At 46.3% G+C, this 61,984-nt stretch overlaps 1 protein-coding gene across 1 annotated transcript; it reads left to right on the top strand.

Annotated features, from left to right (window-relative positions):
• The first annotated feature begins 9,141 nt into the window (after positions 1-9,141).
• Positions 9,142-50,896, top strand: SLC16A4 (solute carrier family 16 member 4). Its single transcript, XM_038749471.1, has 9 exons — positions 9,142-9,282; positions 9,557-9,680; positions 19,145-19,277; positions 23,931-24,074; positions 26,969-27,130; positions 30,488-31,033; positions 34,407-34,618; positions 35,718-35,811; positions 49,958-50,896. The coding sequence occupies exons 2-9, from the start codon at positions 9,594-9,596 to the stop codon at positions 50,110-50,112; spliced, it is 1,533 nt and encodes a 510-aa protein (XP_038605399.1). The 5' UTR covers positions 9,142-9,282; positions 9,557-9,593; the 3' UTR covers positions 50,113-50,896.
• Positions 50,897-61,984: the final 11,088 nt, after the last annotated feature.

Below are 61,984 nucleotides of genomic sequence, written 5' to 3'. Positions count from 1 at the left end.
GGATTTTAGCGGTTTTGGGGCTATCATGGGGTGTGAAGATTGAAAAGTTCCAGGATGAGTGAAGCAGTGGTGGGAGAGTCTTGAAACAAGGTAATATTAATAAATGGTGTTCATTAAGCACTTGCTCTGTGCCAAACACTGGACTAGACAAGATTACCCAATCACATGCAGTCCTTGTCGTCCCCCAAGGAATTCAGTCTAAGAGGGAGGGAGAATGAGTATTTTGTCCTCATTTTACAAATGAGGAAACTGAGTCACAGAGAAGTGAAACGGCTGGCCCAAGGTCACAGCAGGCAAGCAGCAGTGTCAGGACTAGAACTCAGGTCACCTGGCTACCAGTCTTGTGCTCTCCACTAGACCAGAAAGAGCCGTCTGTGAGTGGGAGGGAGAAAATAGGTAGAAACACGTGAGAGATAGAAAATAAAAGCAACTCCTTTTAGAAGGTGAGCAGAGGGCCAGAGGTGCAGTTACAGGGTGTGAGTTTGAGAGTGTACCTTCCAAGCCCTTAGTAATAATAATAATAATGATGGCATTTATTAAGCACTTACTATGTGCAAAGCACTGTTCTAAGCGCTGAATAATAGTGATGGCATTTATTAAGCGCTTACTAAGTGCAAGGCACTGTTCTAAGCGCTGGGGAGGTTACAAGGTGATCAGGCTGTCCCATGGGGGGCTCACAGTCTTCATCCCCATTTTACAGATGAGGGAACTGAGGCCCAGAGAAGTTAAGTGGCTTGCCCAAAGTCACACAGCTGACAATTGGCGGAGTGGGATTTGAACCCATGACCTCTGACTCCAAAGCCCGTGCTCTTTCCACTGAGCCGCGCAAAGCACTGTACTAAGCACTTGGGAGAGTACAATATAGTAAACAGGTGCATTCTCTGCCCACAATGAGCTGATAGTTTAGAGGGGGAGATAGACATTAATATAAATAAATAACATGCATATAAGGACTGTGGGCTGCGAGGGGAGATGAGTCAAGGGAGCAAGCCACTGCTGCCCGCTGGGCAGAAACAGCAGGGCTCTGTCCAGGATGGACCAGTTCAGCTGGGGCAAAGGGCCGCCCTGGCAGTGGGACATAACTCCGAAACTGGACATCTGGTCACCCTAGCATCATGGGGTGTGCTGCCTTTTGGGTTCAGTCTCCTTGCTGCAGCATTTTACTCATCATCATCATCATCAATCGTATTTATTGAGCGCTTACTATGTGCAGAGCACTGTACTAAGCGCTTGGGAAGTACAAATTGGCAACATATAGAGACAGTCCCTACCCAGCAGTGGGCTCACAGTCTAAAAGGGGGAGACAGAGAACAAAACCAAACATACTAACAAAATAAAATAAATAGGATATGTACAAATAAAATAGAGTAAAAAATATGTACAAACATATATACTTATATACAGGTGGTGTGGGGAAGGGAAGGAGGTAAGATGGGGGGATGGAGAGGGGGAGAGGAAGGAAGGGGCTCAGTCTGGGAAGGCCTCCTTGAGGAGGTGAGCTCTCAGCAGGGCCTTGAAGGGAGGAAGAGAGCTAGCTTGGCGGATGGGCAGAGGGATTGGGGGCATTCCAGGCCCAGGGGATGACGTGGGCCGGGGGTCGATGGCGGGACAGGCGAGAGCGAGGTACGGTGAGGAGATCAGCAGTGGAGGAGCGGAGGGTGCGGACTGGGCTGGAGAAGGAGAGAAGGGAGGTGAGGTAGGAGGGGGCGAGGGGATGGATGGACAGCCTTGAAGCCCAGGGGGAGGAGTTTCTGCCTACTCTTCAATCTGATCAGCGGCTCTCCCTCTTCCGCCTTCCCTCACTGACCTACTATTACTCAGGCCGCCCAGTTTACCCCTCTCACGCAACGTGGCTCAATGGAACGAGTGCGGGCTTTGGAGTCAGAGGTCACGGGTTCAAATCCCGGCTCTGCCAATTGTCAGCTGTGTGACTTCGGGCAAGTCACTTCACTTCTCTGGGCCTCATCTGTAAAATGGGGATTAAGACTGTGAGCCCGCCATGGGACAACCTGATCACTCTGTAACCTCCCCAGTGCTTAGAATAGTGCTTTGCACATAGTAAGCGCTTAATAAATGCCATCATTATTATTATTATTATTATAACGCCAACCTTCTCACTGCACCTCAGTCTTCTCATCTGTCTTGCCACGGGCCTCTTGCTTGCCTTTCTGGCTTGGAACTCACTCCCCCCTCAAAAGAAGCAACGTGGCCTAGTTGGGTGATTACAGGCCTAGGAGTCAGAGGAAGGACCTGGGTTCTAATTCTGGCTCTGCCACATATCTGCTGTTTAACCTTGGGCAAACAACTTCTCAAGTGCCTCAGTTACCTCAACTGTAAAATGGGGGTTAAGTCCGTGGAAAGAGCCCGGGATTGGGAGTCAGAGGTCGTGGGTTCTAATCTCAGCTCTGCCACTTAGCTGTGTGACCTTGGGCAAGTCACTTCACTTCTCTGGGCCTCAGTTACCTCATATGTAAAATGGGGATGAAGACCGAGCCCCACGTGGGACAAGCTGATTGCCTTGTATCTACCCCAGCGCTTAGAACAGTGCTTGGCACATAGTATGTGCTTAACAAATACCAACATCATCATTATTATTATCATCATTATAATCATCATTATTAGACTGTGAGACCCATGTGAGACAGAGATTATGTCCAACCTGATTAACTTGTGTCTGCTCTAGTGCTTAGAATAATGCTTGACACCTAGTCAGTGCTCACTCTCCACTGGTTCCTTCCCCTCTGCCTTCAAACATGCCCATGTCTCTCCCATCCTAAAAAAACCCTCTCTTGACCCCACCTCACCTTCTAGTTATCGTCCCATATCCCTCCTACCATTCCTTTCCAAATTCCTTGAACGAGTTGTCTACATGCGCTGCCTCGAATTCCTCAACACCAACTCTCTCCTCGACCCCCTCCAGTCTGGCTTCCGTCCCCTTCATTCCACGGAAACTGCGCTCTCAAAGGTCACCAATGACCTCCTGCTTGCCAAATCCAACGGCTCATATTCTGTCCTAATCCTCCTCGACCTCTCAGCTGCCTTTGACACTGTGGACCACCCCCTTCTCCTCAACACGCTATCTGACCTTGGCTTCACAGACTCCGTCCTCTCCTGGTTCTCCTCTTATCTCTCCGGTCGTTCTTTCTCAGTCTCTTTTGCAGGCTCCTCCTCCCCCTCCCATCCTCTTACTGTGGGGGTTCCCCAAGGTTCAGTGCTTGGTCCCCTTCTGTTCTCGATCTACACGCACTCCCTTGGTGACCTCATTCGCTCCCACGGCTTCAACTATCATCTCTACGCTTATGACACCCAGATCTCCATCTCTGCCCCTGCTCTCTCCCCCTCCCTCCGGGCTCGCATCTCCTCCTGCCTTCAGGACATCTCCATCTGGATGTCCGCCCGCCACCTAAAGCTCAACATGTCGAAGACTGAGCTCCTTGTCTTCCCTCCCAAACCTTGTCCTCTCCCTGACTTTCCCATCTCTGTTGACGGCACTACCATCCTTCCCGTCTCACAAGCCCGCAACCTTGGTGTCATCCTCGACTCCGCTCTCTCATTCACCCCTCACATCCAAGCCGTCACCAAAACCTGCCGGTCTCAGCTCCGCAACATTGCCAAGCTCCGCCCTTTCCTCTCCATCCAAACCGCTACCCTTCTCGTTCAAGCTCTCATCCTATCCCGTCTGGACTACTGCACCAGCCTTCTCTCTGATCTCCCATCCTCGTGTCTCTGTCCACTTCAATCCATACTTCATGCTGCTGCCCGGATTATCTTTGTCCAGAAACGCTCTGGGCATATTACTCCCCTCCTCAAAAATCTCCAGTGGCTACCAATCAATCTGCGCATCAGGCAGAAACTCCTCACCCTGGGCTTCAAGGCTCTCCATCACCTCGCCCCCTCCTACCTCACCTCCCTTCTCTCCTTCTACTGCCCAGCCCGCAACCTCCGCTCCTCCACCGCTAATCTCCTCACCATACCTCGTTCTCGCCTGTCCCGCCATCGACCCCCGGCCCACGTCATCCCCCGGGCCTGGAATGCCCTCCCTCTGCCCCTCCGCCAAGCTAGCTCTCTTCCTCCCTTCAAGGCCCTGCTGAGAGCTCACCTCCTCCAGGAGGCCTTCCCAGACTGAGCCCCTTCCCTCCTCTCCCCCTCGTCCCCCCTCCATCCCCCCATCTTACCTCCTTCCCTTCCCCACAGCACCTGTATATATGTATATATGGTTGTACATATTTATTACTCTATTTATTTATTTATTTATTTATTTTACTTGTACATTTCTATCCTATTTATTTTATTTTGTTGGTATGTTTGGTTCTGTTCTCTGTCTCCCCCTTTTAGACTGTGAGCCCACTGTTGGGTAGGGACTGTCTCTGTGTGTTGCCAATTTGTACTTCCCAAGCGCTTAGTACAGTGCTCTGCACATAGTAAGCGCTCAATAAATACGATTGATTGATTGCTTAACAAGTACCACAATAAAAATAATAATTATTATTATATCCAACAGACCACCACTCTCCCCACTTTCAAAGTCCTCCCAAGATCACATCTCCAAAAGGCCTCCCTCATTTCCCCCATTCACCCCCTTCCTGCGTCACTTACACACTAGGATAGGTACCCTTTAAGCACTTGACATTGACCCCATCCACAGCCCTGTGAACATGTAGATAGTCTGTCATGGGGCAGGAATGTGTCTGCTTATTGTTATATTGTACTCTCCCAAGCACTTAGTACAGTGCTTTGCACACAGTAAGTGCTCAATAAATCCAACTATGAACGAATGACTAGTAAGCACTCAAATATGATTTGTTGATCCTCGTACTCTCCCATTTCCTCCATCTGGAGGTTATTTTAATGTCAGCTTTCCCCTGTAGTCTGTAAGCTCCTGGTCAGCCAGGACCATGTCTATCAATTCTGCTGTATTCATAAGGGTTCAATAAATACCAAAGATTTTTCTTCCAGATTACCTTTTTTGAAAGTCCACAGTAGTAGGTAAGTCCAGGAGTACACAAGTTTCCTAACTACCCAACTGTGAGCAGACTTCACACAAACGGCCTCCCCACCTTACTCCAGCCATGAAGATGTCTTTTCAGTCTCCTTGCACAGGATTTTAGTCCTCGATAGCTCTAATGAGGCCAGGAAAAGGGCCAATCATCACTGCTTATAAAGGCATCAATTGTCCATCAGGCATCAAGCCTTTTAGACTGGGAGCCCACTGTTGGGTAGGGACTGTCTCTATATGTTGCCAATTTGTACTTCCCAAGCGCTTAGTACAGTGCTCTGCACATAGTAAGCGCTCAATAAATACGATTGATGATGATGATCAAGCAGCAGCATGGCCAAGCGGAAAACACAAAGGCCTGGGATTCAGGGGACCTGTGTTCAACTCCAGGCTCCAGCAGGTGCGTGGGGTTTCTTCTCCTCCCCTCTTGTCTTGCTTGGGCCTCACTCCCTACTGTAACTAAAAGGGTCCTGAGGCTCTTTATCTCCTTCAGTGATCCTAGGACAAAGAAGTAATCAGATTCTTCAGAAGGACCTAGGTTCTAATCCTGCCTCTGCCACTTGTCCGCTGTGTGATCTTGGGCAAGTCGCTTAAATTCTCTGGACCTCAGTTCCCTCAGCTGTGAAACAGGGGCTAAGACAGTGAGCCCCGTGGGGGGACAGGGATTGTGTGTTTCACCTGATTAGCTTATATCTACCCTAGAGCTTAGAACGGTGCCTGAATCATTCACTCATTCATTCATTCAATCGTATTTATTGAGCGCTTACTGTGTGCAGAGCACTGTACTAAGCGCTTGGGAAGTACAAGTCGGCAACACATAGATACGGTCCCTACCCAACAGTGGGCTCACGGTCTAGAAGGGGGAGACAGACAACAAAACATATTAACAAAATAAAATAAATATGTACAAATAAAATGGAGTAATAAATACATACAAACATATACACATATACAGGTGACAGACAGCAAAACAAAATATATTAACAAAATAAATAGAATAAATATGTGTGAGTAAAATAAATAAATAAATAGAGTAATAAATATGTACAAACATATATACATATAGACAGGTCACTGAGGCTCAGAGAAGTAAGATGCCCAAGGTGACTGTGAGCCCACCTTTTAGACTGTGAGCCCACTGTTGGGTAGGGACTGTCTCTATATGTTGCCAATTTGTACTTCCCAAGCGCTTAGTACAGTGCTCTGCACATAGTAAGCGCTCAATAAATACGATTGATGATGATGACACAGCAGACACGTGGGGGAGGGAGGACCAGAACCCACAACCTCTGGCTCCCAATCGTAATAAGTGCTTAACAAATACCATCTAAAAAAAAAAAATATTCAAGGCAGGAAAAGCGTTCATCGATCTGCCCATCCCTTCACGCTTTAACCATCCCATTCCAGGATGTCAACTGCTCCCGTGAAATTACTAGTAATGTAGCAACTGTAGGCTTTTATCAGGCCTTGGCTGGAAGCTGGTGGAAATCACTTGGAGCTTTCAGCATTTCTCTTGGTTAATGATACAACAGCAGCGTGAAATTTGGCCGCTATAACTGTTTAAGCAATGCCACCCTAACTAGCAGGAAAATCATTCCAGCTTCCTCAACCTTGCTTGGCCTCACTTCTGTATGCAGTTGGAAGAGAACCTCCACTTAGTATACACCGACAAAATAAATCCCATTCCCTTGCTTCCTAGCTCAGTCAGGACAAACCTGTTAATGAAACAAAACTGCCAAAGTGTCCAGCAAGTAGATTTTGTTGCGCTCTAATGCCGGGCTGAATTTCTTTCCAGGGTTCTTATCGAGATAATGTACCACACTGTTTAAATAGCACAACAGAAACCTAGTCTTTTCATCACTCCTCTACGAGACAACCAACAAATCAACTTAGAGATCATCATCAATCGTATTTATTGAGCGCTATGTGCAGAGCACCGTACTAAGCGCTTAGAGATGACCTTTACCCTTTCATCACATCTCTTGCTCCCACCCCTGCCAGTTTCCTGTTGTGTGACCTCGGCCAAGGTGACTTAATTTCTCTGTGACTCGGTTTTCTCATCTGTCAAATGGGGATTAAATACATGTTCTCCCTATTTAGACTGTGAGCCCCATGTTGGCTAGGGCCTGTGTCTGACCTGACTAACCTATCTACTCCAGCATTTACAACAGTGCTTGACACATAGTAAGTGCTTAAATACCGTATTATGAAATGATTCAGAATTTCATAATATGGCATAATAATAATAATAATGGCATCTTTATTAGTTGCCGGGAAGGTATGCGTTGAGGCACACTAAGCACATCGGAAAGTACAACTAAGGCACAAGACAAGCGCTTAATACAGTGCTCTGCACACAGTGAGCGCTCAATAAATACGATTGAATGAATAATCCCTGCCCACAGGGAGCTTACATTCAGTGGGCCTAGGAGAAGCAGGCTAATCAGATGGCAGTAAATCAACTTTTCTTTGTAATAGGGAAGTAGCATGGCCTAGTGGAAAGAGCCCAGACCTGCGAGTCGGAAGATCTGGGTTCTAATCCTCGCTCTGCCATCTGTTTGCTTTGTGTCCTTCGGCAAGTCACGGAACTTCTCTGTGCCTCAGTTTCCTCAACTATAAAATGGGCATTAGATGCCCGTTCTCCCGCCTACTTAGGTAGAATCCCATGCAGGACAGGGACTGCGTCTGACCTAATTAACATTACCACAGCACTTAGAGCAGTGTTTGACACATAGTAAGTGCTTAAGAGAAGCAGCATGGTTTAGTGGAAAGAGCACAGGTTAGGAGTCAGAGGTCATGGGTTCCAATCCAAGCTCCGCCATTTATCAGCTGAGTGACTTTGGGCAAGTCATTTAACTTCTCTGTGCCTCAGTTACCTCATCTGTAAAACGGGGATTAAGTCTGTGAGCCCCATGAGGGACAAGCCAATTACCTTGTATCTCTCCCAGTGCTTAGAACAGTGCTTGGCACATACTAAGTGCTTAACAAATACCATCATCATTATTATTATTATGAAATACCGTTAAAAAAATGGGAGCACCGTTGGTTTAATTCCCTGAAAAATTGAGGGAACCAGGTGAACGGTTCACTGGAATGCCCGGTACTCTCTTTTACCAACTCTGTAATACTGTACTCTCCCAAGCACTAAGTACAGTGCTCTGCACACAGTGAGTGCTCAATAAAAATGATTAATGGATTGCTTTTTAGCCACAAACGACAGTTGGCTTTCTTTTTCCTAGTCTCTGGGCTTTAAAGTTTGTTCTAATGGGACCCTTCACTTTAACTCTCTCCAGTTTGATGGCCAAATCACTCAAGTCATCATCTAGTTGCCTGCTCCAGCTCCAGAGGATCTGCCTGCGAGAAGCAGAGTGGCCCAACGGAGAGAGTGCAGGCCTGAGAGTCAGAAGGACATGGGTTCTAATCCCAACTCTGCAACATGTCTGCTGTGTGACCTTGGCCAAGTCACTTAACATCTCTGTGCCTCAGTTCCCTCATCTGTAAAACAGGGATTAAGATTGTGATCCCCATGCGGGACAGGGATCGTATCCACCCTAGCGCTCAGAACAGTACCTGACACATAGTAAGTGTTTAACAAATACAATTATTAATTATTATTACTATTATTAATAGCTTGGCTGAGAGTTGCAGAGCCCAGGCCCCAATCATAGTGCTGCAGGATCCCTAGGAGCAGTGAATAACACAACCGGAAGCCCTAAATCCACTGGAACCAAAAACATCGGCAAATACTTGAAAAGACTGAAAAATAGGGTGGTCCAAAGAGCAAGAACCAAGCTAAAAATTTGCCATTTGTAGCTGGACGGTGCTCTCACATGGCTGGTTTGGAGCCAGAACGAGCTACAAACTGTAGGCGGAAAAATGCCAGGAAACAAAAGATTTCACACTATTTGGGGTCCAGGGTAGCAAGCCCCATCCCCAAGTGTGACTGGTTCATCAAGCCGTTTCCCACTTTCGCCAAGGGTCTAGTTAGTGAGCGTGGCTGAAAGCAAAGTGACAACTTCAGGACAGCGGAGGTCAGGAGGTGGGACTAACAATGGACCAAATGGTCATTTAGCTCCTCCCCTCGGGAAGTAAAGTCCAAAAGATCCCGCGCTTAGCAGAGGCTCAGTCATCCTTGTGTTTCGGCTCACTCAGGAGGCTGATTTCCCAGCACGTCGAACGGAGAAAAGAGTGAAAACGAGAGTTCGAGCCCGGGACGCGGGAAGATTAACTTTTCGGCTTCCACTTCCTTTTCCAAGATTTTTCTTCCTCTGCAGATCACGCCACAGGTAAGATGAAGTGCTCTGCACACAGTAAGCGCTCAATAAATACAATTGATGATGATGAACTTGAGGTGCTGTGTTCTATTTTTCCCGTTGATATTGTCCCTGGGGGGTAAGGGCTGGGGTGGATGAGTTTCAGGCCAGACTGAATACGAGGCTAGGGAAGCCGCTAAGGTTCCAGGCTCACGCTCGTTCCACTGGGCCTCACTACTTCAAATCTATCCAGCAATGAATGGGGCCTGTTGCACTAACCTGGAGTTTGCTGGACCCTTTGTTACAGGTTTCTCCTAACTCGGAGAAAAGTCGGGCCGACGGCCATGCAGAGCAAGAAGAGGAAGATCCGTCCTTACACGGAACCACTTGACGGAGGATGGGGATGGATGGTTGTCCTGCATTTCTTCCTGGTAACTAAGAGACACACAAAATCCGTGTCCCCCACCCCCTAACCCCAGGCTGTTAATGCAGCTCAAAGATGCCGAGAGACTCAGAGGTCGTGGGTTCTAATCATGGGTCCACCACTTATCTGCTGTGTGACCTTGGGAAAGTCACAACTTCTCTGTGCCTCAGTTCCCTCATCTGTAAAATGGAGATTAAGACCGTGAGCCCCACGTGGGACAGAGCCTGTGCCCAACCTGATTACCTTGTACCTATCCCAGTGCTTAGAATGCTGCTTGGCACAAAGTAAGTGCTTAACTGTTGGGTAGGGACTGTCTCTATACGTTGCCAACTTGTACTTCCCAAGCGCTAAGTACAGTGCTCTGCACACAGTAAGTGCTCAATAAATACGATTGATTGATTAACAAATACCATAATTACTATGCCCATCAAAAGAACCAGAACAGAGGCTATACGGCGGGCAGTCCGTGAGGAGGTTTCTGATAAAAAGAGGGCCCTTAGCATTCCTTTTCAGTGTTCCAGCTGAACCTTGGCCAGTTAGCACACAGACACTGGCAACCCACTGGGGTGGAAAACTGGATATAAAATTCAAGTCTGATCCACGTCCCTTTGTAGATCATTTGCACTTCATATGCTTCGTTCAAAAGTAGCGATTTTTGGCTGCCCTGCTAATCTGGGTTGGGCCACAGGACAGAGCTCTGTGCGGGCCAAAACTGGTCCTAAGAAAGGCAATCAAGGCCAAAAGGGCCCCATGAGGCACAGTAATTGTGGCCCCCAGGTCCCAGGCTCCCACAGGGACAACCAGGGAAGACCTACATTTTTATACTGAGTTGTCCTGAATTTAGGCCTGATTTCCATTGGGCTAAGCATCATCATCATCATCATCAATCGTATTTATTGAGCGCTTACTATGTGCACAGCACTGTACTAAGCACTTGGGAAGTATAAATTGGCAACATATAGAGACAGTCCCTACCCAACAGTGGGCTCACAGTCTAAAAGGGGGAGACAGAGAACAAAACCAAACATACTAACAAAATAAAATAAATAGAATAGATATGTACAAGTAAAATAAATAAATAGAGTAATAAATATATACAAACATATATACAGGTGCTGTGGGGAAGGGAAGGAGGTAAGATGGGGGGGGATGGAGAGGGGGACAAGGGGGAGAGGAAGGAAGGGGCTCAGTCTGGGAAGGCCTCCTGGAGGAGGTGAGCTCTCAGCACGGCCTTGAAGATGAGAGAGACTCGTTTTCCAGTCCTAGTATGGGGGAAGGGGCATGGACTAACCTCCCAGCCCTACAGTTCCTTGGCATTTCTTCCACCATCCGTGAAACAATCCTGTAGTTTCATGATACCTATGTATTCACTTGATGTCACGTTTTTATGGCACGGTAAGTGCTTATTATGTACCAGGGACTGTACTGAGTGCTGGGGTTAATCAAAATAGACACGATCCCTGTCCCACAAGGGGCTCGGAGTCTTAATCCCCATTTTAGAGATGAGGTAACTGGGGCACAGAGGAAGTTAAGAAACTTGCCCAAGGTAATAATAATAATAATAATGATGATGGCATTTATTAAGCACTTACTATGTGCAAAGCACTGTTCTAAGTGCTGGGGAGGTTACAAGGTGATTAGGTTGTCCCACAGGGGGGCTCACAGTCTTCATCCCCATTTTACAGATGAGGTACCTGAGGCACAGAGAAGTTAAGTGACTTGCCCAAAGTCACACAGCTGACAAACGGCGGAGCCGGAATGTGAACCCATGATCTCTGACTCCAAAGCCCGGGCTCTTTCTACTGAGCCACGCCGCTTCTGGTCACATAGGTCACATAGCAGACAAGTGGCAGAGCTGGGATTCGAACCCAGGTTCTCCTGGCTCCCAGGCCTGTGCTCTATCCACTAGGCCATGCTGCTTTGAGGGACTAATTGATTTGTACATATCTATTCTACTTATTTTATTTTGTTAGTATGTTTGGTTTTGTTCTCTGTCTCCCCGTTTTAGACTGTGAGCCCACTGTTGGGTAGGGACTGTCTCTATATGTTGCCAATTTGTACTTCCCAAGCGCTTAGTACAGTGCTCTGCACATAGTAAGCACTCAATAAATACGATTGATGATGACAATTGATGATGATTTACATTGAATTGTGAAATTAAAGTCAGTGTGGCTTAGACAGATGGGTTATGCAAGTCTAAGAGAAGAATCTACGATAATGCCTTGGATGTGGCTTTCAGAGATAGGGAGGGTGATGCCATCAACTGGGATGGGAAAGTTCGATGGAGGACAGGAACAGTGCCCAGCGCTTAGAACAGTGCTTGACACATAGTAAGGGCTTAACAAATGACATTATTATTATTATTATTAATAATAATAATAATGGGGGGAAGATGAGAAGTTCAGTTTTAAACATATTGAGCTTCATTTGCCCAACAGGGAGATCAGTTTTAGCCGTACTGCTGGAGGACATCAATATGGGGGTTTCGGGCAGACCAGAGAAAATGTAAAACTGAAGATGAGGTAAGAGGTTGGGCTAGTGACACAGACTTGGGAGTCATCAATCTATAGTATTTATTGACCGCTTAGTACGTGCAGAGCACTGTACTAAGCCCTTGTAGGAGTACAATACAAGAGAGTTAACAGACATGATTCCTGCCCACAATGAGTTTTCAGTCTGCACTGCTGAAGCCGCAGGCGTTGAAGCCAGGGGAGTGGATGAATTCCCTAAAGGAATGAGTGTAAAGTGTAAAAAGAAGCAAACCCAGAACCTTGAAGGCTGCCCCTTACTAGAGGGTGAGAGGCTGAGGAAGAACCAGCAAAAAAAAAGAGACAGAAGAAGCAGCCAGAGAGGTGAGGGGAGAATTAGGCAAATTAGTAAACAATAACACTAGACTGTAAACCCATCGTGGACAGGAAACAAGTCTACCAACTCTGTTATACAATGCTCTCCCAAGTACAGTGCTCTGCACACAGTAAGTGCTCCATAAATACCAATGATTGATGAGCATTATTAGGTCAGCCCCTAGTTACTCATGAACACAGCAGCTTCAGCTGTCTTGCTATGAACGTCAAGCTATGTTTCCCGGCCTAAGTGAGGACAGGGCATGAGAGAATAAGCCTCAAATTCTACAGAATTTAGCTTAAAAATACATCTCAACCTGAAATCTAAATCCTGAAAAATAAACACCCTGATTATATCTAGTGGAGGTGTGGGGGGACAGGGGTAAACAAGAGAATGAGACAAACTTCTCCTTAAAATATATACACATCAAAGTGGTACTGGTTAGGAGTGAGCGGTGAGATTTTTGGTTTAATGTTAAATGATGAAGGGTGGTTTGGGTCTCAAAGGACAACAGACACATTGTGGTAGTTAATAATAATGATGGTATTTGTTAAGTGCTTACTATGTGCTTACCGTGTAGTTAAGCACTGGGGTGGACACAAGCAAATCGAATTGGACACAGTCCCTGTTCCATGTGGGGCTCACAGTTTCAATCCCCATTTTACTGATGAGGTAACTGAGGCCTAGAGAAGTGAAATGACTTGCCCAAGGTCACAGAGCAGACAAGTGGCAGAGCCAGAATTAGAACCCCTGATCTGACTCGCAGGCCCATGCTCTATCCACTATGCCATGCTGCTTCTCTGTGTTGAATGTAAGCTCACTGTGGGCAGGGAATACACTTACAACTCCGTTATATTGTTACGTTCTACTCTCCCAAGCATTCTGTACAATGCTCAGCACAGAGTAAGCACCAATAAATATAACTGATTGATTGGAGAGGAAAGGGTTTTCCAGGTATCTGGCCCAGGAAAAATGATCAACTCCATCGAAGTGATGTTGAGTTTCAAGTGCCTTGGGGACACCCTGCTGGGATCCACCAATAAAAGATGAGGATTCAAGGAAGAAACCATGAGCTTAGTACAGTGCTCTGCACACAGTTAGCGCTAAATACTATTACTATACAACGGCAAGGTTAGGACTAAGATGTAGACCTGGTGTACAGACGCGAGCAGGGGCCAGGAGGATAGAAGGAAAGAAAGCAGAAAAAGGAAGGACAAAAGAGTTCCGCCTGTGAGGAAGTGAGAAGAGGTTAGAGAAAAAGGCAGAAAGCAAAAGTTGACAAACCCTGCAGGGACATCAAAGAGAATGGAGCTGAAGGTTTTCAACTTGGCCAGAAAGAAATCACCAGATTCTTTGGTGATTATGGATCCCATAAACTGTTAAGTGGAATTTAAGGGTAAAGTTGTAGAGGAAGTAAAAATAATAATAATAATAATAATAATGATGGCATTTATTAAGCGTTTACTATGTGCAAAGCACTGTTCTAACCACTGGGGAGTTTACAAGGTGATCAGGTTGTCCCATGGGGGGCTCACAGTCTTAATCCCCATTTTACAGATGAGGGAGCTGAGGCCCAGAGAAGTCAAGTGACTTGCCCAAAGTCACACAGCTGACACTTGACAGAGCCGGGATTTGAACCCATGAACTCTGACTCCAAAGCCTGTGCTCTTTCCAGTGAGCCACGCTGCTTCTCCAATGATGGGATTTAACGGGAAATAATGGGATTTAATCACAATAATGGGATTTAATGGGAAATAATGGGATTTAATCACATATTTGAGGAACTCTGATGTGAAACGGAAGAGAAACTTTTTGAAGAGTGAGATTACTCAATGGTTCTTATTGAATACCTGTTGTATGCAGAACATCAGTGGGAAGAGCCCGGACTTGGGAGTCAGAGGTCATGGGTTCTAATCCCAGCTCCGCCACTTGACCTCGGGCAAGTCACTTAACTTCTCTGTGCCTCAGTTCCCTCATCTGTAAAATGGGGGATGAAGACCGTGAGCTCCACGTGGGACAACCTGATGACCTTGTATCCACCCCAGTGCTTAGAACAGTTCTTGGCACATAGTAAGCGCTTAACAAACACCACCAGAATAACATTATCCTGGGCACTTGGAAGAGGATAGTGAAGACGTGAGTCCTGCCCTCTTGGAGATCACAATCTAATCAATCAACTGAAGATATTTATTGAGAGCTTACTGTGTGCACAGTACTGTACTAAGTGTTTGAGAGAGCTACAATACAACAGATTTGGTCGCTTCACTTCTCTGTGCCCCACTTACCTCATCTGTAAAATGGGGATTGAAACTGTGAGCCCCATGTGGGACAGGGACTGTGCCCAACCTTATTTGCTTGTACCCTCTCCAGCGCTTAGTACAGTGCCTGAAACATAGAGAGCGCTTAAATACCACAATTACTATTGTTATTACACCTTCCCTCTCCACAACCAGCTTAAAGTCTGGAGTCTAATGTCAGAGGCAGGTGGAAAAGAGATTAGTTAGGAGGAAAAAAGAGCAACTGATAGGAAAATAGAAAGGTAAGTGAGTACATAAGTGCCCAGAAAGGGAAGTAGAGAACTTGCATAAATGCTGACAAGTGTTATGGGTGACCATATACTTGTGGCTAGTCAGGATGAAACAACCTAAAGAGGGAAATTAATCAGGGATGCCTCTGGAAGATGGGATTTCTGGAGGGCTTTTTAGTTAGGTAGTCAACTTGGAAGACAATTGAAAGTGGGATAGGATGATAATGAATGGGAGCGAAGACAGGAGGGTAAAGAACAAGAACAATAGCCTGAAGATGGGAAGAAGCAAAAAGATGGGAATCCCAAGAGAGAGACGGATCAAGGAATTAGTTAGGAGAAAAGAGACCTCGTGGTGTATGTTTAGAGTTTTAGCTCCTGCCATGTTGGAATGACAGAAGTGGGACTTTCTAACACCAGCAGACTATCAATCAATCATTTATTGAACTCTTACTGTGTGCAGAGCACTCTACTAAGAGCTTCGGAGAGTACAAGCAGAGAAGCAGCGCGGCTCAGTGGAAAGAGTATGGGCTTTGGAGTCAGAGGTCCAAACCCCTGCTCCACCAACTGCCAGCTGTGTGACTTTGGGCAAGTCACTTCACTACTCTGTGCCTCAGTTACCTCATCTGTAAAATGGGGATTAAGACCGTGAGCCCCCCATGGGACAACCTGATCACCTTGTGACCTCCCCAGCGCTTAGAACAGTGTTTCGCACATAGTAAGCTCTTAATAGATGTCATTATTATTATTATTACAATATAACAGTTGGTAGCACCCTACCTGCCCACAACGAGCTTACGGTCTAGAAAGGGAGGACGGTTTAGGGTCAGCTACTCCCCTGCATATGGGTGAGGTAGAGGGGAAAGTGCTATGGAAAGCAATTATGCTGACCAGCTTTGAGTTTCCAGGAATCCCAGGGCCATCTTGGGTTCAGGCTGTGATTGATCTGGTTTGCTTCCTCTGTTCCTGCAGGCGGTGATCCCAGCTCACCCCAGTTCCAGGAAAACTTCCAGGGGTGGGGATGGTTGAGCAAGACTGGGGGGCCTAGAATGGATGGGAAAAGGAAAGGGGCTAAAGGAGCTGGACAGGTGCCTGGAACTGAGGAACCGGGCCATGACTGAAAGTGACCTAACCTGGGGAAGAGAGCTCCGGGCCACCCAAACCCAAACTTGAAATTACACTAAAACTGGGTGTGACTTGGGAATGAGGGAACAAGTGATTGGCATGTTTGGCTTCCTAATGGCATCTCTCTGCCCCTCTCAGGGTCACACCTGGAGAGTTTCCAGTACTCTATCAGTCTCGACTACAGGAGGGAGTGTCAAGCAGAGGCATATCCTTCCATTCTGGGCAGTGGCTAGCTAGTGGAAGGCAATCTGCTACAAACTCACCTGTGCTGGGCAGCAGTGGCATGGGGGAGAGTCGAGGGCGGTGACTCTAGTTAACTGCGCAGAAGGCGGCAATGGTAAACCAATTCCATATTTTGACCAAGAAAAGTATGGATTCACTACCAGAACGACTGCAGATGGAGGTGGGGCATTTTGGGACAGATGCGTCGGTGGCATCGCTATGGGTCGGAGATGACTCGACGGCATAAGACAAATGGCATCTCTCTAGAATGTAAGCTTGCTGTGGGTAGGGAGAGTGACTACCAACTCTGTTGTATTATACCCTCCCAACTGCTCAGTACCATTGCTCTACACACGGTAAGTGCCCAATAAGCACCACTGATAATGATAACAGTGAGGGACTATTTTTCCTTTTTAATCACAAAAAGGACCTGCAAGAGGCACAAGACAGCATCTCTCTTCTTTCAAGTCAAATGCTTAATCTCTGAAGCCTCTCTCCTGAAGTTGCCTAGACTTCTCTTCCTCCTCTCCCTCGTCCTAATTCATCCCACTTGGACTCTGTCTGCCTCCATCTTTACCCCAGCTCCTGCAGACTCAGCACTTTCTCTAAGTGATTCAATCCCCAATCCCACGGCCACCACAGCATACAGTAGGGACCTGTGAAGGAGGGAGAAAATATTACACTTGAGGTACCTGGCTGGCAAGAGGTTTGGCTGAAATTCAAGATTTAGAGCACTAATTTAAGGCCAGTGCTGCTGAGCCAAAGGAACAGACTCTCAAAGTGATGGAAACATGAAGTGTGGAGATAGGAGTAACAAGGAATTGTTCACTGAATCCCCCAACACCAGGATGTGAGGACAACACATTTCGGCTGAGAGAGTCCATTAGATCGATCCTATGGGATGTATCATCTGATGTCTCCAATTTCCTCTCTGGTAACCAGTAGAAGCAGCATCTAAGCGCTGGGGGGGATACAAGGCGATCAGGTTGTCCCCTGTGGGGCTCACAGTCTTCATCCCCATTTTACAGGTGAGGGAACTGAGGCCCAGAGAAGTGAAGTAACTTGCCCAAAGTCACACAGCTGCCAATTGGCGGAGCCGGGATTTGAACCCATGACCTCTGACTCCAAAACCCGGGCTCTTTCCACTGAGCCATGCTGCTTCTCTGTTAAGCGCTTACTCTGTGCAAAGCACTGTTCTAAGCGCTGGGGGGGTACAAGGCGATCCAGGTTGTCCCACATGGGGCTCACAATCTTAAGCTGTATATATGTTTGCACGTATTTATTGCTCTATTTATTTACTTATTTTACTTGTACATATCTATTCTATTTATTTTATTTTGTTAATATGTTTTGTTCTCTGCCTCCCCCTTCTAGACTGTGAGCCCACTGTTGGGTAGGGACCGTCTCTCTGTTGCCAACTTGGACTTCCCAAGCGCTTAGTACAGTGCTCTGCACACAGTAAGCGCTCAATAAATATGATTGATTGATTGATTTCCTAGTGGATAAAGCATGGGCCTGGGAGTTTAGAAGGACCTGGATTCTAATCCCTGCTCTGCTACTTGTCTGCTGAGTGACCTTGGGCAAATCACTTCACTTCTCTGTGCTTCAGTTCCCTCATCTGTAAAATGAGGATTAAGACTGTGAGCCCTGTGTGGGACAGGGACTGTGTGCAACCAATTATCTTGCATCTACCCCAGCGCTTAGAACAGTGCCTGGCATATAGTAGGCACTTAAATATACAATTGATGTATTTTTATTTTTACTCACCCATGAATGTCTCCAATGTCCTCTTGGACCCACAGGCATTTTTTAACTGCACGATCTCTTGCTAATCCCCTGCTGGGTGAAGACATGTTTCCAAACAAACCAGGTACATATATCCCAGAGGATGGACTTAGCGGATGGACTTGACAGACTTAACTCTTCTAGACTGTGAGCCCACTCTTCTAGACTGTGAGCCCACTGTTGGGTAGGGACCGCCTCTATATGTTGCCAACTTGTACTTCCCAAGTGCTTAGTACAGTGCTCTGCACACAGTAAGCGCTCAATATATACGATTGATTGAATGAATGAATGAATGAACGGATGCTCTCAGCATCCTGATGCCACTGTTGAAGGCGGAATACCAACCCTATCCAACTAAATCCAGCATTCAATACAGTGCTTGGCATATAATACGTGCTTCACAAATACCACCACTATTTTTATTTTTATGGACCACAGGACTGCCCCTATATAAAATAAAATAATAATATAATAATATAAAATATTATAAAACATATAATATATATTATATATATATAATAAAATAATATAAAAGTATTATAAGGTGTTCTATTTGCAAGCCGTTTTGTGAAATGCCACTTGCACAAAATAAGTTACACGACCTGAGCGTCTGACAAAAGAGAATGCTCACTTCCACCACGTTGCTTCATTTCACTTCCAGCGTAGCTCTACGGGGCAGATGGGACTAGGAAGGTATTTTCACACTTAAATACAATGAACTCAAGTTCTTATCCAACCTAATGGTTCCATGTACTTTGCCCCTTGCCCATTTGATCCAGCAAAGAAAAGTTAGCAAGGTCATTTATACAATTTGCATCTGCACCACTTCATTTGCAGGGAGAGTCCAGCAAGGCTTCAAATGGGTAAATACAGGAGGAAAAGGAAGGCCATAACCTCTAGCAGAAGGAACTCGATCTGGATTAGCTCAGCCCCTCTGACAAGACCCGTGTCTCCTCTTTGCTGGACTTTAGGTGAATGTGTGCGTGCTGGGAACCCTGAAGATGTTTGCCATCTTCTTCGTGGTTTTTCAAAGAGAGTTCGATGGCTCCTCTGAGCAAGTCAGCTGGATTGGCTCCATCATGTCTGCGCTTCGCCTGGCAGCAGGTAACGGCAAATCTGGAGTGAAGAGCCGAAGGCCCCCTGAAAGGAAGAGGCTGAAGCAGTCAACCTTGGGGAGCAGGGGAGGGGTTCTTAACGGGGCCCCTTTGAATAATAATGGCGATGGTATTTCTTAAGCGCTTACTATGTATCAAGCACTATTACAAGAACTGGGGTAGATTCAAGCTAATCATCATCATCAATCGTATTTATTGAGCGCTTACTGTGTGCAGAGCACTGTACTAAGCACTTGGGAAGTACAAGTTGGCAACATATAGAGACAGTCCCTACCCAACAGTGGGCTCACAGTCTAAAAGGGGGAGACAGAGAACAAAACCAAACATACTAACAAAATAAAATAAATAAAATTCATTCATCCAATCGTATTTATTGAGCACTTACTGTGTGCAGAGCACTGTATTAAGCGCTTGGGAAGTGCAAGGTGCTCCTTGAGGGCACGGAACAAGTCTACCACATCTTCCCGATGCTTCGTCTAACGCTCGGTGCATAGTAAAAGCTCAATGAATATCACGGATCGACTGGGTGGCCGGAGGGGATTCCTGAAGCCATTAGGGCCACCCTGCGCCAATCGACCCATCAGTCAATATAATCAGATTGGACACAGTCCCTGTCCCACCTGGGGATCACAGTCCCAATCCCCATTTTACAGATGAGGTAACAGGCGCAGAGAAGTGAAGTGACTTGCCCAGGGTCACAAAAGAGACAAGTGGCAGAGCTGGGATTAGAATCCAGGTCCTAGGAATTCAACAAAACACAGTAGCTCCTGAACAGGAATTTCCTGCCCACAGGAATGCCCTCACCACTTGTGGGTTTTAGTCTCCAATTGGTGTCGATTCAATCCTGTGAGCCCGCTGTTGGGTAGGGCCCGTCTCTATAGGTTGCCAACTTGTACATCCCAAGCGCTTAGTACAGTGCTCTGCACACAGTAAGCGCTCAATAAATACGATTGAATGAATGAAAAGGATGGCACAGCCAGGATTTCGCCCTTGGAAATATGCAGGCTTCTTCAATTAATTGATCACATTTATTGAATGCTTACTATGTTCACAGCACTATACTAAGCGCTTTGGGAGAGTACAACACAATATAACAGACATATTCCCCGCCCACAACGAGCTTACAGCCTAGAGGACAAGATAAAACCCTGGGTGTCCAGAGTGGCCTAGTAGATAGAGCAAGGGCTTGGGAGTCAGGTGGTCATGGGTTCTAATCCCAGCTCCACCACTTTCATTCATTCATTCAATCGTATTTATCGAGCGCTTACTGTGTGCAGAGCACTGGACTAAGCACTTGGGAAGGGCAAGTTGGCAACATATAGAGACGGTCCCTACCCAACGGCGGGCTCACAGTCTAGAAGGGGGAGACAGAGAACAAAACAAAACATATTAACAAAATAAAACGAATAGAACAAATAGAATAGAATAGAATAAAATATGTATAAAAATAGAATAAAATAAATAGAATAAATATGTACAAATAAAATAGAGTAATAAATACATACAAACATATATACATATATGTATATATGTACAGGTGCTTTGGGGAGGGGAAGGAGGTTAGGCAGGGGGGATGGGGAGGAGAAGGAGGAGAGGAAGAAGGGGGCTGCTTCCCACTCGTCAGCTGTATGACCTTGAGCAAGTCAGTTTACTTCCCTGTGCCTCAGTTACTTCACTGGTAAAATGGGGATGGAGACTGTGAGACGCACATGGCCAGGGACTGTGTCCAACCAGATGTGCTTGTATCCACCCCAGTGGTTAGTACAGAGACTTGGCACATAGCAAGCGCTTAACAAATGTCATTATTATTATTATTATTATTTCCAAAGCCAGGGGAAGGCGGTTGAAGGTGGCACCTATTCTCAGAGGGCAGTGACGTCAGAGTTTCTGGGTGCAGTGTGGGCTGATGTGGTGCCAGGCCCACCCCCACCCATTACTTCCATAAAGCGCTTGAAAAACCACCCTGCAAAAAACCAGCAGGCAAGAGACAGGACTTCTGACGAAGCTGGGGCTACAGTCCAGGAAACAGCAGCATGAGAATCAATCAATCCATCAATCGTATTTACTGAGCACTTACTGTGTGCAGAGCACTGTACTAAGCACTTGGGAAGTACAAGTTGGCAACGTATAGTGACAGTCCCTACCCAACAGTGGGCTCACAGTCTAAAAAACAGTCTAAAAGGACCCCATGAGAAGAAGAATGGCCTCGTGGAAAGAGCATGCCTGGAAGCCAGAGGACCCAGGTTCAAGTCCTGGCTCTGCCACTTGACTGCTGTGTGATCTTGATTAAATCACTTCACTTCTCTGAGCCTCAGGTACCTCATCTTTAAAATGGGGATGAGGGCTGTGTGCCCCACGTGGGACAGGGACTGTGTCCAACCTGATTATCTTGTTTCCCCAAGATTTAGTATAGCGTCAGGCACATAGTAAGCACTTAAATACCATAAGAGAAAAGAAACAGGCTACTGCACCAGAAGCCATCACTCCCACCTCTGTGCTCACCTAAGTGTTTTTCTTAGGTGGTCCAGGAATATGGGCAAACACAGTCTGCCAGCTTAGACCACTCGGTGACCTCAGAAAGGGATCAAATCACTAAGAGACTGTAATTCAGGGAGGGCAAGTCCAACAACCTCAAGGGTGGAGGTGGCAAAGCAGCGTGGCTCAGTGGAAAGAGCCCGGGCTTTGGAGTCAGAGGTCATGGGTTCAAATCCCGGCCCTGCCAACTGTCAGCTGTGTGACTTTGGACAAATCACTTAACTTCTCTGGGCCTCAGTTACCTCCATCTGTAAAATGGGGATTAAAACCGTGAGCCCCCCATGGGACAACCAGATCACCTTATAACCTTCCCAGCGCTTAGAACAGTGGTTTACACATAGTAATCGCTTAACAAATACCATCATCATCATTATTACTTATGAAGGGCTTACTATGTGTCAATCACTCTTCTAAGCGTTGGGGTTAATCAGGTTGGACACAGTCTGCGTGGGGCTCAGTCTAAGTACAAGGGAAGAGGTAGTGAAACCCCATTTTACAGATAAGGAGACCGAGGCTCAGAGAAGTGACTTGCCCAGGCAACATATAGAGACAGTCCCTACCCAACAGTGGGCTCACAGTCTAAAAGGACCCCATGAGAAGAAGAATGGCCTCGTGGAAAGTGCATGCCTGGAAGCCAGAGGACCCAGGTTCTAGTCCTGGCTCTGCCACTTGACTGCTGTGTGAGCTTGATTGAATCACTTCACTTCTCTGAGCCTCAGGTACCTCATCTTTAAAATGGGGATGAGGGCTGTGTGCCCCACGTGGGACAGGGACTGTGTCCAACCCGATAATTGGGTCCCACAGCAGATAATTGGTAGGGCCGGGATTAGAACCCTGGTCCTCTGACTCTTAGGTCTGTGCTCTTTCCTCTAAGTCACCTTGCTAGACTAGACGTGTGGAATGAAGGTCTGCCTGGGGGCAAACCCCACAACCTGGCTCCCAAAGCCCCTTGGCATTGCCAGGGGAAGGCCATCACCTGCCAAGTAGCTTCATTCCTTCACAGCACCCAGGTCCGCCCCGCTGCGGCTCCAATTCAGGGTGGCCCGACTACTACAGAAGCAGCGTGGCTCAGTGGGAAAAGCCCGGGCTTTGGAGTCAGGGGTCATGGGTTCAAATCCCGGCTCTGCCAACTGTCAGCTGTGTGACTTTGGGCAAGTCACTTAACTTCTCTGTGCCTCAGTTCCCTCATCTGTAAAATGGGAATAAAGACTGTGAGCCCCCTGTGGGACAACCTGATCACCTTGTAACTGTCCCAGCGCTTAGAACAGTGCTTTGCACATAGTAAGCGCTTAATAAATGCCATCATTATTATTATTATTACTACAAAACAGAGGCAGGGGTGGCAAAACTCTCTCCCCATTCCAAACTGCTGGTATAAAGAACTAGGGAAAATCCATAAGGAGACTCCTCTGGTAACAGGACAGAGGAAAAAGGCTGAGTAGGGACTGCTGGATCCAACTGCCGACACTTTTTCTGCTGAGCCTCAGGTCATCTAGCTTGGGCAATTCCTGTACAATCAATCCATCAGTGGTATTTACTGAACACTTACCGTGGGCAGGGAAGCAGTTGGGAGAGTACAGTACAACACAATTGGTAGCCATGATGCCTGCCCATCGCAAGCTTACTGTCTTGAGTTCTTGAGATACTGTTTGTACATATTTATTACTCTATTTATTTTACTTGTCCATATCTATTCTATTTATTTTGTTAGTATGCTTGGTTTTGTTCTCTGTCTCCCCCTTTTAGACTGTGAGCCCACTGTTGGGTAGGGACTGTCTCTATATGTTGCCAACTTGTAGCTCCCAAGCGCTTAGTACAGTGCTCTGCACACGGTAAGCGCTCAGTAAATACGATTGATTGATTGAGTGCGGGGAAGAGGCCAAAGGCAGGTCCAGAGTCCTCTGAAAGGGGAGGACCTTCACATCTCCCCTCTCTGGTTCACCTGTCTAATTTGGGATTCTGGAACGGAGGTGACCGGGATGGCCTTCCCTAAATTACGCCATAAATTAGGTTTCATCTCTTGTTTTCTGGGATGATCTATTAATACTTGCTACTTTACGGTGTTTCTCTCTCCCTCCCTCCCTCCCTCCCCATCTCCCTCTCCAAGGCCCATTGGTCGCCGTTGCCTGTGAGAAGCTGGGGGATAAGTGGATATCCATTCTGGGAGCACTCCTGGTTAGCGGAGGATGTCTCATCAGCAGCATGGCCGTGAGCATCTCCTTCCTCTGTGTGTCCATGGGACTTCTACTAGGTGAGCCCGGCTCTGCCCACATTGACAAGTATTAGGCAGCCAATCAGGGTTCCCTTTAATCACTGTATTTATTGACCGCTTAATGTGTGCAGAGACTTGGAAGAGACAATAGCTTCCCATCTCCTTTGAGCTGAGATGTCTTTCCAGAATCTTGGGCAGCATGACACAGTGGATAGAGCACGAGGCTGGGAATCACAAGGTCATGGGTTCTAATCCCAGCTCTGCCGCATCTGCTGGGTGACCTTGGGCAAGTCACTTCACTACTCTGTGCCTCAATTACCTTATCTGTAAAACAGGGCTTGAGACTGTGAGCGCCTTGTGGGACAGAGACCGTGTCAATCAATCGTATTTATTGAGCGCTTACTGTGTGCAGAGCACTGTACTAAGCGCTTGGGAAGTACAAGTTGCCAACATATAGAGACGGTCCCTACCCAACAGTGGGCTCACAGTCTAAAAGGGGGAGACAGAGAACAAAACCAAACATACTAACAAAATAAAATAAATAGAATAGATATGTACAAGTAAAATAAATAAATAGAGTAATAAATATGTACAAACATATACATATATACAGGTGCTGCGGGGAAGGGAAGGAGGTAAGATGCGGGGGATGGAGAGGGGGACGATGGAGAGGGGAAAGAGCCCGGGCTTTGGAGTCAGAGGTCATGGGTTCAAATCCCGGCTCCGCTACTTGTCAGCTGTGTGACTTTGGGAAAGTCATTTAACTTCTCTGCACCTCAGTTGCCTCATCTGTAAAATGGGGATGAAGACTGTGAGCCCCCCTTGGGACAACCTGATCACCTTGTAACCTCCCAGTGCTTAAAACAGTGCTTTGCACATAGTAAGTGCTTAATAAATGGCATTATTATTACTATAAATGTCACAAAAGACATCTTTTCATCATTTGCTTTGTTCTCTCTTGCTCCCACCAATCCGCTTGTATCCACCCCAGAGTTTAGTACAGAGCCTGGCACGTAATAAGCACTTAACAAATACCATCATTATTATTACTATCTGCCTATATATGTACTCCCCAACTCTCAGACCCCTCACTGGCCTTTCTGCCTCTGGCATCTCCATTTTCCAGTCTATGCCCCGCTCTGTAGTTTGGAGTGGCCTGCCCTGTGACCTTGGGCAAATCACAACTCCTGTGCCTCAGTCTTCTCATCTGTATAAGGGGGATTCAATACCTGACCTCCACCCCCTTATACTGTGAGCCCTATGTGGGAAAAGGGACTGCATCTGACCTGATTACTTGTATCTACCCAAGCACTGTGCATAGTGCTTGGCATGTAGAAAGTGCTTACCAAACACCACAATCACCGTTATTCTCATCTTTCTAAAATGTTATGCACAGAGCTCTCCATCCTCCCAAAACTTCCAATTGTTACCCATTCCTCTCTGTACCGAACTTGTGATAATAATGGTATTTATTAAGTGCTTACTTAATAAATACCAAAGCACTGTTCTAACACTGCAAAGCACCGTTCTAAGCGTGGGGGAGGTTACTAGGTTATCAGGTTGTCCCACGGGGGCGGTCACAGTCTTAATCCCCATTTTACAGATGAGGTAACTGAGGCCCAGGGAAGTTAAGTGACTTGCCCAAAGTCACCCAGCTGACAGTTGGTGGAGCCGGGATTTGAACCCATGACCTCTGACTCCAAAGCCACTGAGCCACGCTGCTCTCTGATCAAGGGCTTTAAGGCACTTCAGTAGCTCAGTTTTCCCCTTACCTAGCCACTATCTTCTGCCACACCCTAGCTCATTCTCCATTTCTTCCAAGCTCACCATCTCCAAGTGCCCTACTTCGGACTCTCCTCCTCACCCCCTTCCTCCGTCTGGATTTCCTCCCCCTTCGAGTTCATTAGAACCTTCTGAATAATAATTATAATAATAATAATGATGGTCTTTGTTAAGCACTTACTATGTGGCAAACACTTTTCTAAGCACTGGAGTAGATACAAGCTAATTAGGTTGGACCCAATCCCTGTCCCGCATGAGGCTCACAGTCTCAATCCCCATTTTACAGATGAGGTAATTGAGGCAGCGAAGTGAAGTGACTTGCCCGAGGTCACACAGCGGACGAGTGGTGGATCCAGGGTCAGAACCCAGGTCCTTCCGACTCCCAGGACTGTGCTCTATCCACTAGGCCATACTGTTCTGAAGTCAAAGGCCTTCTGAAATTCCACCTCCTCCATCATCATCATCAATCGTATTTATTGAGCGCTTACTATGTGCAGAGCACTGTACTAAGCGCTTGGGAAGTACAAATTGGCAACACACAGAGACAGTCCCTACCCAACAGTGGGCTCACAGTCTAAAAGGGGGAGACAGAGAACAAAACCAAACATATCAACAAAATAAAATAAATAGGATAGATATGTACAAGTTAAATAAATAAATAGAGTAATAAATATGTACAACCATATATGAAAGCTCTCCCTGAATAACTCCTTTTCTCCCCAGTTTATAGCCTCCCAACCAGCAGCTTGGCACCATCTTGGCCCTTTAGTGCTAACAATATCCCACGGCACTTTTTTTTACCTAACGATTTACATACCCTGCTATTTAAGCAGGTCTTCCTATGTGCTTCCTGACGCTCTATATTGTAAACTCATTACGGGCAGGGAACACGACTGCTAATTCTTTTGGATTGTATTCTCCCAAGCACTCAGTACACTGTTCTGCATATAGTTAGTGTTCGATAAATACCACCGATTGATCTGCAAACTATTGTGTAAGATTGTAAGCTCCTTGTGAGCAGAGATCACGCCTTCTATATCTACCATACAGGCCTAGGAGAGTGTTCTGCAACAGTAGGCGCTCACTGAATTCTACTGATTAACTGAAGGTCACCACTTTCTCTTGGTTCACAGTATCTGCTTATCTTTCAGGGCTGGGATTTTCCTGCTTGTACCAGACTGCGTCTGTGATGACGGCTAGGTATTTCAAGAAACGCTTGGCTCTTTCTATTGCTATCGCCCGATCAGGGATGGGGCTGACCTTTCTGATGGCACCTTTCACTCAAATTCTGATAGACATGTACGACTGGAAAGGTGAGTAGCCCCTGGGGTTTTTCCAAATCAGCGGCCCTTAGCTCTTTTGAGCACATATCTTTACTCAGTTCCTGTAATCTCCTTTCTAGAAGACTTTTCCAGAAGCAGGAAGACCCTTAAAATCACTTTCTAAAGAAAAAACAAACAAGGGAAATGTCCTCCTCCCTAAATAAGACGTCAAGTCTCTAACCACGAGTAACATTTGCTAGATGCCATCAGCAACTCCTAAAATTCGTTAGCAATCTTTCACTGGTCATTTTTCTACAACACTGTTTTCTCATCTCCCCAGTCCTCAGAAAGCTCAGTTGCCCATTCCTCTCTGCGTCAAGCAGAATCTTGTGAAAATTTTTTAAATATTTGTTAACCATTTACTATGTGTCTGGCACTATATTAAGTGCTGGGGTAGATCAAGCTAATCGGATTGGACACAGTCCATGTCCCTCATGAAGCTCACAGTCTTAATCCCCTTTTCACAGATGAGGTAACTGAGGCACAGGAAAGTTAAGCGACCTGCCCAAGGTCACGCAGCACACAAGTATTAGAACCCAAGTCCTTCCGACTTCCAGGCCCAACAATTGACTTCAAGGCAATCGGATCTCTCCCCGCTATCTTCACTCACTACATCCCAATTTATACACTGCATTCCTCTCAAGCCAATCTATTCACTTTGTCTCATTCTAGTCTCTTTCCACGGACATTTTGCTCACCCCTTCCCTTCCGGAACTTCTTTCCCCTTAATATCTCACAGACTACTGCTCTCCCAAATCACATCTCCAGGAGACCTTCCCTAATTCCCAAATTTACATCTCCAGTCCTGACCTCTCTCCTTCCCTGCAATCTCATATCTCCTCCTGCCTCCAGGACACATCGACCTGGATGTCCTTGCAACACCTCCAATTAAACATGTCCAAAACCGAACTCTTTATCTTCCCACCCACAAACCCTGCCCTCCCTGTCTTTCCCATCACTGGAGACAACACCACTCTCCTAACTACCTTACAAGCCCGTAACCTTGGCGTTGTCCTCGACTCACCCCTCTCATTCCACTCACATATTCGATCTGTCACCAAATCCTGTCAGTTCTGTCTTCACAACATGACTAAAATCTGCCTTTCACCTCCATCCCAACTTACTACCCTGCCGACTCAAGCACCTACCCTCTCCCGCCTTGGCCACTACATCTGCCTCTTCTCTGACCTCCCAGTGTAAATACTAAATACCAGTGACTGATCATTAGTCAGGATTCAGTCACCCCAGAATTACGGGGATCTGGGAAACACTACACCTAAGAAAATACCTCTCTCAAAATACCAACTACCAATTTCTTTATCATTTATAAAAGGTGTAAAAATAAAATTAAAACCAAAAATCGAGATGCTTCCTTCACTACACTCACTGTAAAGAGATTAAATGAAGAAAAACATCCCAGCTGTGTCGTAAATTGGGACCTTGCAAATCTAGCACACGCAGTTCGATTTAAACCGCTCTTTCCGTAGGCCACACTCCTCAGACTTCACAGCCCTCAAAAATCTCAACCAGCTACAAATCTCGGCTTTCACGTCACTTGACTCTTTCTCCAAGGGCAACTGGGTCAAAAGCAGCCAAGTTTCTGAGACTGGGTGGCACTGCCTCAGGCTGGTACTCGATCCCCTAGAAAACCCTGGCCCAAACCCTGGCAAACAAGTTTCACAGTCCCAGTAAAGGTAGTTGAAATCAAGAAACCGGACAGCTTTCCCAAGCAGAGGAACTCTATTTTCTTCCAAAGCACTCCAACCTCTCCCACACTTACCTCTAAATGTTTTCCACTAGAATTGAGAAGCCACGAGCCAATTTCGCATTCTTCAATGAAGTAGCAGGGCCTAGTGAAAACTGCCTGGGAGTCAGAGGACCTGGGTTCTAGTCTCAGCTCTGCCACTTACCTGCTGTGTTACCATGGCAAATCACTTAACTTCTCTGTGCCTCAGTTGCCTCATCTGCAAAAGGGGATTCAATACCTGTTCTCCCGCCTACTTAGACCTTGAGCCTCCTTGGGAAACTGATTATCTTGTAGCTACCCCAACGCTTAGTAAAGTGCTTGGCAAATAGTAAATCATCAATCGTATTTATTGAGCGCTTACTGTGTGCAGAGCACTGTACTAAGCGCTTGGGAAGTACAAGTTGGCAACATATAGAGACAGTCCCTACCCAACAGTGGGCTCACAGTCTAAAAGGAAAAGCAGTAAATGCTTAAGAAATACCACAATTAATACTGTTATTCATAGTTTCACATACAAGCCATTTTCAGATAACACCAGTCTTGTGGGTGTGTGGTTTACTAGTGATTTCAATCAATCAATCAATCAATCGTATTTATTGAGCGCTTACTATGTGCAGAGCACTGTACTAAGCGCTTGGGAAGTACAAATGGGCATCACATAGAGACAGTCCCTACCCAACAGTGGGCTCACAGTCTAAAAGGGGGAGACAGAGAACAGAACCAAACATACCAACAAAATAAGTAGGACAGAAATGTACAAGTAAAATAAATAAATAAATAAACAAATAGAGTAATAAACATGCACAACCATATATACATACATACAGGTGCTGTGGGGAAGGGAAGGAGGCAAGACGGGGGGATGGAGAGGGGGACAAGGGGGACAAGGTGCCCCCTGGTTTTATTTTTTTATTTTTTAAGTTCTGGATTAAGGACTTGTCTGATGGTTAGAGGGGTGGAAACCCTTCCTCTATTTTCCCTCAAAACAAACCTGCTACATTCTCCTGGAGATGTTCTTACCCCTGATGAAATGAGGAATCCCACACTGTCCCTTGCTAGCATGGAGACAAGCCCCAGGCTTTCTTTCTCTCTCTGCTTAGAAATCTTAACCGGATTCATGACCCCAAAAGCAGAAATCAAACCTGTACCAAATGTGTGGAATTTTAGTGAGAAAAATCTGCCCAGCTCACATCACTCCAAGTGTGAGTGCAAATCATCATCATCACCATCAATCGTACTTATTGAGCGCTTACTATGTGCAGAGCACTGTACTAAGCGCTTGGGAAGTACAAATTGGCAACATATAGAGACAGTCCCTACCCAACAGTGGGCTCACAGTCTAAAAGGGGGAGACAGAGAACAAAACCAAACATACTAACAAAATAAAATAAATAGAATAGATATGTACAAATAAAATAGAGTAATAAATATGTACAAACATATATACATATATACAAATATAACTGTGCAAATGGAACAGGAGCGCTGAGTACAGTGCTCTGCACACAGTAAGTGCTCAATAAATACAACTGAATGAATGGTGCTGTGAGGGGGATTTTTTGGGGGTTTTTATACTAAGATCCCATATCTTATTTGTCCAGGTACCCTTCTGATATTGGGAGGGATTGTTCTACACTTGGTGCCCTCTAGCATGCTCTTGCGACCTATTAATCTCAAAAGCAAGGAGCCTTCTGCCGCTACAGGGGAAGACCGACGACGGCCGTCACAAAGTCCGGCCCCTGCGGACGGCCTCGATGCAATCGGCCCCGATGAGACACCCACGCACCTCGCTAGATCGGAGCCTCCCGCCCCAGACGGGGCTATGAACACTCTTGGGCGATCCGGCACAGAGAACCCGATAGGGTCTGAACCCCCTTGGGAAAAAGAAGTCTTCATCGAGGGGTCGAACCAGCAGCGGGAACTCCCGCGGACAGAAGCGGAAAATTGTGACCGAAAGACAGCTCTGTGCCACCATAAGCAGCGGCTCATTGACTTCTCAATTCTTAAGGACCCTTCCTTCTGCATTTTCACCTGGTCTTTTGTATTTGTCCAGTTTGCATACTTCATTCCCACCTTCCACCTTGTAGCCAGAGCCAAAACACTTGGCATTGACCCGATGGATGCCTCCTACCTCGTTTCAACATCTGGTGAGTAACCCCAAATTCGCAAGTTAGTCTCTTTTTTCAACTGCCGCTGTTAACCAAAAAATGCTTTTACACAAACCCAAACCCTGTCATTTCATTCTGGATCCTACACTCAACATTTCAAGGGAAAGAAGGGCAAGGAGGAAATACAGCAAACATCCGAAAGAAGGGATGGTGGAAAAGATAGTCATTCGTATTTATTGATGGTATTTGTTAAATGCCTTCTATGTGCTAAGCAATGTTCTAAGCACTAGGGATAGATACAAGGTAATCACGTTGTCCCACTTGGGGCTCACAGTCTTAATCCCCAGTTTCCAGATGAGGTCACTGAGGCCCAGAGAAATGAAGTGACTTGCCCAAGGTCACACGGCTGATAAGCGTCGGAGTCGGTATTAGAACCCACGACCTCTGCCCAAGCCTGGGCTCTTTCCACTGAAACACGCTGTGTGCAGAGCACTGTACTAAGCGCTTGGGAGAGTTCAATACAATGACATAGACACACTCCCTGCCCACACGAGCTTAAAATCTAGAGAGGGAGACAGATATTAATATAGATAACAGAGTTCTCCATCAGAGTATCCTAATTCCAAGCACAACCCATGCTTTAACCATTAACATGTTGGAGAAGCAGCATGGCTCAGAGGAAAGAGCACGGGGCTTGGAGTCAGAGGTCAGGGGTTCAAATCCCGGCTCCACCAATTGTCAGCTGTGTGACTTTGGGCAAGTCACTTAACTTCTCTGGGCCTCAGTTCCCTCATCTGTAAAATGGGGATTAAGACTGTGAGCCCCCCGTGGGACAACCTGATCACCTTGTAACCTCCCCAGCGCTTAGAACAGTGCTTAGCACATAGTAAGCACTTAATAAATGCCATTATTATTATTATTATTAACATGTAGGTAAGCACTTGTCCTAACTATAGGAAGATATTATACAGAGCTAACATTTTCTCTTTATATCCGTGGAAGCCGCTTGCTTTCCCTTGCTTCCCTTTTTCTGCTAACTACGCTGTAGTGATTTCAAGCTGCTTCTTTCTAAATATTTCTTTCAGCCACGAAAATAAGTTGACACACATGCCTCAAAGAAGCCACGGTGGTCATGAAAGAAGTGAAACTATGGACCTACTCACTTACTATTAAGGCTTTTGTGGGAATCTGTGAATGGGTAACTCACAATTACCTGTAGGCCTTGAAACCTGGAGACATAGGGAGCGGTAGGTTGTGATTCCTTCATTCATTCAATCATATTTATTGAGCGCTTATTGTGTGCAGGGTACTGTACTAAGCACTTCGAGGGACAGGGCCCATGAAGCTGCGTGGCCTAGTAGAAAATGCCCAGGCCTGGGTTCTAATCCTTACCTGCTGTGTGACCTTGGGCAAGTCACTTAACTTCTCTGTGCCTCAGTGCCATCATTTGCAAGATGGGGATTCAATACCTATGCTCCCCCCGTACTTAGACTCTGAGCCTCATATGGGACCCGATTATCTTGTATCCACCCCAGTGCTCAGTACAGGGTCTGGCACATGGTAAGCACTTATCACCATTATTATTACTGTCCACATTTATTTATTATTATTGTATGTTTTAAATGCTTACTATGTGCCAGGCACTATACTAAGCACTGGGGTGGATATAAGCAAATCGGGTTGGACCCAGTCCCTGTCCCATGTGGGGCCCACGGTCTCAATCCCCATTTTACAGATGAGGTAACTGAGGCCCAGAAAAGTGAAGTGACCTGCTCAAGGTCACACAGCAGACAAGCGGTGGAGCCGGGATTATTCATTCATTCATTCAATCATATTTACTGAGCACGTACTGTGTGCAGAGCACTGTACTAAGTGCTTGGGAAGCACAAGTTGGCAACATACAGAGACGGTCCCTACCCAACAATGGGCTCACAGTCTAGAAGGGGGAGACGGACAACAAAACATGTGGTCAGGTGTCAAGTCATCAGAATAAATAGAAGTAAAGCTAGATGCACATCACTGACAAAATAAATTGAATAGTAAATACGTACAAGTAAAATAAACAGAGTAATAAATCTGCACAAACATATATACAGGTGTTGTGGGGAGGAGGAGGAAGTAGGACGGGGGGATGGGGAGGGGGAGAGGAAAAAGGGGGCTCAGTCTGGGAAGGCCCCTTGGAGGAGGTGAGCTCTCAGTAGGGCTTTGAAGGGAGGAAGAGAGCTAGCTTGGCGGATGTGCAGAGGGAGGACATTCCAGGCCAGGGGGAGGACGTGGGCCGGGGATTAGAACCCATGACCACCTGACTCTCAGGCCTGTGCTCTATCCACTATGCCATGTACTTCCCACCTGCACACTCTTTCCCAGCACTTAGTACAGTTACTACTATTTCTATTACTAATAGTACTATGACTACCACTACAATATCTAAATGGCAGGGACAATGCAAACTGTATCAGCTAAAGAGGTTCTAAAAAATGACTTCCTGTAGGACTTTGCAGAGTTGCTTTAGGTTCGATTGGGGGTGGGGAAGAGGAAGAATTACTCATTAGGCAACATCTTGCTTTTCCTCTGACTGCTTACTTGAAGCATTTCCCTTCAAGTCATTACAAACTCCACCTCATCCCTCCCTATCTACACTCTGGGGTTCCAGGGACCAAAAGTCACAATTCACGCTCAAACTAGAGAAATCCATCTCTACCAGGCAAACTGAAAGATCAGAGGGAAGACTTGAGAGTTTTCGACTCCCAACCTGGAGGGGTAACTGCTCTAGCATTTCAGGTCTAGATCAGAAGAAATGACAGTGTGAGATCGGTCCCCACACCAAGCCTCAAGCCACATTCGTCTCGGTTTCATTATAACCTTAAGATTTGCTGCGGCCGAACGTCTTAACGGGCCAGAGGACTTCCCCGAGCAGGGGTGACTAGCAGCTATCCACCCCGCCGGAGGAGCACAAGTGTGACACGCTCCAGGACTCCAAACGACATCCAGATCCCTCGTACGGCAGCAGCGTCATGTTTGCCGTTCGTTTTTCCTCTGGGCCTCCGCCTCACCATTATGACCACTTTGCTTTGAGCCACTAAAAGTTGTTGCCAGCCAAGCCCAGTGTCTGCCTGTCACGGGCCCCAGCTCTCCCTCTGGCCACGCAAGTGGCCCGACCGAAACCAAAATGAAAGAGCGTCGATCCTCATCATTACCAAGAACGCTTTATTACTTACATTCTAACCTGTAGGAGAAAGTTTCCGAGATGTAAGTGGCTCTTAGACAGACGCTGCAGGCAAGGACACATGGGATATCGCCAACATGAAATCTGTCCTCCAACTCTATCTGACCCCATGCTGGGTTCATTCCCATTCTAGAAGGGTGAGGAAAAATCATGGACTTTCATGAGTATTTTTCAATTTCTCTTCAGGTATCCTGGAAGCTGTCGCCCAAGTTCTCTCCGGCTGGGTTGCTGACCAGAACTGGACCAAGACATATCATTATTACATAGCTTACCTCATCCTGAACGGTGTCACTAACTTGCTTTGTCCTCTCGCCACAACGTTCCCACTCCTCATAACCTACACCATCTTCTTTGCCAGTTTCTCCGGTGCCTTCCTGGGGTTGATCCTTCCTGTACTGGTGAGTAAAGGGACTTATTAATGTCATTGAGCCAAACTCTAAGCACATCTCACTCAAAAACCCCTCTCATAAAGCCCCTTGGAGACTGCATAGATCTCAGCCCCGAGCCCAGCTAACTGCCCATTCCAGGAAAAAGATCGGAGGGCGAAGGAGACGGCCAGAGAGCACGGAAACAAAGAGCAGCGGATCCCTGCTCTGCTTTAGCCCTCCTTGGAGTCAAAGTCAGATTCTCACTCCCAGTTCCAGGAAAATCCTTTGGGCTCATCCTTGGGGGAGAGAAGGGACTTTCCTTAGGAAAATCGGTGTTGTGATGAGGGAGTAAGCTAGAGAACAGGAAGGGGCCCCAATCCTCCAGTCTGAGGCAGAGATTCTCCCATTCTCTACCAGGGAAATCAATCCCATCCCCTCCCTATCTTCCCCTGCCTGATACGGGCCACTGTCCGGAATCTCCCCTGCCACCAGCGGACTCCATGTGGCCTAGATCAGTGGTTGGGATTAATCCTAACCAGATGATGCAATCAAGAACAGAGAATCGGGGGATGTTTGTTCTATTCACAGAAACACTTACTGATTTGAGAAACCATCAAAGGCACAATTTCACTAAGTCGCACATGTCCAGGTTTCCAAAGTAGGGGGAATTACACACTTTCTGAATCCTTACAGGGGGAAAAAGGACTCTAGTATTTCGTATTTGTGGTTACTTTTCTAAAGGAACTTAAGATTACTGATTTCGCCAGCTGGAAGCTTTCTGCTGAGGTGAACTATACAGACATCATAACCCCAGGAGTGAAGAGAGCCAAATTCCCCTGGAAGGTCCTGCTACTTTCTTGGTTCATTCATTCAATCGTATTTATTGAGCGCTTACTGTGTGCAGAGCACTGTACTAAGCGCTTGGGAAGTACAAGTTGGCAACATATAGAGACGGTCCCTACCCAACAGTGAGCTCAATTTTGGTTGAGCTCTTTGGCACTTTTTTTTGTTTTTTAAGTTTTACGGGTCCTGTGTTAGTAACAGTCGGGCACATTTTATCCTCCACGGGATAAGTATTCTAAGGAAATAACTGGCAGCAGTAAGGTCTTATTCTCGGTCCCACACACAGGTCGACATGGTTGGAATTTCCAGGATGCAAGGTTCTTTGGGATTTGCCTCTTTCTTTGCGGGGCTGGCCTCTGTTGCCGGTCCACCAATAGCAGGTACGTCCTAGTCATATTTTAAATGAACTACAAGACCCACGAAGGTAAGACCTACTCCACATGCCCAGGGCTTAATGAAAACCAGACGATGGTTCTAAACAAAATACATCCCATTCTGCTTCCCCTTCCTGTTCTTCTTCTTCTGCCTTAGGTTTTAAAATAAACAAGTGTTTGTTGGGGGAAGTCTGCGTATTTGCGACAGGCTGTTGTGGGTTCGCTTGGCCTGGAAGTGCAGAGAGCAATGGGAGGAAGGAAGAGCTGGCCAAAGGGGGTGAAGAAATGCAGGACCCAATGCTGATTTGGGATGGCAAATAGAAGTCCCTCAACTCCAATGATTTTGCAAGTGCCTGTAAGACTGAAACTGTTTTTTTTTTCTTTAACCGTCCCTTAAGCTGAAACATTTCTTGAAGAGAAGAATCTGTTCCTCCTTTAGGGAGCAAATGTTAAGAGCAAAACCTACCTTAACTTAATCTTCCTCTGAACCAGAATAGGAGACTATAAGGAGAAATGTATCAAATTTGGCACTGCACTATTTCAGCAATCATTATCCACCTGATTCACCAATCCATTATATTTGAGTGCTTGGCAGTCAGTAAATCATATCTGAGTGCTTACTATGTGCAGAGCATTCATTCATTCAATCGTAGTTTTTGAGCGCTTACTGCGTGCAGAGCACTGGACGAAGTGCTGGGGAGAGTACAATAAACAGACACATCCCCTGCCCACAATGACAGTCTAGACTACAATGTAGTCTAGGCTACAGTCTAGCCGGGGTGAGAGTTCCTGACACAAGCCAAGGAGCAACAAGGAAGGGGCACAGTGAGGTGGTGGGAAGGGAAGAAGTTCCACTCATTCATTCCATCATATTTATTGAGCACTTACTGTATATAAAGTACTGTACTAAGCGCTTGAGAGCACAATGTAACCAAAAAGCATACACAATCTCTGCCCACAACAAGCTTACAGTGTGTGCAGAGCACTTTACTACGCACTTGGGAGAGTACATCAGAATTGGCAGACACATTTCCTGCCCACAATGAGCTTACAGTCTAGAAGGGGGGAGAGACATCCATATAAATAAATTATTGATCTGAATCTAAATGCTATGGAGCTGAGGATGGGGGAAAATCAAGAGCTTAAAGGATACTGATATAAGTGCACAGGCGATTAAAGAACTAAAAAAGGCTACTTACCAATACTGGTCCTTCTTCAGTCTGTCAAGGAAAATGGCTCTTACCTTTGGCCCCCCTCTGTTCTCAAATCATTTTCTCCTGATTTCCCTGGAGCTAGGGTTGCACCACAGCAAACCTAATGCTCAGAGAAAAAGCAGAGGTCAAAGTAGAAGTGATCTAGAGTGTGTTTATGCTTTTTTTAAAGCACGGTTTCCAGAGCAAATACAGAAAGGGCAGTTCAATAGCAAAGGGGTTCCCAGATGAAGACACAAGGTATGGACTTTTTGGGCCCAGTGGAAAGCAACAGTAAACTGGGCTTGTAATGATATTGCACCCCTCCCTGTGCTGTACCCCGTTTCTGTCTAAACTGTAGACCATGTAACAGCACAAAGAAGGAACCTTCCCTCCTCTCCTTCCCGATTCTTCTTCCACATAAGAAAAGGTGAAGCTTCCAGTGGGTGGCAATGACACTCATTCCCTTTGCTTTCAGCGAAGACTAATGGAGAAGGCATTGGCCTGGGATTCAGAAGGACCTGGGTTCTAATCCTGCCTCTGACACTTGTCTGCTGTGTGACCTTGCGCAGGTCACTTCCCTTCTCTTTGCCTCAGCTCCCTCATCTGTAAAATGGGGATTAAGACTGTGAGTCCCATGTGGGACATACGATATGGACTGCACTAAGCTTAATTGGCTTGTGTTTACCCCAGCACTTTGTACAGTGCCTGGCACAGAGTAGGCTCTAAAATACCCTAAGAAAGTACAAATAAAATAAAGTGGTGCCAGAGACAGAAAGAGCACATTGGCCAAGCCAGGGCACATGTCAATCTCTTATGAGGGGCTGCTTCACATATGGCTCTTGTAAATTGCATTTTTACTAAAATCAAGTGGTTTTCACCTGTGACAAAATACCCAAGACCCAGGGAAGAAGGAGGGTCTCACCCTTTACTTTTTCCAGAATCCTTAAGAACTCATGGGGTAAGGACTAAAATGCCCCTTGAACTTTTCTACAGAGCTCTCCTACAGGTTGCAGATAACATCAGACATCTGAATTACAGATTCATGGCCTGGAAAGCTGTGTCATACTTCTCCATTATTACTCTACCATTTTCTCAGCAGTACCTCAAGAGGCCATCCCCTGCCTCCTCTCAAAATCCGCCTCCTACCCCACTCCTTCACACCCTATCAAAATACTAAGGCCACTCCTTCTCCCCTCCCGGATGGTCATTTTCAACTGCTCACTCTCCAGTGATTTCTTCCCCAATGGTTTCAAACATGTTTAAATAGCTCCTATTCTAAAAAAAACCCTTCTTTGACCCCACAACTCCCTCCCTCCTCTGACCCACCATTGCTATCCTCTCCAAACTCCTTAAATTGTCTACACCTGCTACCTCCACCTCCTCTCCTCCAAATCTCTCCTTGATTCCCTGCAATCTGACTTCTACCCACTTCACTCCACCAAAACTGCCCACTCAACTGATCTGACCTCAACTGAAGAACTGATCTCCTTCCTGCCAATCCCAATGGTCTCTTCTCCATCCTAATCCTTCTCGACCTCTCAGCTGCCTTTGACACTGTGGACCACCCCTTTCGTCTAAAAATGTTATCCAATTTTGGATTCAGTAACAGTCTTCTCCTGGTTCTCCTCCTCCTTCTCTGGTCACTTCTTCTCACTCTTATTCTCACTTATTCTCCCCTTAACTGTGGGAGTCCTTCAAGGTTCAGTTCTGAGTCCCCTTCTATTCTCCATTTACACCCACTTCCTTGGAGAACTCAATCACTCCAATGGCTTCAACTATCATCTTTATGCGGGTGATTCCCAAACCTACATCTCCAGCTCTGATCTTTCTCCTTCTCTGTAGTCTTTAGTATTTTAGTCTGTAGTATTCCTCCTGCCTTCAGGATATCGAAATAGAGATGACACCTCAACTTAATATGCCCAAAACAGAACAACTCATCTTCCCACCCAAACCCTGTCCTTTCCCTGACCATAGCCAGTACCACCATCCTCCCCAACTCAGAAGCAGCGCTTAGAACAGTGCTTTGCACATAGTAAGCGCTTAGCAAATGCCATCATTATTATATTATTATTATACCCTTAGCATTACCCGCAACTCATCTCTCTCACTCAACCCACATATTCAATCTGTCACCAAATCCTGTCGGTTCAACCTTCTTAACGTTGCTGAAATTCACCTTCCTCTCCATCCAATCTTAATCCAAGCACTTATCCTATACCACCATTACTGCATCAGCCTTCTTGCTGACCTCCCTGCCTCCTGTCTCTCCCCACTTCAGTCCATACTTCACTCTACTGTCTGGATCATTTCAATCAAATGTATTTATTGAATGCTTGCCAGGTGTAAAGCACTGTACTAAGTGCTTGGGAGAGTACAATATAACAGAGTTGGTAGACGTGTTCCCTGCCCATAATGAGCTTACAGTCGACGACGGGAGACATACATTAATATATACAATATATCGCAATGTGTACTGGGGAAGCACATTGGCTCAGTGGAAAGAGCACGGGCTTTGGAGTCAGAGGTCAAGGGTTCAAATCCCAGCTCTGCCAATTGTCAGCTGTGTGACTTTGGGCAAGTCACTTAACTTCTCTGGGCCTCAGTTCCCTCATCTGTAAAATGGGGATTAAGACTATGAGCCCCCAGTGGGACAACCTGATCACCTTGTAACCTCCCCATCGCTTAGAACAGTGCTTTGCCCATAGTAAGCGCTTAACAAATACCATTATTGTTATTATTACTGAAGTGCTGTGGGGCTCAGGGAGGATGAATAAAGGATGCAAATCCAAATGCAAGATCAACAAAGAAGGGAGTGGGATAGGAGGAAGTGAGGGCTTAGTTGAGGAAAGCCTCTTGGAGGAAATGCAAAGTAAGGAGAGATATGAAGAGGGAGGGTGTTCCAGACAGGCAGGATGTGGGAAAGGGGTCAATGGTGAGACAGACAAGATTGAAGTACAGTCAATAGGTTGGCATTAGAGGACTCGAAAGCATAAGACAAGTTAAGACAAGGTGATGGGGCAAGGTGATTGAGTGCTTTAAAGCCTAGGGTAAGGAGTTTCTGTTTGATACAGAGGTGGATGGACAACAATTGGAAGGCTCTTGAGGAACGGAGAACCATGAACTGAGTGGTTTTGAAGTAAAATGATCTGGGCAGCAGAGTGATATGTGGACTGGAGTGAGGGGAGACGGGAGGCAAGGAGGTTAGAGAAGCAACGTGGCTCAGTGGAAAGAGCACAGGCTTTGGAGTCAGAGGTCAGGAGTTCAAATCACAGCTCCACCAATTGTCAGCTGTGTGACTTTGGGCAAGTCACTCAACTTCTCTGGGCCTCAGTTCCCTCATCTGTAAAATGGGGATTAAGACTGTGAGCCCCCAGTGGGACAACCTGATCACCTTGTCACCTCCCCAGTGCTTAGAACAGTGCTTTGCACATAGTAAGAGCTTTATAAATGCCATTATTATTATTATTATCAAGGAGGCTGATGCAGTAATCAAGGTGGGATAGGATAAGTGCTTGGATTACCATGGTAGCAGTTTGGATGGAGAGGAAAGGGCAGATTTTAGTGAAGTCTTGAAGGTTGAACCAACAATATTTGGTGTAACAGACTGAAGACACGGGTTAAATGAGAGAGACGAGTTGAGGATACCACCGAGGTTAAGGGCTTGCGATACAGGGAGGACAGTGGTACTGTCTACAGTGATGGGAAAGTCATGGTGGGTGGAGAGCCTGGTTTGGGGGGGAATACAAGGAGTTCTATTTTGGACATGTTAAATATTGGGAGTTGCGTAACTTGTTAGCATTTTTCTACAAAACAGTTAAGTCCATGTTTCCCCTCTCCTCAAGAACCTCCAGTGGTTGTCCACCCACCTCTGCATCCAACAGAAATTCCTTACCATTGGCTTTGCAGCACCTAATCACCTAAATCTCCTGCTACTTTGGATTTGTACCTTTCATTCACCCGACCCTCGGCCACACTGAACTTACGCACAAGTGCAATTTATTTATATTAATGTCAGTCTCCCCCTCTAGACTTTAAGCTCCTCGTGAGCAGGGAACATATCGATCAACTCTGTTATATTGTAATAAATAATAATAATGGTGTTTACTAAGCGCTTACTATGTGCCAAGCACTGTTCTAAGCACTGGGATAGATACAAAGTTATCAGGTTGTTCCACACGGGGCTCACCATTTTAACCCCCATTTGACAGATGAGGTTAACTGAGGCACAGAGAAGTGAAGTGACTTGCCCAAAGTCACACAGAGGGCAAGTGGAAGAGCTGGGATTCGACCCACAACCTCTGACTCCCAAGCCTGGGCTCTTTCCACTAAGCCGTGCTGCTTCCCAAGCGTACTCTCCAAAGCGTTTAGTACAGTGCTCTGCACACAGCTAATAATCAATAAGTGCCATTGATTGATTAATTACTGGGCCCAAAGGGTTTTTTTCATAAAGCCCCTCCCTCAGCCCCTCAACCTGCCAATTACTCTGAACCGATACTTTCACCAGAAGAGTACTTTTTCTCCTTCCTATCAAACCTATATGGGGGAAAAAAAGAATAAAAGAGTTAATTTCATTTTAACTTCTTTCGATTAAAAACCAGCAAGCCAGCATTTTCCCAGGGGACCTACCAAACAGTGCATATTAAGTCTGTGTTCTCTTTCCAAATAAATCACTCAGAAAACATAGGAAGGCTCACAAAGTCTTTCAGGGTACGTGAGGAAATGGTGATGTGAACCATTTACTGGACTAGTGTGGGAACCCAGTGAAAAACAAACAAGGTCCAAATTACATCTTTAAGGATATTTACTGAGACAAAGCCTGTGGCTGAGAGTCTAGCTGATTTAGGGAGGGAATTCACCTCCTGATCAGCCTCTCCAGCCGGACTCCTGGCTGGGTCTGGTTCCTGCCTAGACCCACCCTTTTCCCATATCTTCCCTCTGGAATAAAACACCCTCCCTCCTCAAATCCAACAAATACCTTCCCCCTCCTTCAAAATCTTACTGAAGGAACATTTCCAAGAGGCCTTCCCTAAGCCCCCCTTTCCTCTTCTCCCACTCCCTTCTAGGCTTAGCACACAGTTAAGCGCTCAAAAAATACGACTGAATGAAATACGATTGAATGAATTCATCCTCCCTCCCATCCCCACAGCGCTTATGTACACATCTGTAATTTTTTTTATATTAATGTCTGTCTCCCCCTCCAGACTTTAAGCCCGTTGTCAGCAGGGAATGTGTCTGTTTATTGTTGTATTGTACTCTCCCGAGCACTCAGTATAGTGATCTGCACACAATAAATATGACTGAATGGTGTTCTGACTGAAGTGGGCTGAGAAGCCAGCTCCGATTCAAGGCAGCCTCTGGCCATCACCGGTCAGTCAATCGTATCTGTTGAGCGCTTACTTTGTGCGGAGCACTGTTCTAAACGCTTGGGAGAGTAACAATATAAACAGACACATTCCCTGCCCACAGCAAGCTTACAGTCTAGAAGGCCCAGCTTTAAGTAGGTGGAGGCTCTAACCAGCCCCTCAAGGCCATTCCCTAACTACATCTGAAGGCCAGACTCCCAGTGGGTGCTTCAACTGAAACCAATCTTGGACTTGACTGATGGGTGGGTTGACTGGGACCCGAATTACAGACTCCGCCTCAGTCCAGGACAGTTTCCCTTCGACTGGGCCGGAATTTGGATAGACCCTTGGGGAGGGGCAGGACAAACATACATCCTGAAAAGACCTACCCAACAGCTACTGCTAGATAATCCCCGTTGGAAAGAGATGCCAATATACAAGTACATGGGATGCTGGGCTATCAATTGAGCGTGCGGCCAAATGATTCGATTCTGAATGCAGAGCAGGAAATGCAAAACAGCTGGATTTGTGGTCTCGGTAAGGCTGTCTGCCACGTGGCTATAATGCAAAATCACTCACCTGTCAGGGGCGGGCACAATCTTATCTGTCGAGTTTAATAGTAAGTTTCTCCTACCAATTGTCATTCTACACAAAAGTCACTGAGATGGCACGGGACCGTCTTCTCCACCCATCTCATCTTCCAAAAACAAGTTACTCATCTTCTCTCTTAAAAGGGATAATCCTGTGTAGAAACAGAAAGCACACTGTATCTTACTGCACTTTCCAGTCTTACAGACAGCTCTGGGGATGCTGCAGAGCCCCTACCATCCTGCCAAACACTCTTGGGGATCCAGATACGATTGCTCAGCAATGGACTAGAACTGTATGATACTTCTTAAATTTGTATTTGCCACATTTGGTGAACTTGGACAAGTTGGAGAAACAACATGGCCTAGTGAGTACCGCATGGTTCTAGGAGTCAAAAAGACCTGGGTTCTAATCCCTACTCCACCGTTTGTCTTCTATGTGACCTCGGGCAAGTCACTTTTCTGTGCCTCAGTTACCTCATCTTTAAAATGGGGATTAAGAACCATGATACCCCTGAGGGATCTGGACTGTGTCCAACCTGATTACCTTGTATCTGCCCTGGTGCTTAGAACTGTGCCATACTAAGTGCTTAACAGATATAAAAAAAGTTGCAGAACCTCTATCTTTCCTTTACTTTCTGTAAAATGAGGAAAAGCAGTGGTAATGGATGAGGCTGCAGTGAGAAAGAGTAACTTCTTGTAAAAGCAAAACAGTTATAATGTAAAAGAAATGTTGCCTGCAGCTACATAATGGGATCAGAGGTGTAGACTGGACTAAAATCCAGTTTCCGAATTCTAGTTTTTGGTAACTTTTGCTTGTTCAGGAGGCCGACTTCCAGTTGACCTATGGATTATCCATTTCTTTACATCTTTTCCTCACCCTCCCTCTTGCTGCCAGACTTTGGTAATCTCACCGCTGATCAGAGACCACCAGAGACCACTTTCTGGAAAAGATGGAGACAGAACACCCCAATCACCATTACTAAAGTCACTTCTTCCACAATGTAAGAATTCTGTTCCTGAAGAACTCTGCATCATTGAAAACTCGCACTGTAATACACACTTAGACCCACGCATAAAACCGTCTTCCGACACCACATTTGCTGCATCTTTCTATGTCGTGGGAAGAACGTTCCCTAATTCCGATAGCATGGCCAAGTAGATACGGCACAGGTCTGGAGTCCGCAGGATCTGGATTCTAATCCCAGTTCCGCCACTTGCCTGCTGTGTGACCTTGGGCAAGTCACTTCACTTCTCTGTGCCTTGATTACCACATCGGAAAAATGGGGATGAGGACAGAGTCCCATATGGGACATGAGTTTGACTCTATTCCAGGGCTTCATACAGTGCCTGGCACGTGGTTAACAAAAAAGCACTCTCTCCAAAATGCATAACCAAGACAGGTATTCTGGAAGAAATGGCTGAACTAGGTTGCAGCTCAGTTTTGGAGAGGGGGAGATGAGGGGGAAAAAAAAAATTGGGGATGTGCCCAAAGGCGGCACCTATTGTGCCCGCCATAGGCAGTCTCAAAGTCAGGGGGTGGGGATGGGGATGCGGGGAAAGAAGGTGCCGCCCCGCCTTCTCTCCTTAACCCCCCTCCCCTCAAAGCAGTCACCCCGAAACCTCAACAGAGATGGGCTGACTCGTCACAAGAAGCATTCTTGTTAACGTCCAGACCGTTCAGCGGCAAAACGGAAAAGTTGGGGCTGAAGAGATTGGAATGGGGTGAGGAAGGTGCTATGAGAACTCATACCTGAGAAGGCAGTTTTGGCAAGGGCATAAAAATGTCCTACCCTTAAACTATTGGTGATTTTCCATTACCCACGCCCTCCTTTTTTCCTCTGTTACCACAGGTAGTTTGAAAACTGGCATTACAAGAAACAGAATATTCTATTTTCTCCTTTACCCGCTAATATAAAACCTACACCCTCCCTACTGGACTCTAAGTCCAGTCAGGATAATCATAATAATAATGACGGCATTTGTTAAGCGCATTTGTTAGTGATCAAATACAGATACAAGGTGATCAAATTGTCCCACGTGGAGCTGACAGTCTTAATCCCCATTTCACAGATGAGGCTCAGAGAAGTTAAGTGACTTGCCCAAAGTCACACAGCAGACACGTGGCGGAGTCGGTAGTCAAACCCATGACTTCTGACTCCAAAGCCCGTGCTCTTTCCACTGAGCCACGCTGCTTTTAGATCAGTCAGTGGGATTCACTGAGTGCTTACTGTCTGCAGAACACTGTAGTAAGCCCTTGGGAGCTCGTCCCTCTAGACTGTAAGTTGTTGTGGGCGGGGAATGTGTCTGCTTATTGGTGTGTACTCTCCCAGGCACTTACTACAGTGCTCTTCAAACAGTAAGTGTTCAATACCACTGAATGAATGAAGGAGAATACAATATAACAGTTGGTGGACAAGTTTCCTGTGCACAAGATCAATAAATGGTATTGTCTCCCCTTCTAGCTCATTACGTCTCCCCCTCTAGACTGTAAATTCAGTATAGGCAGGGAACAAATCTGCTCATTCTTTTGTATTGTACTCTCCCAAGTGGTTAGTACAATGCTCTGCACATAGTAAGCGCTCAATAAATACCATTGATTGATTCATTGAACACTTGCTGTGTGCAGAATACTAAGTTCTTGGGAGGGTACAATACAACAGAGTTGGCAGACGTTCCCTGCCCTCAACAAGCTTGTCAAGACCAACAATAAATTGGTCTTTTAATGATAGCGCACCCCTCCCTGTGCTGTACTCTCTTGCTGTCTAAACAGAGGGCCCAGTAATAGTATTATTATAATAATAATAATAATAATAATAATAATGGCATTTGTTAAGCGCTATGTGCAAAGCACTGTTCTAAGTACAAAGGAGGGGGCTTCCCTCCTATCCTTCCCCTTTCCCCAAAAACATCTGTCAATCAATCGTATTTATTGAGTGCTTACTGTGTGCAGAGCACTGTACTAAGCGCTTGGGAAGTACATTCTGTCCCCTCCAAGGCATTTCTGTCAACTCCTTGATGTTAAGCAGATGGCTAAACCTGAGCCGATCAACAGCAGTGTGCTAAGCGCAGCAGTGTGGCTCAATGGAAAAAGCCCGGGCTTGTGAGTCAGAGGACGTGGGTTTTAATTCCGGCTCTGCCACTCGTCTGCTGGCTGACTTTGGGCAAGCCATTTAACTTCTCTGTGCCTCAGTTGCCTCATCTGCAAAATGGGGATTAAGACCGTGAGCCCCATGTGCGACAATCTGATTCCCTTGTATCTACCCCAGCACGTAGAACGGTGCTTGGCAGATAGTAAGCATTTAAATACCATCATCATTACTATTATTATTTCAACAGTGCTTTGCACATAGCGCAAATACCATTACTATTATTATTATTAATCAATCAATCGTATTTATTGAGCGCTGACTGTGTGCAGAGCACTGTACTAAGCGCTTGGGAAGTACAAGTTGGCAACATATAGAGCCAGTCCCTACCGAACAGTGGGCTCACAGTCTAAATATTATTATTCTGTAGAGGAATATCACCAAGCGCTCCAAAGTACAGCTGAGACCATGAATTCTCTAGAAGGAACTTGAGAAAATGATCCATTGAGACCTAGCTTTCCACACACACCCTCCCGGGCCTCCCCCGACCGCAGTTGGGAAAGAATGGACTCTCGCTCCCCGGTAAATATTCAAAAGGTGAAGCAGTTGCCCAAATCAACTCTACCTCGTGCTGTCAAGCTGCCCCGCGGCACCCCAGGCCAAAGAGCTGGAATGTTACTTGTAGGTGTGGGTTTTCTGGTTAGGACTTGTTCGGAGGCTGACCGCGGTCATACTCTTGGTTTTACATATCCCTCCACACCCCTGTCCCAAGGGATAGCCTGCTCGAAGAAGAGTATGTATGGGAAGCAGCGTGGCTCAGTGGAAAGAGCCTGGGCTTTGGAGTCAAAGGTCACGAGTTCAAATCCCGGCTCCGCCAATTGTCAGCTGTGTGACTTTGGGCCAGCCACTTAACTTCTCTGTGCCTCAGTTACCTCATCTGTAAAATGGGGATTAAGACTGTGAGCCCCCCGTGGGACAACTTGATCACCCTGTTACCTCCTCAGCGCTTAGAACAGTGCTTTGCACATAGTAAGCGCTTAATAAATGCCATCATTATTATTATTAAGAGCAAGGCGGCTGTCATCTGGTGCTCCGTCGTCCATGGTTGGGACCCCAGAAGGAGGGAATTTTAGGGAACAGAGACCTTCCTATAGAGCTCTACTTGGGAACTTTTGCCAGGACAGCTAGAGAAATGTGGGGAAACACCAGCTGCCTGTGCTGGACTCCCAGTCTGGCAAGAAGCAGGTTACGAAAAGGCAGTCTCTTGAGCTGCTGGGAGCAGAGGCAAACCAGAAGTGCTGACCAGAAATAGTCTCCACAGTGGAAGCGGGTGGCTTTGATTCTTTCATGTACAGAACTCTGCTGACTTGGGACCTTTTTTAAAAAAACTATTTTTTAAAGATAACAGTGTTTAAACTTGTTACCCTCTGGGGTTGTCTGTTGGTTCTGGAAACACTGCCCTCCCTCTGCCCATCCGCCAAGCTAGCTCTCTTCCTCCCTTCAAGGCCCTGCTGAGAGCTCACCTCCTCCAAGAGGCCTTCCCAGACTGAGCCCCTTCCTTCCTCTCCCCCTCGTCCCCCTCTCCATCCCCCCATCTTACCTCCTTCCCTTCCCCACAGCACCTGTATATACGTATATGTTTGTACATATTTATTACTCTATTTATTTTACTTGTACATATCTATTCTATTTATTTTATTTTGTTAGTATGTTTGGTTTTGTTCTCTGTCTCCCCCTTTTAGACTGTGAGCCCACTGTTGGGTAGGGACTGTCTCTATATGTTGCCAATCTGTACTTCCCAAGCGCTTAAGTACAGTGCTCTGCACATAGTAAGTGCTCAATAAATACGATTGATTGATTGATTGATTATGATTTCCAAATGGGCTGAAAGTGAAATAATTCCCTATTTCTAATAATAATAATCATCATGGTACTTGTTAAGCGCTTACTATGTGCCAAGCACTGTTCTAAAAACATTGGGGTAGATACAAACTAATCAGGTTGGACAGTCCCTGTCCCACATGGGGCTCACCGCCTTAATTCCCATTTTACAGATGAGGTAACTGAGGCCCAGAGAAGAGAAGTGGCTTGCCCAATTTCTAATAATAATCATGGTACTTGTTAAGCGCTTACTATGTGCCAAGCACTGTTCTAAAAACATTGGGGTAGATACAAACTAATCAGGTTGGACAGTCCCTGTCCCGCATGGGGCTCACAGCCTTAATTCCCATTTTACAGATGAGGTAACTGAGGCCCAGAGAAGAGAAGTGGCTTGCCCAAGGTCACAGAGCTGACAGACGGGGGAGCCAGCATTACAACCCAGGTCCTTTGGACTTCCAGGCCCGGGGTCTCTCCACTAAGCCACACTGCTTCTCTTTTATTTCTAAAAGGGAAGCTGTTCCCCCAGGTTTCTACGGTTCCCTGTTGAGTTCGCCAGGACTAGAGGGTCTCTGCTCCAGAGCGAAGGCCCAGACATACGGAACATCATCCCCCTTCCTTGGGTACCTAATATCAGCCTCTGCCAGGAAAACACTGATTATCCCAAGTCACTGGGATTGAGCAATAGTAGGTCTGACTACTCTGGACAGGTCAATGCTCTGTCACGTTTGGTCATCTGAACTTTGTTTCTGATCCCAGCCATATCCTCCATCATTTGATAACCAGGTCTACCTTCCATTCATTCATTCAATCGTATTTATTGAGCGCTTACTGTGTGCAGAGCACTGTACTAAGCGCTTGGGAAGTACAAGTTGGCAACATATAGAGACGGTCCCTACCCAACAGCGGGCTCACAGTCTAAAAGGGGGACACAGACAACAAAACATATTAACAAAATAAAATAAAATAGAATAAATATGTACAAATAAAATATATAAATAGAGTAATAAATATGTACAAACATATATACATATATACAGGTGCTGTGGGGAGGGGAAGGAGGTATTTGATCAAATACCTCATTCTGAAAATGGCATCAGGTTATTTGCCTAAAGCTTTAGGATGGGGTCATGTTAGGAGTGGTGTTCTTCACGTTTAATCATTTTACACGACTTCTTACTATGGTTTCATCCTTGAACGCCAGAGCAGAATCGCCCAAAGAGAAACATTAATTCATATTATTATGTATTCATATTAATGACCATCTCCAGCTCTAAACTGTAGGCTCATGATGAACAGGGAACACGTCCAGCGCTTAGAACAGTTTTTGGCACATAGTAAGCGCTTAACAAATACCATTATTCTGTTGTACTGTACTCGCCCAAGCGTTTAATACAGTGCTCTGCAGTGTGGCTCGGTGGAAAGAGCACAGGCTTTGGAGTCAGAGGTCATGGGTTCAAATCCCGACTCCGCCACATGTCTGCTGTGTGATCTTGGGCAAGTCACTTAACTTCTCTGGGCCTCAGTTACCTCATCTGTAAAATGGGGATTAAGACTATGAGCCCCATGTGGGACAACTTGATCAGCCTGTATCCTCCCCAGCGCTTAGAACAGTGCTTTGCACATAGTAAGTGCTTAACAAATGCCAATTATTATTATTATCCAGCACTTAAAACAATGCTTGGCACATAGTAAGCGCTTAACAAATACCCTCATTATTATTATAGTAAGCACTCAATAAACACCACTGAACATACTAGAGGAGTCTGAGAAAAAATGCTATTGGGATACAGTGGAGAAGATGAGTTCCATCTTTGGGTCTCTTCTGTCAGACAACGATTTGGCCTTCAAGTTTAGGAAACTTCCTCCCTTTGTTCCCCTTTCTCTCCCCAATCAGGAGTGTGGGGTCTCAGAATTCAGAGTTTATCCACTAGCTCCCAAGTGGGCTAGTTATGACATATATCTGCAGCTCAGAATGGGACCCATTTAAAAAAAAAATTAAGGAATTCCTTTCCAGGGCAGTGTCGATGTTCCTATGACAGAAAACCCTTTCTTCTCTTCAGGTTGGCTGTACGATCACACCCAGACATATGCCTGCTCTTTTCTCTTTGCTGGGGTCTGCTACCTTCTCTCACCCTTGTCCTTCTGGTTTGTGCCTTTGGCCCTGAGATGGAAGAAAAAAACAGAAGCTGCACAGGGAGGAAGAGAGCTCCCCTAGGACTTCAACCAAGAACCGAATCCTGAAAAAACAACCAACCAACCAACAACAACTCGTATCTGCTGCTAACAATAGAAACCACTGGTGGAAATTAAGACAATTAGAACTGCGGGAATAGTCTACTAAACTCATTGTTCCAGTGAGCTTTGGTAAAGGGGACAGAAAACAACTGCCCTTTGGAGAGCTGGGTAAGGGCAGCAAAACAAGACAGACCTTCTCGGAGCACCTGGATTACAACTTTAAAAAAAACACCAAAAAAAGTTTCAAGAATATTGAAAAGACCTTTCCAATCTCACAAGCCCTTTCTTTTACGTCTCACCTGCTATCACTCGAGCTTGAGAACTAGGTGCCTCTTTAGAACCGGGTTTGTGTATCAATCAACGGTATTTCCTGAGTGCTTACTGGGTGCAGAGAACTATACTAAGCGCATGGTAAAGTACAATACAATAGGCACTTTCCCTGTATATGACATGAACAGCTTCATTTCTCTTAATTACATACTCTCTTGACCAAAAGGTTGCCTGGAAGCTCACTATCATTCCCCATAAAATAATAATTACGGTATCTGTTAAGTTCTTATGATGTATCAAGTACTGTGAGAAACACTGGAGCAGAGCTAAGTTAATCGGGTCAGACACAGTCCCTGTCCCACACGGGCCTCACGGTCTAAACAGGAGGGAGAACAGGAAGCACGAAACAATTGCGTTGGGAAACAGACTCTTGCGATGTAAGGGCTTCTCTGACTAGCAAGAAAGAAGTGATGGGTCTGTAAGGATACAAAATTCCGCCCCCCCAATCCTTTGCCTTATGGCATTTAATAATAATAATAATAATTGGCATTTGTTAAGCGCTTACTATGTGCAAAGCACTGTTCTAAGCGCTGGGGAGGATACAGGCTGATCAGGTTGTCCCACGTGGGGCTCACAGTCTTAATCCCCATTTTACAGATGAGGTAACTGAGGCCCAGAGAAGTTAAGTGACTTGCCCAAGATCACACTGCAGACATGTGGTGGAGCCGGGATTCGAACCTCTGACTCCAAAGCCCGTGCTCTTTCCACTGAGCCACGCTGCTTCTCTAAGCACTTGCTCTGTGTCGAGCGCTGTTCTAAACCCTGATAGAGGTACAGCGCTGATGAGAAGGAGCGTGGCTCAGTTGAAAAAGCACGGGCTTTGGAGTCAGAGGTCAGGGGTTCAAATTCCGGCTCCGCCAATTATAATAATAATAATAATAATAATAATAATAATAATAATAATAATAATAATTGCATTTGTTAAGCGCTTACTATGTGCAAAGCACTGTTCTAAGCGCTGGGGGGATACAATGGGATTAAATTGTCCCACATGGGGCTCACAGCCTTAATCCTCATTTTACAGATGAGGTAACTAAGGCTCAGAGAAGTTAAGTGACTTGCCCAAGGTCACACAGCAGCCATGTGGCAGAGCCGGGATTCAAACCCATGACCTCTGACTCCAAAGCCCGGGCTCTTTCCACTGAGCCACGCTGCTTATCAATTATCAGCTGTGTGACTTTGGGCAAGTCACTTAACTTACCTGGGCCTCAGTTCCCTCATCTGTAAAATGGGGATTAAGACTGTGAGGCCCCTGTGGGACACCCTGATCACCTTGTAACCTCCCCAGTGCTTAGAACAGTGCTTTGCACACAGTAAGCACTTTATAAATGCCATTACTATTATTATTATTATTACAGGATAATCAGATTGGACAAAAATTGTCCCACTTGGGGCTCACAGTCTAACTCTGAAGGATGATGTTTAATCCCCATTTTACAGATGAAGTATCCGAGGCACAGGGAAGAACTTGCCCAAGGTCACACGACGGACGAGTGGCAGAATCAGGATTAAAACCCAGGTGCTCCAACTCCCAGGCCTGTGCTCTTTCCACTAGGCCAAGCTGCTGTCTCTTTATTCTAAAACAGGCAGCGTGGGCAGAGGGGAGAGAGTAACTGTGGATAAAAAAAAGAGAATGACAAATAATGTCGTGCTATTCTTGCTCTTGCCCGTTCCTTTTCACTTGCACAGCGGGGTCACTTTAAGGGAGTTATCCACCAAGCACGCCATCAAAGAATTAGGTTGCCCAGGGCAACCAGGTTTCTGCCTCTCTATGTGGTCCAGGAAGGGATACCCCAACAACTCAGTCCTCAGCCTGGTTCAGGCAAATTACACATCCTTGTTCTTAGTTCCAGTGACAAATGATCAAACATCAATTTAACATCTACTTCCACGCTGGCCGACCTGGTAAGCGCTTAGTACGGTGCTCTGCACACAGTAAGCGCTCAACAAATAAGATTGAATGAATGAGTGCTACCGTTCATACAGCCCGGATGCCACACTGAAAACCAGGAACAGTTGCTGATAGTGGGTTCTATCCGGAAAGCAGGCAGTTTCAGTGTTACCGTTCATGTCTTCCGATTGCTGTATTTACCACCACTTCTCATGGACAGCTTTAGCAGTGCTTAACATTTCAGAGGGGCAGATATCTTATTTTCTACTCCACAGCCTTATCATTGACTTGGTTAAGGGTAGAGCTGAAAACAGCCACCTCTTGGACCAGGCTGCTGTCGCTTGCCAATGCAAAGAAGATTTACTACAGACATGAGAGGCAACTGTGCAGCTGGAAGGCTAGAATACCATGCTTGCAAAATCACTTGTGGGGTTCAAAAGCTATCTCCCCTATGAGTCAACACGACTCCTGAAAAATTAGCTCCCAACGCAAGACTTTCGGAGAGTGCTGGACGGGCGACATTGGGAAGGGCTTTGTATGCCGGAATCCGAAACACATCACCATCGACAGCGTCGACTGAGCGCATGCTGTGTCCAGGAGCACTGCTTGGGGAACAAATAAGAGATGCGATCTCACCCTTTGAGGGGCTTACCATCGACGGGGGCTCATTAAGATTATCCAAGAAGGTACTTGATAAGTAAGAATATAGAGTTCTGTCGTCCTGGAATGTTTTGGGGCAGAAATATTTAGAGGTCATGCTTTCGAGAGATGAACTACATTTATGACGACAGCACTTTGTGTTATAAGTAAATAAAAGTCTGGCAGACGTTCTGCCTATCCAAGTGTGAACCAAGAGCTGCGTTTTTGGGAAATGTTAAGGCCCCGGGCCCACCTATATTCTCTTTTCTTCTACTTCAGTACAGCCCGCACACTTTGCTCCTTTATAGCACCTGGTCACTGTACCTCCATCTCATCTATCTCCCCTGTCCCATATCCTCCTTCTGGGCTGGAACTCCCTGCCATGTGACCTTAGACAAGTCACTTAACTACTCTGGCCCTGTTAGTTCTTCTGCAAAATGGAAATTAAATATTTGCTCACACAGCCTATGAGAGAGCCATGGGGACAAGGACTGGGGCCAACCTGCTTGTACTGCATCTACCCCAGCACTTAGCACAGCGCTTGGCCCAGAGTAGACATTAAACGCACAGCACTGCTATTACCATTATTATTCCTATTATCCTGGAACCATCAGATAATAATAATAATTGTGGTATTTGTTAAGTGCTTACTGCGAGGCACTGGGGTAGATACGAGCAAATCAGGTTGGACCCAGTCCCTGTCCCACATGGGGTGCAACAATCTCAGATCTCTAAATTACGAGGAGAGGATCAGCAAGAGCCAACTAGCTCCATTTCATCAGCTTGCCCATCCACTGGGAAGACTTGGTAGGGATTTCGAACAGCGTAGAGAGGAAGCTTGCCTGCTTTCCTCAGTCAAGTCCAAAATTCCTCTGGCCAGGGTATGGAGCCGGTATGATGTTTTTTTTCCTTGCTAGCCAGCTGGATGATACTGTACAGCCCATGGACTGTGTGCTGGGTGGAGAAGAGAAACCACTGCAAGAGGAAGGAGCTCCTATTCTTCTCCCGATGGCTTCTTCCTGACTCATCTGCCATAGGCATCCGCTTGGACATGCATCGCTGGCTGCCGGAGACACTTTCACCCAGAGGTGTTAGTAGAAACTTGTCTCCTATTTTCGGGGAGAGGCTTTGCCAGCCTTTATGTGACAGTAAACATTCATTTTTCTAAAAAACAGCATACACAAAAAAACCTTTTTTAATGGTATCTATTAGCGCTCACTATGGGTCAAGCACTGGTTTAAGCGCTGTGGTAGATACAAGCTAATCAGGCTAGATATATGTTGCCAATTTGTACTTCCCAAGCGCTTAGTACAGTGCTCTGCACATAGTAAGCGCTCAATAAATACGATTGATGATGATGATGATGATATATGTTCTTATCCGTAATGTATTTATAGTAATGTCTATCTCCCCCTGCAGACTGTAAGCTCACTGTGGGCAGGCAACGTGTCTACCAACTATTGCACTGTACTCTCCCAAATGCTCAGTACAGTGCTCGGCACACAATAAGCGCTCAATAAATACAACGGATTGATCCCACATGGGGATCCCAGTCAAACAGGAGGGAGAACAGGCATTGAATTCCCACTTTACAGTTGAAGAAACCGGAGGCAGAGAGAAGTTAAGTGACTTGCCCAAGGTCACGCAAGCAGGCACGTGGCAGAGCTGGGATTAGAACCCAGGTCCTCTGACTCCCAAACCTGTGCTCTCTCCACTAGGCCACTCTCCTCCTTATCTTGACCACAAACTGTGAGTCCTATCATAGTCTTCCTGCTTTATGCTTGCTGGTCTGTGCAAACAGCCAGTAGACTGCCTTAACTTGTTCTTATAATAACAATGACGGTATTTGATAAGCACTTACTATGTGCTAGGCACTGTACTAAGTGCTGGGGTGGATACAGGCAAATCAAGCTGGACACAGTCCCTATCCCATGTGGGGCTCACAGTCTCAACCCCTTCTAAGCCCGACTGTGAGCCCACTGTTGGGTAGGGTCTCTATATGTTGCCAATTTGTACTTCCCAAACGCTTAGTACAGTGCTCTGCACATAGTAAGCACTCAATAAATACGATTGATGATGATGATGATGATACTGAAAACTCACCTCCTCCTGGAGGCCTTCCCAGACGAAGCCCCCCTTTTCCTCAGCTCCTCCTCCCCGCCCCATCACCCCACACTCACTCCCTTTGCTCTACTCACCCCCTCACCGCATTGCACTTGTGTATAAATGTACATATTTATAATTATAATTCTATTTATTTTTACTCATGTTGTGCATGTATCTATAATTCTATTTATTTATAATGATGCTACTGATGCCTGTTACTTGTTTTGATGTCCGTCTCCCCCCTTTATAGACAGTGAGCCCGTTGTGGGCAGGGACTGTCTCTGTTGCTGAACTGTACTTCGCAAGTGCTTAGTACAGTGCTCTGCACACAGTTAAGTGCTCAATAAATATGACTGAATGAATGAACCCCCATTATCCAGATGAGATAGCTGAGGCTCAGAGAAGTGAAGTGACTTTCCCAAGGTCACAGAGCAGACACGGGGCGGAATCGGGATTTAGAACCCGTGACCTCTGACTCCCAGGACTGTGTGCTGCTTCTCTGATGGCTAGTAGTGCACCCATTTTGGATCGCTGCTGAAATCCATTTCTAAACATATCAACATTGCCAATGTTGCCAATTTGTACTTCCCAAGCGCTTAGTACAGTGCTCTGCACATAGTAAGCGCTCAATAAATACGATTGATTGATTGATTGATTGATCAAGGTGGCTCTAATTCCGGTCACCCTACTTTAACAATTCCATCAATCATATGGTTCCCCCTGTTCTGCTGGCTATTGCCCTGGTAAATATACACAAGAGAACATACTAGATTTAGTGAGCAAGAAGGTGAAAACTCCCTCTTCAACAGCATATCAGAAACACGTTTGTGTTTTGTTGCTTGTCTTCTCTTGAATCCTTGGATTTACCCTGTCTACAACAGATAGTAAACTCCTCAAGAGCTGGGACTCATGTACTTCTCCTCAGCGCTCCCGAGGCACTTAGCTGACGCTCCATTAATGCTCCTGAGTGAAAGATGAGGCCGAGAAATGTAGCAGAGACTAAGAGGGTGGGGCTAAAGAGAACACAATAGTCTTCTGAGAATTCAAGTGAGCCAACTAAATTATTTTCATCAGAGGGGAGTCAGACAACTCCACCCATGGACCAATATCAGACCTTTGCAATGATGATTACATAGCATGTGAAAGAGGTTCCAGAATTTCACTGATCGGTTGGAAAGAAGTCAGCTTATGTCTACGGCAACGGCTTCAACTATCATCTCTATGCTGATGACACCCAAATCTACATCTCTGCCCCTGCTCTCTTTCCCTCCCTTCAGGTTCGTGTCTCCTCCTGCCTTCAAGACATCTCCATCTGGATGTCTGCCCACTATCTAAAACTCAATTATGTCCAAGACTGAAGTCCTTATCTTCCCTCCCAAACCCTGCCCTCTCCCTGACTTTCCCATCACTGTTGACGGCACTACCATCCTTCCCGTCTCACAAGCCTGCAACCTTGGTGTCATCCTCGACTCCGCTCTCTCGTTCACCCCTCACATTCAATCCGTCACCAAAACCTGCCGGTCTGACCTCCGCAACATTGCCAAGATTCGCCCTTTCCTCTCCATCCAAACTGCTACCCTGCTGGTTCAATCTCTCATCCTATCCCGACTGGATTACTGCATCAGCCTCCTCTCTGATCTCCCATCCTCCTGTCTCTCCCCACTTGAATCTATACTTCATGCTGCTGCCCGGATCATCTTTGTTTGTTTGGCATGTTACTCCCCTCCTCAAAAATCTCCAGTGGCTACCAATCCACCTACACATCAGGCAAAAACTCCTCACTCTCGGCTTCAAGGCTGTCCATCACCTCACTCCCTCTTACCTCACCTCCCTTCTTTCCTTCTACAGCCCGCACCCTCCGCTCCTCTGTTGCTAACCTCCTCACTGTGCCTCGTTCTCACCTGTCCCGCCGTCGACCCCCGGCCCATGTCCTTCCCCTGGCCCGGAATGCCCTCCTTCCGCACATCCGCCAAGCTAGCTCTCGTCCCCCCTTCAAAGCCCTACTGAGAGCTCACCTCCTCCAGGAGGCCTTCCCAGACTGGGCCCCTTCCTTTCTCTCCCCTTCCACCCCCTCCCCGCCCCCCCCCCGCCCTACCTCCTTCCCCTCTCCACAGCACCTGTATATATGTTTTACATATTTATTACTCTATTTTACTTGTACATATTTACTATTCTATTTATTTTATTTTGTTAATATATTTTGTTTAGTTGTCTGTCTCCCCCTTCTAGACTGTGAGCCAGCTGTTGGGTAGGGACCGTCTCTATATGTTGCCAACTTGTACTTCCCAAGCGCTTAGTACAGTGCTCTGCACACAGTAAGCGCTCAATAAATACGACTGAATGAGTGAATGAATATTTCTCGGTTTGACTGTTGTCCTGGATATTGCTGGCCAATTTTAGAAGTGGTACGGTTGAGTGGAAACAGCACAGGCTTGGAAGTCAGAGGTCCTAGCTAATCCTGGCTCTGACACACATCTGCTGTGTGACCTTGGACGGGTCACTTCACTTCCCTACATCTCAGTTTCCCTTCTGTAAAATGGGGATTAAATCCTATGTGGGCCAGGGACTCTGTCCAACCTGATTATCTTATATCTATCCCAGTGCTTTACTCAGTGCTTGGCACAAAGGAAAGCACTTAAATACAATTAAAAAAAAATACAAACTGACACTGTCCCAAAGGAACATTTGGGCCTACTTTGAAATAAACCCCTTCCATCCACTCCCTCTCACTGAAAGCTGGCTCCAGGGGTGGCTGTCTCAGCATGCTCAGTACATGCTCAGGGTTTGGAGAACAGACATTCCCGAATCCTGGAGGGAATCAATCCCAGGCTAGCCCCCTTCCCACCCCACGGGGCCCCTTTCCTCCACAACCTCTTGCCGAGATGGAAAGAGACAGCATCCTTGTTTTCAAAAAGAAATGCTACGGTCATGTTACCTGTGCCCCATTGAGAGAATAATGATAATGATAATAATTGATAATAAATAATAACAACATTTGTTAAGCACTTACTATGTGCCAAGCACTGTCCAGGTTGGACACAGTCCCTGTCCCACATGGGGCTCACAGTCTCATTTTACAGATGAGATAACTGAGGCACAGAGAAGTTAAGTGACTTGCCGAAGTCACACGGCAGACAAGTGGCGGAGCCGGGATAAGAACCCAAGACCTCTGCTTCCCAAGCCCACGCTCGTGCCACTAGGCCAAGCAAAACGTTCATCCTACCACAGTGGGAGAGCTTCCTGTTACTCTTTTCCTAAGAATTGCAAAGTAGACAACCTTTGCCAGTCCACTCTTCAGAGCCAGAGAGACTTGCATCCAGGCGGAGAAAGTGAAACCTGACACGTTTGAAAGGAAGAACGATCCAGGGGCAAATGGGCAAGCGAGACGTCAGATCTGACACCTGGACAGTGTGGACAGTGGGGTTCATTTACATCCATTAACGCGGAGAAGGGGGGAAGAGGATTCTGCTTTTTCTCACGCTTTCCAGAGCAGCTTCAGGGCTAACTTTTTCCAGCTGCAATGCACAGTCCTCTGATGATATAGCCATGAGATGACTCATCAGCTGGCAGGGGGGACTCCCTCACTGCAGGAAAATAAGGGGTGGCTGGCTAAAGGACATCGGCTGCCGTGTCCCCGAGGAGATCCTGACCAAGACCACTGGTCTTCCTTCTTTGGCATCGGGAGGGAAGGGGAGACTGATTTAGCTGAGTTGGTCAGACCACATATCCGTTTTTGCATTTTCCATGTTTAAAGGGAAACCAAGCTTGTCGACCCCCCTCAAAAAAATGATTAAAAAGAGCTCCAAAAGATCAAGCCTCTTTTGCAGCTTCAGAAAGACGGATAATTGGAAGTATAGTGTCCTCACAATGAACTCTTCCAACCCCAATCCTCGAGACGTGTGAAGCTAGAGTCGGTTAACACGCACATACACACACATCCATATTTAAACTCCCCCTATTGCACCGAAGGGCTAAATGTCAGTTTCCTCAGAAATGAGGATTTTAATGGGACAGATAAACGAGGGCTCTGGGGCACCAATGGCTTTCCCGCTTGAGCGGAAACTGACCTTAGGCCTCAGTCAATAAGGTTAAGGTTTTTAAATATGGAATTCCAAAGGAACTTACCCTTTCCCTCCGTGCAGCACTGACTTCCAGCCCAGTTTCTACAGAAACGGGAGGGCAAATGCTAGTGCCAGAAGCCAGCCAATAACAGCTCATCTTTTAGCTGCTGAGTAACAGAGCCAGATTCCACAGTCTGCTACAGGTTTTGTATTGTCGATGTGCCTAAAAAAACCCAGGAGGAAAGACCGTATAACAGGTTATTCAGAGAGTTAGCCTTCATTCCTTTCTTTCAAAACCCACCCGGAATACCCATAATCAGTATTTGCAAAAAACGTAACCTAATTTGCTGTGGAGCGCAGAGATTTCAGCTCTGCGGGACGGAAAACGCAAAGGAAAGTCCCTCACGTTTTCTGTTTCTGGAGTCCCAGGTAAATGGGAGAGGGCTTCACAGTTCGACTAAACCAGGTCCTAGTCTGCCCCAGCCCCAAAGATAGAGGCTTAAATGATGATTTTGTCGAGGGGGCTTCTAATTCTTGGTTTGCTTCCAAATCTGCAGTGTCAGCCTCATTCATCAAGAGGGGCTAAAGATTTCCCTTGTGAGTTCAGGGGACAGTCTGCAGACAAGACCTAAACACAAAGATAAACAGAAGGAATTGCACCTTCCAATGTGGTTGTCCTTGCCGCAGAATCAATTCCTCCTCTTCTCTCAAAGAACAAAACTCCAAGAGAAGCCCTTTTTTCCGCCGCCAGCTCCCTCTACTTTTGGATCTGTACCTCTGGGACATTTGATAGTCACCCCACCCTCACCCCCACAGCACTTATAGACATACCTATAAATTATTTAAGCAGTGTGGCTCAGTGGAAAGAGCCCGGGCTTGGGAGCCAAAGGTCATGGGTTCTAATCCCGGCTCTGCCACTTATCAGCTGCGTGACTTTGGGCAAGTCACTTCACTTCTCTGGGCCTCAGTTCCCTCATCTGTAAAATGGGGATTAAGACTGTGAGCCCCCCATGGGACAACCTGATCACCTTGTACACCCCCCCCCCAGTGCTTAGAACAGTGCTTTGCACATAATAGGCGCTTAACAAATGCCATTATTATTATTATTAATGTCTGTCTCCTCCTCTAAACTGTAAACTCGCTGTGGGCAGGGTGGGTGTCTACCAATTCTGTTGAACTTTACTCTCCCAAGCCCTTAGTCAGTGCTCTGCAGGTTTTAGGCGCTCAATAAATACTACTGAATAAGCACTCAATCAATTCCAACGATTGATATTTAACAACGTTAAAAAGGAAAGGAGATATGGATCTAGGAGGAACCAAGCCCCAATTCAAGGTGTGCCTTTCCACTCCCTAGGGTGCAAACAGCCATGGTCTATTAGTTGCACAATAGCAACTTCCACTAGATATGATGAATACGTGGCGTAATGGATGAAGCACAGGCCTGAGAGTCAGAAGGTCATGGGTTCTAATCCCGGATCCACCACTTGTCTGCTATGTGACCTTGGATGTGTCACTTCACTTCTCTGGGCCTCAGTTCCCTCATCTGTAAAATGGGGTTTAAGATCTGTGAGCCCCATGTGGGACAGGAACTGCGTCCAACCTGATTAGCTCGTATCCACCCCGGCACTTAGACCACTTGTCTGCTACGTGACCTTGGGTAAGTCACTTCACTTCTCTGGGCCTCAGTTCCCTCATCTGTAAAATGGGGATTAAGATCTGTGAGCTCCATGAGCCCCATGTGGGACAGGAACTGTGTCCAACCTGATTAGCTTGCATCCACCCCAGAACTTAGTACAATGCCTGGCACATAGGGAGAGCTTAATACCATGATGATGATCATTATTATTGTTAGGCTTTTTAATATTAATAAGTCTTGGTACCTTTCCTAGCCCAGCTGAGCTCGGGGCAGTCCTCAACTGCTCGTCAGGAATGGACTTGGTTTACATTTTTGTGGGGGGGGCACATTGGCATTCATATTTACCTGATCCCAAGTCAACTGTGGTGGAAATAAAGAACAATTGGCTACCAACTGCCCATCCACCTCGTATCGGCTTTAAATTGTTCATCTCGCCCCCGGCTACCTCACCTTGCTGACTTCCTTCTACAGCCCAGCCCCTACACTCCACTCCTCTACCAGCAGGTTACCATCTTGTCTCGTCTATCTAATAATAATAATGGTGGCATTTATTAAGCGCTTACTATGTGCAAAGGACTGTTCTAAGCGCTGGGGAGGTTACAAGGTGATCAGGTTGTCCCTCGGGGGGCTCACAGTCTTAATCCCCATTTTACAGATGAGGTAACAGGCACAGAGAAGTGAAGTGACTTTCCCAAAGTCACACAGCTGACAACTGGCGGAGCCGGGGTTTGAACCCATGACCTCTGACTCCAAAGCCCATGCTCTTTCCACTGAGCCACGCTGCTTCTCTCCACCAACCCTTTTCTCATGCCCTGCCCCTTGCCTAGAACTCCCTCCCCTTCCGTATACGCTGGACCACCACTCTCTCCACCTTCAAGGCATTAATAAGGTCACAACTCCTCCAAGGGGCCTTCCCAAATTAAGCCCCCTTTACCCCGCCCGCTCTCCCTTCTGTGTCATCATCAATCATATTTATTGAGCGCTTACTGTGTGCAGAGCACTGTACTAAACGCTTGGGAAGAACAAGTTGGCAACACATAGAGACAGTCCCTACCCAAAAGTGGGCTTCGTGCTTGAATCTGTGACCCTTGGACATTTGATATTTGCCCCATCCCCCAACTCCAGAACACTTAAGTCCAAATCTTTCTATTATATATCACAAATGACTTATTTATATTAATGTCTGTCT

Source organism: Tachyglossus aculeatus, chromosome 7 (genome assembly GCF_015852505.1).
Source record: "Tachyglossus aculeatus isolate mTacAcu1 chromosome 7, mTacAcu1.pri, whole genome shotgun sequence".
Lineage (NCBI taxonomy): Eukaryota > Metazoa > Chordata > Mammalia > Monotremata > Tachyglossidae > Tachyglossus > Tachyglossus aculeatus.
This window is presented reverse-complemented; position numbering and strand designations above follow the sequence as displayed.

What these genes read in the sequence shown, in the direction of transcription:
- SLC16A4 (XM_038749471.1), top strand. Translation starts at nt 9,594, where the DNA reads ATGCAGAGCAAGAAGAGGAAGATCCGTCCTTACACGGAACCACTTGAC. An exon ending in TGCGCTTCGCCTGGCAGCAG is followed by an intron (nt 19,278 to 23,930) that starts GTAACGGCAAAT and finishes TCCCTCTCCAAG; the next exon opens with GCCCATTGGTCGCCGTTGCC. An exon ending in CTACCTCGTTTCAACATCTG is followed by an intron (nt 31,034 to 34,406) that starts GTGAGTAACCCC and finishes ATTTCTCTTCAG; the next exon opens with GTATCCTGGAAGCTGTCGCC.